This window comes from Tursiops truncatus, chromosome 8 (genome assembly GCF_011762595.2).
Source record: "Tursiops truncatus isolate mTurTru1 chromosome 8, mTurTru1.mat.Y, whole genome shotgun sequence".
NCBI classification, from domain to species: Eukaryota; Metazoa; Chordata; class Mammalia; order Artiodactyla; family Delphinidae; genus Tursiops; species Tursiops truncatus.
The window spans coordinates 38,742,923-38,810,124 of record NC_047041.1 but is presented as its reverse complement, the minus strand read 5'-3'; the positions used below and the strand labels follow the sequence as shown (position 1 = coordinate 38,810,124).

Sequence of the window (67,202 nt, the reverse complement as noted above, 5' to 3'; positions counted from 1 at the left end):
CACTCTGTATGACAGGCCCATCCATGTCTCTATGACCCAGTTTCATTCCCTTTTATGTCTGAGTAATATTCCATTGTATATATGTACCACCTCTTCCTTATCTATTCATCTGTCGATGGACATTTATGTTGCTTCCGTGTCCTGGCTATGTAAACAGTGCTACAATGAACATTGGGGGTGCACGTGTCTTTTTGAATTATGGTTTTCTCTGAGTATGTGCCCAGTAGTGGGATTGCTGGATCATATGGTAGTTCTACTTTTAGATTTTTAAGGAACCTCCATACTGTTCTCCATAGTGACTGTATCTATTTACATTCCCACCAACAGTGCAAGAGGGTTCCCTTTTCTCCACACCCTCTCCAGAATTTATTGTTTGTAGATATTTTGATGATGGCCATTCTGACCAGTGTGAGGTGATACCTCATTGTAGTTTTGATTTGCATTTCTCTAAGGATTAGTGATGTTGAGCATCCTTTCATGTATTTGTTGGCAATCTGTATATCTTCTTTGCAGAAATGTCTATTTAGGTCTTCTGCCCATTTTTGGATTGGGTTATTTGTTTTTTTGATATTGAGCTGCATGAGCTGTTTGTATATTTTGGAGATTAATCCCTTGTCAGTTGCTTCATTTGCAAATATTTTCTCTTCATTTGCAAGTATTTCTGGTGGCATCTTAGGATTCTCTATGTATAGTATCATGTCATCTGCAAACAATGAGAGTTTTCCTTCTTCTTTTCCAATTTGTATTCCTTTTATTTCTTTTTGTTCTCTGATTGCCGTGGCTAGGACTTCCAAAACTATGTTGACTAATAGTGGTGAGAGTGGGCATCCTTGTCTTATTTCTGATCTTAGAGGAAATGCTTTCAGTTTTTCATCACTGAGAATGATGTTTGCTGTGGGTTTGTCGTATATGGCCTTAATTATGTTGAGGTAGGTTCCCTCTATGCCCACTTTCTGGAGAGTTTTTTTTCATAAATGGGTGTTGAATTTTGTCAAAAGCTTTTTCTGAATCTATTGAGATGATTGTATGGTTTCTATTCTTTAATTTGTTAATATGGTGTATCACATTGATAGATTTGCATATATTGAAGAATTTTTGCATCTCTGGGATAAATCCCACTTGATCATGGTGTATGATCCTTTTAAAGTGCTGTTGGATTCTCTTTGCTAGTATTTTGTTGAGGATTTTTGCATCTATGTTCTTCAGTGATATTGGTCTGTAATTTTCTTTTTTGTGTGCTATCTTTGTCTGGTTTTGGTATCAGGGTGATGGTGGCCTAGTAGAATGAGCTTGGGAGTGTTCCTTCCTCTGCAATTTTTTGGAAGAGTTTGAGAAGGATAGGTGTTAGCTGTTCTCTAAATGTTTGACAGAATTCACCTGCAAAGCCATCTGGTCCTGGACTTTTGTTTGTTGGAAGATTTTTAATCACAGTTTCAATTCCATTACTTGTGATTGGTCTGTTTATATTTTCTATTTCTTCCTGGTTCAGTCTTGGAAGGTTGTACCTTTCTAAGAAGTTTTCCATATCTTCCAGGTTATCCACTTTATTGGCATATAATTGCTTGTAGTAGTCTCTTATGATCCTTTGTATTTCTGTGGTATACACTGTAATTTCTTTTTCATTTCTAATATTATTGATTTGAATCCTCTCCCTTTTTTTCTTGATGAGTCTGGCTAAAGGCTTATCAATTTTGTTTATCTTCTCAAAGAACCAGCTTTTAGTTTCATTGATTTTTGCTATTGTTTTCTTCATTTCTATTTCATTTATTTCTGCTCTGATTTTTATGATTTCTTTCCCTCTACTAACTTTGGGTTTTGTTTGTTCTTCTTTCTCTAGTTGCTTTAGGTGTAAGGTTTGGCTGTTTGAGATTTTTCTTATTTCTGGAGGTAGAATTGAACTGCTATAAACTTCCCTCTTAGGACTGCTTTTGCTGCATCCCATAGGTTTTCAGTTGTTGTGTTTTAATTGGCATTAGTTTCTATGTATTTTTTTATTTCTTCTTTGATTTCCTCAGTGATCTCTTGGTTATTTATTAGAATAGTATTTAGCCTCAATGTGTTTGTGTTTTTTACAGTTCTTTTCCTGTAATTTATTTCTAATCTTACAGTGTTGTGGTCAGAAAAGATGTTTGATATGATTTCAATTTTCTTAAATTTACCAAGGCTTGATTTGTGACCCAAGATGTGATCTATCCTGGAGAATGTTCTGTATGCACTTGAGAAGAAAGTGTATTCTGCTGCTTTTCGATGGACTGTCCTGTAAATATCAGTTAAGACTCTGTGGTCTATTGTGTCATTTCAGGCTTGTGTTTCCTTATTTATTCTCTGTCTGGATTATCTGTCCATTGGTATAAGTGGTGTGTTAAAGTCCCACACTATTATTGTGTTCCTGTCAATTTCCCCTTTTATGGCTGGTAGCATTTGCCTTATATATTGAGGTGCTCCTATGTTGGATACATAAATATTTATTATTGTTATGTCTTCTTCTTGTATCAATCCCTTGATCATTATGTAGTGTCCTTCCTTGTCTCTTATAACAGTTTTTTTTTTTTTTTTTTTTTTGCGGTACGCGGGTCTCTCACTGTTGTGGCCTCTCCCATTGCGGAGCACAGGATCCGGATGTGCAGGATCAGCGGCCATGGCTCAGGGGCCCAGCCACCCCGCGGCATGTGGGATCTTCCCGGACCAGGGCACGAACCCGTGTCCCCTGCATCGGCAGGTGGACTCCCAACCACTGCACCACCAGGGAAGCCCTATAACAGTCTTTATTTTAAAGTCTATTTTGTCTGATATGAGTATTGTTTCTCCAGCTTCCTTTTGATTTCCATTTTCATGGAATATCTTTTTCCATCCCCTCACTTTCAGTCTGTATGTGTCTCTAGGTCTGAAGTGGACAGCATATATATGGGTCTTGTTTTTGTATCCATTCAGCCAGTCTGTGTCTTTTGATTGGAGCATTTAATCCATTTACATTTAAGGTAATTATTGATATGTATGTTTCTATTACCATTTTCTTTATTATTTTGGGTTTGTTTTTGTAGGTCTTTTTCTTCTCTTGTGTTTCCCACCTAGAGAAGTTTCTTCAGCATTTGTGGTAAAGCTGGTTTGGTGGTGCTGAATTCTCTTAGCTTTTGCTTGTCTGTAAAGCTTTTGATTTCTCTGTCAAATGTGAAAGAGATCCCTTCTGGGTTGAGTAATCTTGATTGCAGGTATTTCCCTTTCATTACTTTAAATATATCCTGCCACTCCCTTGTGGCCTGCAGAGTTTCTGCTAAAAAATCAGCTGATAACCTTATAGGGATTCCCTTGTATGTTATTTTTTGCTTTTCCCTTGCTGCTTTTAATATTTTTTTCTTTGAGTTTAATTTTTGTTAGTTTGATTAGTATGTGTCTTGGCGTGTTTCTCCTTGGGCTTATCCTGTATCAGACTCTCTGTGCTTCCTGGACTTGGGTGACTATTTCCTTTCCCATGTTAGGGAAGTTTTCAACTATAATCTCTTCAAATATTTTCTCAGACTGTTCCTCTGTCTCTTCTTCTTCTGGGATCTCCATAATTTGAATGTCAGTGTATTTAATGTTGTCTTGGAGGTCTCTGAGACTGTCCTCACTTCTTTTCATTCTTTCTTCTTTATTCTGCTCCTCGGCAGTTATTTCCACCATTCTATCTTTCAGCTCATTTATTCGTTCTTCTGTCTCAGTTATTTGCTATTGATTCCTTCTATTGTATTTTTCATTGCAGTTATTGTGCTGTTCATCCCTGTTTCTTTAGTGCTTCTAGGTCCTTGTTAAACATTTCTTGTATTTTCTTAATCCGTGCCTCCATTCTGTTTCTGAAATTTTGGATCATCTTTTCTATCGTTACTCTGAATTCTTTGTCAGGTAGCTTGCCAATTTCCTCTTCATTTATTTGGTCTTGTAAGTTTTTACCTTGCTCCTTTGTTTGTAGCATAATTTTGGTCATCTCATTTTTTTTTTTTTTTGATGGGTCGGGCTGTGTTCCTGTCTTGCTGGTTGTTTGGCCTGAGGCGTCCAGCACTGGAGTTTGTAGGCAGTTCCGTGGAGCCGGGTCTTGGTGCTGAGATGAAGACCTCCAGGAGACCTCACCCAATTAATATTCCCTGGGACCTGAAGTTCTCTGTTAGTCCAGAGGTTTGGGACTTGCTGCGCCCACCACAGGTGCTCAATCTCGACCCCTGGCCTGGGAACCAAGACTCTGCAAAGCCATGCAGCATGGCAGAAAAAAACAAAAACAAAAAAAGCAACAGGGGCTTCCCTGGTGGTGCAGTGGTTAAGAATCCACCTGCTAATGCAGGGACACGGGTTCAAGCCCTGGTCCAGCAAGATCCCACATGCCACAGAGCAACTAAGTCCATGTGCCACAACTACTGAGTCTGTGCTCTAGAGCCCGTGAGCCACAACTACTGAAGCCTGCTCACCTAGAGCCCGTGCTCTGCACCAAGAAGCCACTGCAATGAGAAGCCCACGCACCGCAATGAAGAGTAGCCCCTGCTCGACGCAACTAAAGAAAGCCCATGGGCAGCAACGAAGACCCAATGCAGCCAAAAATAAATAAATAAATACATACATACATAGATAAAAAATTAGAAATAGTGCCATTAATTTAAAAAAAGCGATAAACAGAAAAGATCAGAACAATAATGAAGAATAAAAAGTAAAATAAAATTAGAAAAATAAATAATATATTAGAAAAAATAACAATAAAAACAAAACAGCGGGGTGGGATAGGGACGGAGACAAAGAGGGAAGAGATATGGGAACATATGTGTATATATATAACTGATTCATTTTGTTGTAAAGCAGAAACTAACACACCATTGTAAAGCAATTATACTCCAATAAAGATGTTAAAAAAAAATGAAACAGCAACAACAAAACAAAACCAAAAAATAAATAAGGAAAATAAAATAAAGAAAATTTTAAAATAAAAATAAATAAATAAAATTTAAAAATAAAAGAAAAAAATTTTTTTTATTAAAAAAATAAAAAATTCCCTGGTGCTCTTCTGTCTGTGTCCTTGACCCCATGGTGAGCTATAGCTTACCTCCGCCTCCCCAGTAGTCCTCCAAGACCTCTAGGTAGGTCTCTGGACCCGCTTGTCAGCCCCACCTCTGCCTGTGTTCCTCTTGACAGTGTCTGTCCCTTAAGCTGGCCCAGAGCACACATGTCTGAGTAGGCCAGCTGGGGTGCAGGCTTCCACAGGTGCACCCACAGGGGCCGGCACAGCCAGGGGAGGCCTTGGAGGGGGGTGGAACTCAGGCTTTGGCAGAGGTGGGTCTCAGGACTGGGACCACACAGCTGGAAGAGGCTTTGATGCGGGTGGGGGTGGGGCTCAGGCCCGGGACCTGCTTGGCTGGAAGAGGCTTTGTCGGGGTGGCACTCAGGCTGTTAGGAACCCTGCCACCCATGGAGGCCTTGTGAGGGGCGGTACTCAGTTCCACTGGGATCCATGTGGCTGGAAGAGACCCCGGCTGGGGCAGGGTTCAGGCCTGGGAGCCGTGTGGCTGGAGGGGGCCCTGGGGGTGGGGTTTCAGGCCCAAGACAGCAGCTGGCTTGCCAGGGCCAAAGCGGGTGGCTGAGATGCTGGCTGCATGTCCCTCAGATCCCCTGAAAGTCCCTCTCCGTCCCGGCTGATTCCCTCATGTGGGATTCCCTCCAAGCGTGGGAACCTCTGCCCTCCTCCAGCCTCCCTCAAGGGTGCTGGTCCCACCCTGCCTACACTTTTCTTCCTCCCCACGTACTATCTGGTCGTGTGGGGATCCCTCCTGTCCCCTTAGGTGTCCAAGGTCTCCCACCACTGCCTAGTAGGTGCCCTAGTTGCGAGGAGATGCAAACTCTGCGTCCTCCTACCCTGCCATCTTTCGGAAGATATTGTTATTCTTAACAAATGCACACTAAAATATTAGGGGGTCAAAGGGTATTATGTGTACAACTTTTTTGTAAATGGGTCATGTGTATATATGTGTGTGTGTGTGTGTGTGTGTACACAAAGAGAAAATAATAAAGCATATATGTCAGAATATTAACCTGTGAATCTTGGTGAAAGGTTCTTATGCGGGTCTTGCAAATTTCTGTAAATGTGATATATTTCAAAATAAAAAGTTAAAAAATGAGACTGTTCAAAATTAATCCAGTAAGTATTGCTGAAATAAGGTCCAAAGAAGACAACACACTGATGCACTAATTTCACAGGTTCAACCATCTACACCTGTGCCTGGGAAATTAGTTTTGTACTAGCAGGAGCCACAGAGAAACCACTGAACAAATAAATTAGCTGATCTGAACATGTCTGCACTTATAAGTTGTCATTATTTAGTGTTTTCCTAATAAAAATCATTAAAAAAAATTAAGGTACAACCACAGGACTGAATAACTGAAAAACTGATTTTACAGCTGACTTGGAGGATGAGTTTAGGTAAATATTTTAATTTATTTTTCATCATTGATAAAATTCAAATACCCATGCTTAGGTCCACAGTGGGCATGAAATATGTTTTAAGTGAGTGAATACTATATTCTCTTACTGAACTAGACTAGCCTAGCTTCCCTCCAAACAGAACCTGAGATGGGGGCTTGCATGCTGGTAGTTTATTTTGGGAAGTGATTGCAAGAAATAGTAGAGAGGGAGTGGGAAGAGTGAAAGAGAGAAGGATGATGTCAACTCAAGAATGCATTACCGGGGCTTCCCTGGTGGCGCAGTGGTTGAGAGTCCGCCTGCCGATGCAGGGGACACGGGTTCGTGCCCCGGTCCGGGAAGATACCATATGCCGCGCAGCGGCTGGGCCCGTGAGCCATGGCCGCTGAGCCTGCGCGTCCGGAGCCTGTGCTCCGCATCGGGAGAGGCCACAACAGTGAGAGGCCCGCGTACCACAAAAAAAAAAAAAAAGAAAGAATGCATTACCGAGGTGATCACCACTGTGACATCTGATACTTGATCCCACTCAGACCCTCTGTGAAGCCGTAGAATGCACCACAAAACAGTTTGCCCAGTGGATGGAGGAGGGTGTATTTATCCACCATCTTCCACGCCACATTGGCTAAGCATTGCCCCATGATATGTCAACCCCTTCGCACTTCTAGGTTTGCTCATGTGTCGGAATGGCTAAGTGGGTTCCTCTGGGCATGTATCCTGCAGCAGCAGAGATGCCTCAGGACAGAAGCGAGAGAGGTATGGTGCAGCTGAGGTTACGCTGTGTGCAGATGATCACCACAGAAACAGCTGGAGTTAAAAGGTGGGCAGAGGAGAATGTGAAGGATGGCACAAGACAAGAGTTGTCTGTGCCTAGAACATCATGGCCAGTATGTGTACGTGAAGGGATCTGACAGAAATACGAAACATGGCAAAAATTGTAGTAAGTGAATTTTTGTAAAATGTGTCCATCACACATTCTTATGATAAAAATGTCAAAGCAGGCAGTTAGCTAGATATGAGCAGAGAAAGGGGATATGGGCCAAATGGCAGGAACCCACACATCTTGTAAACAACGGGGGTCCTTGGGGAGGCAAAGAAGAGCAGGAATCTCCAGACTGACAGGGAACCACACATTTTGGGGTGATAAATGTCCGGGAGGCAGACAAAGGAAGGTGAGAAAAGGTGGGAAAATCTCTGGCTTCCAAATGTAATCTTTTGCTCATTATGCTCTCATTACAATGAAATCAGCCTTGCAGATAAGAAGTACCCATTGAGCACCTCCACCATGACGCTTCCGATCAAGACTAAATAAGGACAAAAATCGCTCCCCATCTCAGGAAGGTGGAGCTGAGATAAAAATCAGGGAATATGACTCCCAAAACCTTCCCTCCCTAATGAATATTTCACCTCTTCTTTTCTACACCCCACATAACCAGCTTGCCAAAGAAACTCAGGTCAGCTACTCCCCTGAGTTTGCCTGCTCTCCCCTTGAGAGCATACTATCACCTAAATAAATCCTCACTTTGCTTTCTTGACCTCCCTGTCTCATCTCTGAATTCTTTCTGCCATGAGACAAGAATGTACCCTCTGGTATTGATAATAACTAATTATCCAATTTTTATTACATGCCAAACACTACACTAAGTGTCATTATTATTATTTCATTTAACCCTTGAAACAAGCCTGAGAGGTAGCCATATCAAAGTGGTTCTTAATCTGGGGCAATTTGCCCTCCAGGAGACATTTGGCAGTATCTACAGACATTTTTGGTTCTCACAAGGAGAAGAGATACTGGTGTCTAGTGAGTAGAGGCCAAGATTACTGCTAAACATCCTATAATGTATAGGACAGACCCCCTCAAATAGCAAATTATCAGGCCCAAAATGTGAATAGTGCCAACGTTGAGAAATCCTGGCATAACTTTATCCCCATTTTACAGTTGAAGAAACTGAGGCTAAATGAAATTAAGTACATTTTCTTGAGTCAGAAAGCTAGTAGGTGATGGAGTTGGGATGTAAATTCTAGTCTGTCTGATCCTAAAGCCCATGTATGCTTGTAACCATGCCATACATTCCCTATTACAGTCAATACATAAGTGCCTTTAAAAATCATATGTGCAGGGCACAGTGTGAATGATTTTTATGTCACATATAGTAATTATAACAGGGAGTTGAAAATGCAGTTAACGATTGGAAATAACTGATATTTCTGATTTCATAATGAGTTAGTATTTGGAAAATTGAAAGGATTTGACTGTTTGAAGTTGCCTACATGTGTTCTCAGCATTTCTCATCACTCTTAGTGTTCTCACATCAGTACAAGTCAAATTTACCAGGAGGTGGTCAATTTGGAAAACATGAGGTAAAGATTATTTTTATATTCAGAAACAAAGCACAGATTTTCAAAAGTAGATTCCTTGTCCAGATTCTGTTTTCCACCTGCCCTACTTTTTAGCATGCAGTTTATGATCATTCAGAACTGTCAGACTCATTCGTTTTCAAAGAAATGTGTTATTCATTAGAGTGGCTTCACTGAGCCAAGTCCAAGACTGGCCATCTCTGTCCAAGGCCATCATACCTCTTGCACTTGACAGCCCTCAAGGATAATGATTTCCCAAGACAACTGAATAAAAGAGTATTCTGATGGGAAATGAATAGAAAGACAAGCATGGCATTTTACACAGGACTGGGGCTTTTTTCTATAGTACAGGCTGTATCTAAAGTCAGGCAGATCACTTTTTTGGAGGGAGATGAATAAGAGATGAGGGGATATGATGTGGGCTTTAAGGTAGATAGACCAGAGTTGGAATCCCAGCTCTGCCACACAAACTGTAGTACCTTGGGTGAGTCACTTAAGTGACTCAAGAATTTCAGCTATCACAGTCACTTTCAACATTGTACAGGAAAACTTGATCAACATGATAAGACAAGAAAAAGAAATAAGAATAAAAGGGATGAGATAAAATTACTATTATTTGTAGATGATATAATCATCTACATGCAAACTCAATGAAATCAAAGGACAAGCTATATGAACTAAGGAGTTCAGCAAATTTGATAAACAGTATCAACTTACAAAAATCAATATCATGTATCTATATTAATAATAAACAATTAGAAAATATAATGAAAACAAGATATACTTCAAAATACTAATAAAACCATAAATTTCTATCAATTAAACAATACACAAGACTTTTCTGAAAAAATTAAACTCTATTAAAGGACATAAAGAGAAACTTGAATAAATGAAGAACTATAACACTGTAAGAGGGGCAGTTCTTCCCAAACTAATTTATATATTCCATACAATGCCAATTAGAAATTAAGGAGTTTTAAAGAAACTTGACAAACTTATTTTAAAAATTTATATGGAAGAATACAGTTGGCAAAAAATAAATGAATTGAAAATATCAAAGAATAAAGACTTGCCCCACCAGATTTTAGGAGTAATATAAAGAAATAGCAATTACAAGTGGTAAAGTACTGGTGCAGAGCAGATATAGATAAGTAGAATAGAACTAGAAAGCACAAAATTAGATCTAGGTATATATGAGAATTTGTGATTTGCTGGTCGTGGCTGCACAAACCATTATATACATTTTAATAGATGACATTCGGGGAAAACGGCTCACTATAAGGAGATAAAGTTAGATCCCTACCTCACATTCTACATATCATATAAATATATATATATAAATATAAATAAACTCGAAGGATACAAGATAGCTAATGTGAATAGTAAACTTATAAAGTTAATAAAAGAAAATGTCATATAACATCCTTGTAAATTTAGGGCAGGGAAAATTTTCTTTCAAGAAAACCCCAAAAAGCACAAACCATAAAATTAAAAATTAGTAGATTTGACTCCATCAAAATTGACTTTTGATTAAAGAACTTCAAAGTTAAAATTAATAATTCATAAATAGGGAGTAGATATTTGCTATGTTAAGAAAAAAATTCTTCCAAATGACAAGAAAAACATGAGAAATCCAATTTAAAACAGCAACGGATATAAACAGACAATTCACAGAACAACAACAACAACAAAAACGCCACAGCTATCACATATATGTGATATGTGATTACCCTTTTGTGTTTTCTTTGGCATTCATGCACATTTTAAAATAAATGCTCCCCATCCCTCAGTAGGTGAGTCAGACATTTCCCAGAAACAACATTTACATGACATATTCAAAGACATCTAGAAGCCAGGAGTAGAAGTGAGCAGATAATACAGACAAAAGGTAACAGTGTGATGCAACCTTATATACACATAATGATGGGCAAAAACTAGAAAGCTGGATAATTCCAAATATGGCGGGGGCTGTGGATGAAAAGAGAAGTCTCGCCGCAGCCCTCACACCGCCTCCCGCCCACGTGCTCCCCCCGCCCCTACCACGGGACCTGGTGGGCTGTGCGCTTGGCTCCACCCACTCGTGCGCCTCGGCTGCCATTCCAGCCCAGGACCCAGAGAGCCACTGCTTCCACCGCTTCCGTCGCAGCCTTGTCATCTGGGTACCGGTGACAAAATACCCTTGTTGAGACTTGGCTGCCTTTGAAGTCACTCTGGGCGCATCTGGAACATGAGCGGCCGGGCCCGAGCGAGGGCGCGAGGCATGGCCCTCAGCCCCAGCGCGGCGGAGGTGGGGCGCATCCAGGCCTCGCCGTTGGTGGGTAGAAAGCTTAGCAGCTGGCATTGTCTCGCTCACTCCTACCTCTGTTTCCTTCGTGGACACCGCCTTCCTCGGCAGATACCTCTTCCTCTCTGCTACGAAGTAGTGGCTTATCTTCTCTTTCAACTTTGAGTCCTTCCAGGGTTTCTCACATTTTTTTTTTTTTCCCTGTTGGGGAGCTTATCTGAGTAAGATATTAATGTAGATATTTCGGTCAGTGAAAAGGGTTGAAAATGGGAGGCAAGTATATCATTAAGTTTTAATTCATTCGTTTGTAAGTGTCCCCGTGAAAATGGCTGTCCCTTCAAAGGTACCATTATGTGGTATATAATCTAATATGATCTGTCTCGCTAATGTATATATAAAAAGAAATAATCTCAGACACAAATGAAGTTTAGAATCAACCACTGTTTCTTGAGCAACCACTGCGCATAGGGCTCCTTATTAGACTTAGACAACTAGGTTGAATTGAGTGGCAAACCAGCAATTTTTGAGTGACGTTACATTTAGTATTTGGAGCAGTACTTAGCAAAAACTCAGTATTTGGAGCAATATCTTAGACCAGAAGTGTTCAAGTGAGTAGTCTATGCCTTTACGCTCATAGAGAGGTCTTCTCTTGGTATCATCCATTTTTTTTAGCAGGCTGATTTATACCTTCTTGAACAGAGAAGTAATTACCCTGAAGAGAAAATATTAATGGTTCCCTTCACCTGTTTTGTGAACTTTTGGAGCAGTTTATTCAGGAGGGTCATCATCTGAGCTGGTGGCCCAGATCCTCTGGGCTCAGTTTATTTTCTTGCTACAAATATGTTCACATCAGAGGCCCCATGTCTGAAGGCTACAGGAGCATGAGGTCTGCGATCACCTGTACCACCTTCCAGAGGAGCTCTGATGAGCTCCTCGGGTGCAAGGATCACACCTCTGCCTCTTTCCACCTCCAGGGGCTAAGGGCTGTATCTGGCTCACAGTTGGCACTGAAATCAAAGATTGATGAATGGGGAAGACCGTAGCTTGTCCTTATCTTTCTTCTGAAATGGGCAATCTTTTCTCCTCTCTCAAGCATCTTACCTGCCAACATTTTCTTTTCCTAGCTCACGGTAATCCAATGACATAGGACGTGATACCATTCTCATCTTGTGATAAAATTTTGGTTTATGACTTAACATCTTAAATCTGACTATTTTTTCCCTGTTTTAGCCTCTGTCTGTTGCGCTTAGTGACAGTGAAGCATCTTCTAGCAGTGACCACGTGGGAACCAGCAGGATTTCACAGAAATGTAAGTGCAGCTCTGTCTGTTCCATCCAGTTCCGTCCCATCTGAATGGAATAGGAGTGACTCTACTAAGCCTTTCAGCAGCAGACGCACTTCTTGAGCATCTTATCTTCCTTTTTTGAAGGATCCCCCAGTGTTTGTTGTGTTTCTTTGGGACTTCCAAACACAGAATCTGCCACTGAATTTCCTGATGGTGCTTAGCAGTTGGGAACCCCCAGATATTAGGAAACCAGTTTTTCTGATTCTGTCTGTTTACTGAATAATTTTGAAAACGTATTTTTAAATTCTTTGTGACACATAAATGCCAATACCATTGCCTTGCAGGGATGGTAGTAACCTCACATGCCTGTTGCCCCTTCTCTCTTCTTCCTTCCCCGCCCACGGTAGACCTCACCATTTGGTGGTGGCTCTCTTACCTGCAAATCCAGGTTTGGCCTCAAGATACTTGTCAACGTGCTAGTCCAAGTAGCCCCTACCACACAGTATAATTTGGCATGCCCGATGCACTAATTTGCTAGGGCTGCCATGACAAAGTACCACAGACTGGGTGGCTTAAACGGTAGAAATGTCCTATAATTCCAGCCCTACTGCCACCATTCAAGTGTTATTCCAACTTTTCTTTGGGAATTTCCTTCGCATCTGCTGTGCCTTCTTGTGACTAGCAAGTGATGGAAACTCTTTATCCTTTGAGGGTAGACTGATTTTTTTTTATTTTTAAAAATTGTGGTAAAATAGGTCTAATATAAAGTTGACCATTTTAACAGTGTTTAAGTGTACAGTCCAGTGGCATTGAGGACATTCACATTGCTGTGCAACCATCACCACCATCCGTCTCTAGAACAGTTTTTCATCTTACAAAATTGAAACTCTGTACCCATTAAACAAGAACTCCTCATGTGCCCCTCCCACCCCCAGATTCTGGGAACTACCGTTCTATGGTAGATTGAATTTTTAGAAACCATCAAACATCTTTTGAAACCAAGAGCAGTAAATGATATGGATAATCTAGTGAGAATAATCGAATTTTTAAAAAATTAAATAAATTTTGTGATTTTCCTGGGAGACTCCAACTCCACTGAGAAGGGTATGGACAGCAGTTTTGGGCAAGTGGGTAGCGCCATTTGGGGTAGTTGCGTACAGTGACTGTATCAAAGGACAGTGGTCAAGTCAGTGTCCTAGAGGTTTGTCATACTATTAGCCACATTACTTTGTAGTAATAATTCTGTAATATAAAATTTATATTTTCACATTTCAAAGTGCCAAAGTTGTATCCGAAAAATTAGCATCTTTTTGTACTCATTTAAAAAAGAAAATAGTCATCAGGAAACAGATTTTAATTTCCCATTTTCTAGAACCTAAGAGTAAGTGACACGTCCCAAGGTGACGTGCTGACTTTCATTCTCAGGGGAATGATCTAGCATAAACACTGACGGCAGTGTATGGGCATTTCTCTTCTTGTGATTGAGAAGGGGGAAAGGTTCAGCCCCAATCTGTACAGAAGTTGATGTGGCCAATCTTAGTCTGTAATTCTTTGGGTGTTACACAAGAGCTACAGGAGGGAGACCAGCCTTCCATAAATGGGTGTGGAGTGGGATATAGGGAGATAGAGCTTTCTCCTTAGCCAAGAGGAGAATCAGGTAAGCCCCAAATGTTATGAGGTAGGACTAACTCAGAGTCTGTTATTTCTAACAAAACACGCCATGCTTCCTTCACAGTTTTCAATTTTCAGGCTGCAGACTTCTGTATGGTCATGACTGTTTTCAGCAATGCGGGCCAGTTTTATTAAAGCTACGAAAATCTGAGCTTTGGTTCTAGATGCATCTTTTTTCCTGGCTGTGCCAAGGGGCATGCGGGATCTTAGTTCCCTGACCAGGCATTGAACCTGGTGCCCTTGACAGTGAGAGCTCGGAGTCCTAACCACTGGACTGCCAGGGAATTCCCTCTAGATGCTTTTTTTTTTTTTTTTGCGGTACGCGGGCCTCTCACTGTTGTGGCCTCTCCCGTTGCGGAGCACAGGCTCCGGATGCGCAGGCGCAGCGGCCACAGCTCACGGGCCCAGCCGCTCCGCGGCATGTGGGATCTTCCCGGACCGGGGCACGAACCCGTGTGCCCTGCATCGGCAGGCGGACTCTCAACCACTGCACCACCAGGGAAGCCCTAGATGCATTTTTGATATGATAGTTGTAAACGATATCACTAGCATGAAATGTTATTGATGTATATAATATTAATAATATATAACATTTTGGTGTTCCCTTCATATTTTAGGTGAAGGTGGTCTATCTTCTGGTGATGCTGGATGTACCTTCAAGGAAAGAGTTGGGAAAATCAGACGAGAGATGATGGATTTGAGTGTCTGTACCAGAGAGAAATTGGCCCATGTGAGAGACTGCAAAAGAGGTACCCAGTCTTCATGTTACTTATTTTTAAATTTTTATTTATTTATTTTTTTGGCCATGCCATGCTGCTTGTGGGATCTTAGTTCCCCGACCAGGGATTGAACCCAGACCCCCTGCAGTGGAAGCAGAGAGTCCTAACCACTGGACTGCCAGAGAATTTCTTACTTTTTTTTAATGTTACCAAATTTTGCTTAAGAAATTTTAATTTAAATTTAATAAAATAAACAAGTTCATATATTGACTTAAAAGATATGTATTGAACATCTGCTATATTCAAGCATTGTCTAGGCACTAGTTGTTTTAGCCTTAATTCTCTCTTTCATTAATAGGAAGAGTAACATTTTCTCCAGAACTACATTTCACTTGTTGAAAACCTTTTCTCCTTACACCTGAGGTAGGGGTCAGCAAAGATGCTTTGTCTCTTTCCCAACCTTTTTCCTATATGGGGAATAACCTTTCTGGACTTGAGGTCTAAAAAGAAAAATGTAGCCTCTTTGGGGAATTCTTTAGGCAGATTCGGGGCTCACCCCTGAAATTTAACCTAGGATTGCATGTGTATTTTCAGGAAAAGTAGGCATATTGTTTTCATAGGATTCTCAAAAGGCTTTGTAACTCCCTCTAAAAGTTAAGCCTCACTGATGCAGATCAGTCTTTTTCAAACTCTTTCAAACCATGCAGCAAAAATAAGTACATAAATTGTTCTCCAGCATACACACACTACACAAACGCAACTGAAACAAAGTTTCATGAAACAATGCTTGCCCTTCCTATGGGCAGCACACTCCGATCCATTCTATTGTATTCCAGTCTTTCTATGAAACATGACGGTTCACCTCATTTACTTTCATAACTGCAGCACTAATTAATGGGTCATGATTACAGTTGGAACACACTGTTGTAAGTGGTCTTGAAGGGTATTGCCAGCTCTGATATTCTAGATGACTTCTCTTTGTCCATTAATATGAGCATGTCCTCTGGGAGAACAACAAAAAAAAACCCTTTTCTTTAATTAAAATAGCACAAAGATTCCTTGTTCCTACTGGATATTTGCACGTCAATGAAAAAAATATTGCCTACCTTATCAGTACACAAAAGATGTTGCAGCCATGAAGCCGCTGCAGCCGCTCCCACGGTGAGCCCTGAGGGAACTCAGGATGGAGACAAACGGGGCGCCGGCTGCCAAGTCTTCAGTCACTGCAGCCAGCCTCCAATGACGCCCCCTAAGGAGACTCAGGGTGGGAAAGAACAGGATACTGGCCCCAGATAGCTGAGGTGCAGATCAAAGGAATGATTTCAGTGAGCCCTGACTTTTGCATCTTCCCAAACATAGAAAAGCGCTAAATTCATTAACTCGAGACATATGGTTTTCCTTAATTAAAAGTAATCTTATGATGTTCCGGTCTTTGTTGCGAAAGCTCCTATATATCCTGGCTCTTCCCTTACTTCTTGGGAGCAGTCCCTCAGAACTGAGCTGCTGTGTCCTGGGCTTAAGCCCTCAGTTTTGTCCGCTGAATAAAACGTAACTCTTACCTTTTAGGTTGTGCATTATTTCTCAGTAGATACACAGGTCAAAACTGAGGGAATACTACGTAAGGTATACATGATACTTTTTCTTCCTCACCACCTCAGGGCTCATGTTTCCACCTCCTCCACCAGAAAGGCAAATAGTGACTATTTGATAATTCTTTCCTATAAGACGAACACTGGATGATTCCCTCCAAGGAGAGGTGAGAAGTACTTCCTTTATGCCCTCCTAGAGTCTGTCCTGGATGGAGTTTATGCCATCCTGGGCACTGACCAGCGACATCGTGGCCATCTCTGAATTTGTCCTGTAGATTTTGAAGAGGTGAATAAAAATTCTGTAGGGGATGGAATTCCTGGAAGCCCACATGGCCTCCCTGTGCTTGCAAAAAAACAGAAGCCCAGAGCCCTGTCTGTTCTCACACAGGGAAGATGTAAAATTTCTTCTTCCATCCCCAGTCGCCCCCTTATCTCTGGGGGGCCTTCGCTGGGACCTACAGAGCCATCTAATCACTGAATGAAGTGATTTCAGAATTTTCCGAAGTATGGTGAACTTTTGATTATCTGGATTTCCAAGCGGATGGGGGTTGTATTCATGATAAAAACTGGAGAGTTTCTTTATAATCTGAGAGCACCATAATTCCAGAGCAGCATCTGAAACTGTTACTGAACTAAACTTGGGTCCCTTCCCCCATGCTCAGTAAAGCCAATCTACTGACATTGGGCTGTGGTGAAGGGAAGTGCAGCGTTTATTGTGAGGCGCTGTACGAGGAGTCTAGGACGGCTAGTGCTCAAAAAGCCCAAACTTCCCGAAGGGTTTCAGCAAAGCATGTTTAAAGGCAAAGTGAAAGAGGGGCGCCCCAGGGTCTGTGATCAGCTCCTGCACAATTCTCTGGTTGGTTGATGGTGAGGTAACGGGTTAATATTATCAATCCTTTGCTGCCAGTAGGTCTGGAGGGAGCTAATGGTCATCAAGTAGTTAATTTCTTCCATTTGGTAGGGGTTTTAGCATCTGTAAAACAATTCAGGAAATGTACACTAGATACTATTACCTACATACTTCAGCAAGGAGCTAAAGCAGAGGATATGGGGGAGGCCCCATGGGGTCCTGCTTGGTTACAAAATGCTTACTTGATGGATTTGAGAATCAGCTGGAAGGCAAGCTTTGGAAGGAGTCCTAGGGTAGTTGAATTCAGATGTTTCTTTTCTCCCCAAAACAAGAATGTCAGTGTCTGCTCTCAGGTTCTTATGAGGGCTGCCTTACACAGGATCCTTTTGCTTGCAGGGCTCCAAAGGTTATCAGGCAGCTGGTTACTAGAGCTTACCTTGTGTCACTGAACAAGAATCCTTGCTTTCTAGCAACGATTATGCATATGCAAATAAATGTTTTGAATGCTGTGATTAATATGAACACGATGGGTTTTTTTTTGTTTTTTGTTTTTTTGGTTAAAACATGTTTTTTCTTTGTTTTCTTGAGGTTCCAGTGGAATACCTGTGAAACTGGTCACAAATCTTTTTAATTTAGACCTGCCCCAGGACTGGCAGCTCTACCAGTATCATGTGACATACAGTCCAGATATAGAATCTAGAAGGCTGAGAATTGCTCTGCTTTATAGTCACACGGAACTTTCCAACAAAGCAAAAGCATTTGATGGTGTCATCCTTTTTCTCTCCCAAAAGCTAGAGGAAAAGGTATGGTATTTTTAATTTTTCAATACACACATGTGTGCATATATTTATACTCCTTCATGTAGATTTTAGAGGTTAGCTGATTTTCATGACGGTTGGAATGAGTATGTCACTCACTCCTTTTCTCTTTCCTATTCCCATGCCTGAGAGCGAAAGACTTCTTAATTAAGACCTCATCAGGATTGATTTCTTAATTAAGAAGCTGATGGTCTGGCATTTAAAAAAGAAGAGCTGTAATACAAACACTGCTTTTTCAACTACTTTTTTAAAGGCAAAGTGTCCTTGAAATAGGAATCCTTTTCAACTTTTCCCAAATAGGCAAGAGTTTAAGTAAGACTCCGAGCCCCCAACGCAGGGGGCATGGGTTTGATCCCTGGTTGGAGAATCCCACATGCTGCAGGGTGTGGCCAAAAAAAAAAAGTTTAAAAAACACCATTTAGCCTATGGCCTAAGAGCTTTAAATTTACTCTACATTTTTTTGCTCCTGCACATTGTGTCCACGTGTCCAAAGAACTTTACATCAATCCTGATTCTAAAAGTGTCATTTCTTTCATGACTTGTTCCATCATATGAAATAGGAGTTATTTATGTCAATCTTAAGGATATTTTTAATGGTTATGACCATTGGATATGGCAATTGCAAGATTCATAGCCCTTTATTTTATTTTTTTACGCCTTCCACATTTTTAGCCCTAAAATCAAGGTATTGTTATTGAGGTTTTTATCATATGCTTTGTTCTAAAGCAGTATGAAAATTATGAGAAAGAACTGGTTTCTGTATGAAAAATTAAAACAGAGTATTGGATTAAAACTTGACGCTTCTATCCCTTGGAAAGCTTAATTTTTTAAAATTTTTTTTGAGTTCAGCATTTTGAACACCAAGAGCATAAATGTAAATTTCTAGATTCCATGTGTATCTTTGTTAATTTCCTCAAGAAGTATGTTTCTGAGCACTCTTGGAACCTTTTTCCTTTTATGAGACTGTGAGATTTATAGGAGCTGCTTGAGTGTTTATTTCATCTGAATATGGAGTTTAAAAATTCTACCATATGATTAAATTTAAGGACTTGGAAAATCTGGATCTGTAAATTTAGAAACATTTTTATTCATCATGAGTCCTTAGTGATCCCTCAGTATTTTGTCCTATGACTAGATGTTGATAGCATGCTAATATGGCCTCTCATACCTAAATGATATATTTCAAGGGCATTACTATCATTAAAGATCTTGTTCTTCTAAACACATTTGCAGTAACAGTTTGGAAATTTGGATATATTAAAATCACATAGCCCCCTTGAATGGTCCAGCTTTCTTCAATTTTACGTAAGGAAAATGGAGGAATTTTACTCTACAGATGCTAGGAATAAGTTAATATTACTCATTTCTTATTCAAAGTGAGCATGTAGTATACGCCACACATCTTCTTATTGTTGGGCATGGAGTCTAATGAGGATGCAGGGAGTAAATAGATGGTGAAAACGTGGTGTGACAGATCAGACCTGTTGCTTCTGTCTTCCAGACACAGGGGATACTAGATTTAGACAGAAGAGTGTTGTCTTAATTTCTATCAACATATGACCTGCCACCTAATGACAGTAAAAATGAGATAGTAAAAAGAAACTGTCCTAACAAAGGTTGCTAGTCTCATCTTTTTCTTCTGGTCTTAACACTGACTCAGGCTTAATCCTGTGCTCCCATCCATCCCCTACACACTTTATAGGATGCTTATTTTCATGGAAAGAGCCCCTCCACTGATTCACTCATTGCACCCCCAAATGGTGCAGTTCTAGAAGTCCTGTTCTGCTGCCTCCTGGCCTTCCACTGTCTTTCAGACCCCATCTGTGCATCTGTGGCCACGACCCAGGTTGCTGTCTCCTGTCACATCTATTTGCCACTCTCATGCATTCCTTCTGCACTTATAAAGAGCCTACTGTGTAGCAGGCAGGGTGCTGGCACCTTGGAGGAAACCAGGATAAATAGAACAAGGTTCTTGTTGTCAGAAACATTTCAATTTAGTACTGAAGTTATTTACAAATAAATTCAGTGTAAGATAGAATGACATAAGCGGCATAATAATAATTAGTGGTTTTGTTATGCTAGCATTTATCGAGCATTTACAAGGTGTTAGGTGCTCTGCTTGGTTGTTCTCTGGATTAGCCCCAGCACAGCTCTCTTGAGATGAGCAGATCTGTGTTTTATGTCCCACCTACCACTGGATTACATTTGATGAGCACTTACTCTGCCAGGCTGCTGTATGCATGAACTCATTTAATCCTCTCATCACCCCTGGAGCCTTAGAGAGGTTAAGTGTCTTACCCAAGGTCTTCAGAAAGAGGTGATGAAAGGAAAGGTTATTCCCAGCAGGACACTTCAGTGGGAATGGTCATTAATTTATCTCCTGGGCAGGATTTGAATTAATGAAGGGGGAGATGGGGAGGACCGGAGGAGCAGAGGCACAAAGATGGGAAGTGAAGGGCATAGTTTAGAAACTTCTGGTTGTTCAGGCTTAGCTGGGAAGGCTTGCAAGTTGTGGCTCCAAAGGTAGGGAGAACGTTGAATGTCCTGCTGAGGAACAAGAACTGTCCTCCGTGGACCCCTGAAGCCTTTGAGAGAGAGTTTCCATAGAGCTGTGTTACATTTCAGTGACTCTGATCACATCCTATTGAATGGCTGACAGAACAAAGTGGGACGATTAATAAAGTGCAGCTGGAATAATCTGGGCAGGCTGTCGAAAGGACTCGAACAAGGTACAAAGCACTGCTACGGATAGGGATAAGATCCATGAATTATCCCATTTAATCTTCGTTTTTCTGGTCTCACTCCCACGTTAGAGATGGGAAAAGGTCTTAAAGAGTTGCAGTAACTTGCTCTGCATCATACAGGCTGCAAGAGGTAGAGAACCAGGGTCTGTGCAACTCCACGTCACGTGCTCTTGGGCTCGGTGGTAAATATTGGTATTGGAACAGCTGAAATGGAGTAGAGAAACTGGTGTAGAAGGGGGAAGACTTGCCAACCCGTTAGATAAGTGGATGGAGAGGAGGAAGTGAAAGCGCACTCTGGGAGTGAGGGTGTGGGATGCAGAACAGGCGGGAAGCGAGGAGGAGTGGTGTTTGGTGGGGGAAGTGCAGGGGGTGCTGCCGATTTTGCTCTTTGCTGGCTGTTAGGAATGGGGTTCCTGAATAACGCTCTGAGTGGGGACCGTCTGCTGCCAGCCACTCATCCCTGCATACTTTGTTGGCTTACGCCTTTGTTCTGAGATCCTGGCAGCAGTCTGAGGGCCGCTCCCCCATCTCCTGCGCCTTAGACTTCTGGACGTTGATAAGCTCTTCCTGCAACTCGCCACCTCTGACTTCTCTACAGTTTTATCTGAAGCAAGAAACGCCTCAGTGAAATATTTCATCCCCTGTGAAAGGACACATTTCTCTTTGTTTCCCTGAAGTGAACTATCCCTGCCCTACATTCTTGGTTCAACCTAAAAGCCATTAAAACGACACTTTCACCATGGAAAGTAGGGGTAAAATAACATAAATGCCTGCTAATAAACTGACCTCTTGTAATTCCTTACCCTTCTGAAAAACCCTTGATCATAGATTTTTACTGACTGATTTGTCGTTTTTTATTCCAGAAATCTATCCTGAGCCCTCCCTGATCTGAAGAGCTTTAAATTTAGTTAGGCATCTGGTATAAAGACCTATTCATGCGTTCATTCTAATTGTTAGAACGTTGTTCCAGATTATAAGAACCCTAGGGGTTTCTCTAGACCTCACAAAAGTTAATAAAATCAGATTTCATGTCTGTTTAAACTTTCACCATTTTCTCCTCTCTCTTTCCACATTTATGTTTCCCTCTCGTCTGTTCCCTATCCTTTGCTTTCTTCTTCTCTGTTCCTCTGTTTTTTTGAAGGAACTTTTGAGAGGCTTCCCTCTGAAATCCATGAACCCAGGATGGGCAGGAAAGTTCATTAGTAGGCTTCTGGGCATCCGTGAACATCTGAAAATGGGTACATTGTATACATTGCTTCTGTATGTACGTATGTGACATTTTCTTTGGAGAATGTCTGTAACTTTGATCAGACTCTCAAAGTAGGTTGTGACCTGTCTTCCCACCCCCACTTCCCAAAAAGGTCAAGAACCGCTGCTCTGGATTCTCTTTGGATTGAATGTTTGAACCCCGAGGCCGGTTTTGATTCTCTATTAAGAAGTTCGAGAGGAAAGAGATGTGTCGCTTTTCTGGTATTAGCAAAATACAGCGAAAAAAACCTTCCACACGTAACGTAATCATTAGATTATTACATTACTGACACCTGCAGTTTTGTTTTTGTTAATGCCTATTAAGTTGGGACGGCTTTAGCATATCCACATTCTGTGCCCTTGAGGATAATCCGTAGAGTGCATTTTAAGTACTTCTTTTTTCAGGTCACGGAATTGTCAAGTGAAACTCGAAGAGGCGAGACTGTAAAGATGACTATCACTCTGACGAGGGAGCTGCCGGCAAGTTCTCCCGTGTGCATGCAGGTCTTCAGTATCATCTTCAAGAAGTAAAGTGCCTTAAATGTGAATCTAATTTAGGCTCATGATGCCTGTCGTGGTAGAGCCTGGGTATTAAAAGTATTAACCATTTTGTAGGCAGTGTGCCAGCAGCAGTGTCATCTTTAGGGAAATCTTCCATATCCTTTCATGTACTTGTGCAATAATACACACCACAGTCCATCACGGCCTCAGACTGGCACCTCTGTTACTATCCAGTATCATCTGTGTGGAGACAAAGGACTCGAGGGTTGTGATGTCTCAGTGGCTGCAGGGCAGGTGCCTCTTCCCTTTTCTTCTTTTTCTGTGCCCGCTCCCAGCCTCCACCGCCAGACTTAAAAGATGCGTGTGTCTGGGTTAGTAAACGGAAGGATTGGTTTTTCTCCTGGCTGATGGATTTTAGGTGTGAAAGGCCATCAGCATCTGCTTTCTGCTGTCACTTGCCTCTCAGCCCCCTTTCCTTCCCCATGTGTCCCTGGGGGCAGAAGGGAGGTTGTCACCAAGCTTCTCAGTGTTCTTCAAACTGACCTGAGGATCACTTGCTTCCATGTCATCTTGGATGTTGGGTGGGACTCGACAAAATGCAGATTCCCTAGCGCCTCACTGGACCTAGTGAATAGAATTTCATGAGTGGGGCCTGAAAACCCACATTTTTAGCAAGCTTCCCGGATGACACGTGGGAGCACGAAAGCTTGAGAACCACCGTTTTCCCCGCTACGGGTGTGGATCACTAGCAGGATGTGTTAAGAACCTAAGATTTGAGCCCTTCACTCAACAGTGGCCTCTGGACAGGATGAGGACGGGGCGTTTGGGGGTTTGCTGAGTAGGGCACGTAAAGGAACTTTCATCACACAGATAACGTTGCTTTCTAATTCTAGTCAGACATCTTGCTGAGCATCTTTAGATCATATCTGGGCCTCAGCTCAGCACTGTAAAATGCCCTTCAGCAGCCAGTCTTGCATGTGCCCCCCTGAGAGGGGACTATTTTAAGTCAGCTGACGTTTGCAAGGTGCTTTGCAGTGACAAAGCTCTTTGTGTGGTGTTAGAGCTTCCTTGATCCTTACTCGAGAGCCCTGAGGCAGGTGTGATTAAAATCCCCGTTTTAGGACTTCCCTGGTGGCACAGTGGTTGAGAGTCCACCTGCCGATGCAGGGGACGCGGGTTCGTGCCCCGGTCGGGGAAGATCCTACATGCCGCGGAGCGGCTGGGCCGGTGAGCCATGGCCGCTGAGCCTGCGCGTCCGGAGCCTGTGCTCCGCAACGGGAGAGGCCACAACAGTGAGAGGCCCGCGTACCGCCAAAAAAAAAAAAAAAAAAATCCCCGTTTTACAGATGAGGGGACTGAGGCTCAGATGACATTGGACAGCCAAAAATCATGCAGTTGGAACCCCTGTTTTCGGACGTGAAACTCTCCTGTTTCCCCCATGCATGGGGCAGCCTCAGATCAGTGATGTGTCACGTTACAAAGGTGACCAGGATTAGTTGCTGAAGAGGCAACCTTGTCATTTGGTAGCGCTGGGAAGCCTGAGTAGCCTCATTAGCAACAGCCTCCTTGGGAATGTAAATTGGTGCAGCCGCTATGGAGAACAGTATGGAGGTTCCTTAAAACACTAAAAATAGAATTACCATGTGACCCAGCAGTTCTACTCCTGATATGTGGAGAAAACTCTAATTCGAAAAGAGACATGCACCCCAATGTTCATAGAAGCACTATTTATAATAGCCAAGACACGGAAGCAACCTAAATGTCCATCGAGAGATGAATGGATAAAGATGTGGTACATATATAAAATGGAGTACTACTCAGCCATAAAAAAGAATGAAATAATGCCATCTGCAGCAATATGGATGGACCTAGAGACGATCATACTCAGTGAAGTAAGCCAGGCAGAGAGAGACAAATATCATACGATGTTGCTTATATGTGGAATCTAAAAAAATGATACAAGTGAACTTATTTACAAGACAGAAATAGACCCACAGACATAGGAAACAAATTTATGGTTACCAAAGGGGATGCGGGGGGGAGAGATAAATGAGGAGTTTGGGATTAACATATACACACTACGATATGTAAAATAAACAACAAGGACCTACTGTATGGCACAGGGAACTATATTCAATATCTTGTAATAACCTACAATAGAAAAGAATCTGAAAAAGAATATATATAACTGAATCACTTTGTTGTACACCTGAAACTAACGCAACATTGTAAATTAACTATACAAAAAATAAGAAAGAAAAAGAAGGGAAACAGCCTCCTCATCTCAAAATAAGAAAGAGGCCAGAAGAGCCTGTGGACATGGCTTTTCTCACCTCATCCACACCAACCAGAATGTTACAGTCACAGTCATAACTGGAAAGTGACCACCTCCTTATTGCAGTTAAACCCAGAGAGATAGAACTAATTTCAATTGTGTCATTCCCAAACATGAAGTGATAGTTCTTGTATATACACTCATGTGTACATTTAGCAGCTAAACCTTCCAGTGTTATAACAATAAGAGTTCTGGACTTCTCTACTATTTTTCTTTCAGCATGCATACAAACTTGGAAGTATACTGTTATCAACGGTTGTTTAACAGATTTTAAAAATATATACTTGCAGGATCTTAAAAAAGTTGTCCATGTACCAGATTGGACGGAACTTCTATAAGCCTTCGGAGCCAGTGGAAATTCCCCAGCACAAGTAGGTTTATTTATGTGTTCTGTTACTCTGAAATTGTTATAATGTGAACAGCATAATTTATGATGCAATATTATACCATTATGCCTCCTATGAGAGATTCTGTGGTATGAAAAATAATGGATTTTTAAAATTTTCAAGTTCTTTATAGAATGGTGAATGTCAAAAGCTAGCAGCCTGTTTTCTTATATTAGTGTGCTAGGTCGTTATCATAAATCCTAGAAGGAATTCAGAAACTGAGTTTTCTGTGTATGACAAGTCGTAATGAGAGCAGAATAAGCTCTATTATGTTATACCACATAGCTGGGGCTCTGTTTTCTTGCTGATAGAAGGTTAACACAGCCAGGGTGGTTGATTGGAAATTATTGGGTAAGCAGATGTCAGACACACAAGCCGGCTAAGCTGCCCTAGTGAACTGTTAGGAACACTCGCAGAGTTTTTACCCTAAACTGGGAGGTAGATGCTGCAGGGAATGTGATCGGCTGTGTCTTGAACTGGTTGTTACTCAGCTCTCCAAAATAAGTAGCTGTGCCAAAGACAGAGGCAGCCAGTAACCCAAAGACAGACACGAAACAAATGGAGAAGTTCGGACGGTCCCTGCCTTACAATATTTCGATTTACGATATTTCGACTTTATGATGATGTGCGAGCCATGCACATTCAGTAGAAACCATACCTCAAATTGTGAACTTTGACCTTTCCCCGGGCTAGTGGATGTGGAGATGATACTCGCTGATGAGGTTGGGCGGCGGCAGCCACGGCTCCCAGGCAGCCACCCGATCACGAGGGTAAACGACCGACACACTTACAACCATGATGGACCCGCACAGTCATTCTCTTTTTCACGTTCAGTACAGTACCCAATAAATGACATGAGATATTCAACACTTTCTTATAAAATAGGCTTTGTGTTTGATAATTTTGCCCAACTGTCAGCTAATGTAAGTGTTCTGAGCACGTTTAAGTTGGCTAGGCTATGATGTTTGGTAGGTTAGGTGTATTAAATGCATTTTCTACTGAGGATATTTTCAGCTTATGGTGGGTTTATCAAGATGAAAACCCATCATAAGTTGAGGGAGATCTGTACAGAAAAGATAGAAAGTGGAGGCAGGGAGTTTGGCTTCTGCCAGGTAGAGGAAAAGGGCGGGGTTTCTGTATGTTAATTCAGTGTGTCAGAGTGGTCTGTCTAAAGCATCCTATTCATTCACCCCCGTCACTTATCTCTCCACCTGGATTAGAAATCCTCGTGGGCCCAGTGTTGTGCTGAGCTAGAGCTGGTCCTAGTGCATATGCTTGTCCTGAAAACTGGCATGAGTATCACAGCAAATGAAGTCCACAAAACATAAACTGACATGATTTTTTAAAAATATTTGTCTATTCTTTCATGCCATTTCCATAACATTTTCTTACTTAAGACTTCAGACTATGATATTCATAAATGTGGAAAGGGGATGTAGCCACTGCTCCAGTTTTCCTTGTATGTCTGTACGTGATATCACTTAGATTATTTCTTAATCTCATTATTAAGTGTAGTCATTGTCTTCACCATTGAGCCAGTGTGCTTTTCTGAACCTAGATGTTTTCATACTGGGATGGATCCCCCCATAAACATTTTAATCCTACAGGTGTACTCTCAACCAGAGGCGATTTTGCTCCCCAGGGGGACATTTGGCAATGTCTGGAGATATTTTTGGTGGTCACAGTTTGGGGGCTGATACTGGCATCTAGTGGGTGGAGGCCAGGGGTATTGCTAAACATCCTGCAATACACACGAGAGCCCCTGACAAAGAATTTTCCAGTCCAAATGTCAGTAGTATCAAGGTCAAAACAATGCAGCTCTACAGGAATGTATTTTATCCTAAATATATGTTTAAAGACACTCCAGCTGGAAATAACTGAAGTGTTAAGTCAGCCACTGAAAGAAATCAGATTAAAGAAAAATTGTTTCATGAAATCTAGAGAATTGGAATGTAAAGTCGCCATTTTAAAATGTTTATTGTTTTCCTGATATAACATTTAAAACATTTAAAAAAATTTTATTAATTACAATTTATTTATTTATTTTGAAGATTGTCCCTTTGGCCTGGGTTTGCCGTTTCTGTGTCACATTTCGAAAGCAGGCTCCTGTTTTGTGCTGACGTGAGTTATAAGATACTCAGGAATGAGACTGTTCTAGAATTCATGACGGATCTCTGCCACAAAACTGGCATGTCCTGCTTTACCCAGACGTGTGAGAAACAGCTGATTGGGCTCATTGTCATTACAAGGTAAAAGCCTGCGTTTAAATAGACTCTTCTCTAGAGAATGCATTATGTATCCCGTGTGGGAACAGGGCACTGGCCTGAGCCCAGACCTGATCAGTCTACTCACCTGTTACAGACCTGACCGTTCTCAGTTGTCTAGAGTGCAGGCTTCCTCGAGGGGCATGCTTGGTGGTCCACAGTCTGACCTGGTCCTTCCTTACCTCCTGCTGTAGCCTCTCCCTTAATCGCCAGTGGTCTGCATTTTGCTGCTCCAGCCCCTCTGCCTGGTTCCCCCACCCCCATTTCTGCCTTTTAGATTTCTGCTCCCACAAAGTCCAGCTCAAACGTTACTGCTTTTCTGAAGCTTCCACCTGTCCATTCAGTTGGAATTATTCAGTTCCTGCCCCTGTGCTGCTCCCCAAACCCAGTGCTCTTTTTTCTTTCTTTCTTTCTTTTTTTTTTTGGCCACACCATGCGACTTGTAGGATCTTGGTTCCCTGACAGGGGATTTGAACCCGCGCCCTCGGCAGTGGAGGCTCGGAGTCCTAACCACTGGACCGCCAGGCAATTCCCAAAGTCCAGTGTTTGTAAGCCACCTCTTTAGAGCCATTTTATTTCATTTTATTACATCACAGTGTAAACAAGCAGGACCCTATGGGGCCTTCCCAGGCAGACTTCTGCCCCATATCCTCTTTCTTAGCTCCTCTCTGAAGTACCCAAAGAACAGTATCTGATGCACATTTCCTTCACCACAACCCAGTGTGTCAGCAGACTGGCTTTACTGTGCGTGGGTGAGCAGACCCAAGTCTGATTCAGTAACAACAGGACAGAACATCAGGTCCGTGTCTCATCTCTGCTGTAAGATTATGAGGCCGTCAAGGCTGAGACCTTTCAAGTCTCTAGGTTTGTCTGTGTATACATCTGTCATCAATGCACATTTCAACTGAATGGGACACGGGCAGTTAGGTGACTTCGTGAGGACCAAAAAGCCCCGCCTATGCAGCTGCTGGTCCAGGGACGCACTAGTCTTCTCCTAGTCTGGCTTGGAATTTCCACTTGAAGTTGTCTTTCTGGGTTACAGAGTAGAGAGGTGGTGCGGATTGAATTCCACGCTGCCCCCTTATTCTCCTGTCATGATCTTCATGGATTAAGTTATCACACTATTTCAGAGTCACCCTGCAAGGTACCCAGAGCCCAGAAGAAACCTGACAAGGAGGTTTCTGTCCCAAGGCTGTGGTGGCATGAGAGAATGTTCCAGGCCACACGGTACCTGATGAAGGGGAGAAAGAGCTTAGAAAGATCTCAGCCGACCTGCTTTGCAGTTTTGCCCAGGCCAGCCCTAGATGGGAGAGGAAGCAGGCTTCCAGAATTGGGTGGTCCATCAGCCTGCTTGGGGTGCTTTTTATCAGAAGCGCTAGTTGGGAGTTCAGAAAATCTTAGTGGCACCAGAAGCTGATGGGAAAGTTTTGAGCCATGCTTCAGCCTTTGAACATTTAAGAATGATTTACCTAAAGTGGCAGTGTATCTCAGTGAGAAAAGCACCTGGTGGTCTAATGACTCTCCCACTGGTAGAGGTCCTCCTGTGAACGAAGAGTTAATTAATGCTCTTCTCAGATAAGAGCTGATCCTTTTTTTTTTTTTAAAGTGGCTATTCTTGAGTTATTATCTTTCATAATTTCTGAAATTCTGGAGAATAATACTTTGAATTAAAAGTATAGTGAAGGGCTTCCCTGGTGGCGCAGTGGTTGAGAGTCCGCCAGCCGATGCAGGGGACATGGGTTTGTGTCCCGGTCCAGGAAGATCCCACATGCCGCGGAGTGGCTGGGCCCGTGAGCCATGGCCGCTGGGCCTGCGTGTCCGGAGCCTGTGCTCCACAACGGGAGAGGCCCGCGTACCGCAAAAAAAAAAAAAAAAAAAAAAAAGTATAGTGAAAGAGCCACTTACCTTGTAGGATTTGGGAAAAGAACTTAAAGATTTCTTGCCTTTACCAGATACAATAACAAAACCTATCGCATCGATGACATTGACTGGTCAGTGAAGCCCACACACACCTTCCAGAAGCGGGATGGCACCGAGATCACCTATGTGGATTACTACAAGCAGGTGGGACTTGTCTTCCTTCATCCTCATCTCCCTTCTGCTTAGCTCAGAAGAGGGTCCCTGTTCCTTTCCAATCCAACAAGTCCCCCAGTCTGTCGGGCTGAGTCTGCCTCTGACATAATTTTCTGACCTGTCCCTTCCCCTCCATCTCCACCGTTCCTGTATTGGCTCAGACCCTCATCCTGTCTCCTGTGGTCCTTCCTGTAGTCTGAGTTACCTCCTTTAAAACATATCTGATAACGTCACTTCCCCGCTTAAAATATTCCCATGGCTCTCTGTTGCTTTAGAAGTCAGATCTAAGCTCCTGGGCAGAATTCCCCAGGTCCTTTATGATCTGGCCCCTCCCTGTCTCTTGAGTCTCATCACTTACCATCCCCTGTTTCCTCTTGGGTTCTGCTGTGCCCACCATTCGTGGTTCCTCGAGTCAGTTACCCCCCTATGCATTTTCACACATGTTGCTTCCTCTTCCTTGATGCCCCCTCATAGCCAGCCGGTCACTGAACACCCTTCAGTACTCAGCTCAGCAGTCAGCTCTTAAGGGAGCCCTAGGATGCTCTCCCCCGGGTCCCCTCCCTGCACTTAGCTGCAGACGACTATCACAGAAAGGACACGAGTGGTCTGACTCCCCTCCTCAGCGCTGAGCTCTTGATTTCTGGATGCCCAGGGTGGCATGTAGTAGGTACTCAAACATTTACTGATGGAATCTCCTGCTGACTCTGGGAGCTTGATTCACAGTGATGACAATTTCCTCATCCCCACCATCCAACTTCAGTTCCTTTCAGAGGTGCCTTCTCTTTAATGTGCAGTCGTATTTCAGTCTCCAAAATCTCACTGTTTTAAAAACAAAACCAGAAAGCAAAAACCCTGCCTTGACCTTTCTATACCTTCAGGAAAAACGATCTCTTTTTCCTCCTTAGCTCATTTCTTTAGAAGGTTGTCTAAACTAGCTCCAAACACCTCTTCAGTTCTTCCTTCCTGAAGCCTCAGTAGTCTGGTACCCGGTTCTGCTGCTATGGAAATAGCCCTCCAAGGTCAAATTCAGCTACTGTTCTTCTTCGGAGGGGCTTTCGGTGGCTTTGGACACTAGTAACCACTCCCACTGAGCTGAACTCTTCTTCCGTGGCCCCTCCGCACATCCCTGGTGGTTCTCTGCTAGGTTTCAGGTGGTTCTTTCTCAGCCTCTTTTGACATCTTCCTTCTTCATTTCCTCCAGACATTAAATGCTATTATTCACTGTGGTCCCCTTGCAGAGGATCTTTGCTTCATATTTTGAGATTGTTCAAATATGGTATTTTTGCCTTGCCCTTATTCCTAAATTATATCCTCATCTCCGTTTCAGACTGTATTTGCATGAATATCCTGCAGGCATCTCACACTAACATAATTCAAACTGAATTCATTGTCTTTCCCACTTCCCTCTCTCCTTGGGAATTCTGCCTCTCAGGAAGACATTTTGGTACTTCCTCATCTTTACCGTCACCTCCTCGTTCAGTTGTGTAAGCGCTGAATCGTCCACGCAGAGCTTTTAGTCCAGTTCCTGCAGGTGATGAGCACTTCCTTTCTTCAACTGTAGCATCACACAGTTTGACCTCATCTCTCACGGCACTCCCACCACGCACCCCATGCTGCCATCACCCCAGTCTACTTGCTGTCACTCAGCCTTCGCTCATGTTCAAGAGACATTGGCATAAAGCCTCACTGTACCTTTCCTCTTCAAGGTCAAATGTCATCTCGTTAGTGAAGTCCTCTCTGACTTTGCTCCCTCTCACACTCACAGAAGAGCTAGCTGTTCTCTTCCCTGAGCACTTGTAGAACATTCCACACTGCTTCCAGAACACGTCTTCCTTACAGAACACAGATGGCATTTGACATTTGGCAAAGCGTCTTGTGCAGAAAATGTGCTCCATAAGTGTTCGTTTATCAGACACAAAGTTTGTTAAACATTTTTTTTTCTGCACAGTTAAATTCATTTTTCTTTGATGTATTTTAGGACCCGTGACATTTTGAAAAGGGAATCATGATAAAATCCCACTCACTTTCCTGTGTAATGAGTTGTGGTTCACTGCATATATATTAGGGAGAAAAAGAAAATGGTGCCAATTTCTAGAATGTCGTCCTCTCTGTCCTAGGAAAGGAATGCTAATTATTATGCAGTCAACTTTCAAAGTGGAAGACATCTTGATATTGACCTTTATATTTCTCTATTTTATCTTATCATGAAAAATATTTTCAAACGCTAAGAAAATTGGGGCACGGGAGAGAGTAAAGTTCAGCTGATGACACAGCTTAGTGGGTAGAATTCCTGGCCATGTTCCAGGTAAATGGAATATCCTCTTCCTGGAACATGTCCCACTTTTGCTTGAGCTGTTCCTGGAACTTGTAATACTCCCACGTTTTCTTCAAGGCTCTCTCTTGGATTCTACTTCCTTCACGAAGCCTTCCCTGATTTACCAGCCAGAAATTGTTTTCACTACCACCCTGTTCCCTACTCCTTGCGAGGGACCCAGTCCTGAGTGGTGTAATAAGCAGAGGTTCCCAGGTCTTAAGGGATGAATCCTGGCTGTGCTAATTTACAGTTATGGGACCTTGGGAAAGTTACTTAATTTCTGATGCTGTTTCCTCATCAGTGAAGGGGATGATGATAGTATTTGACTCATCGTGGTTAAGATTAAAGGAGGAAATGAATTAATTTACCAAACAGAAATAGACTCACAAACATAGAAAACAAACTTACAGTCACCAAAGGGGAAAGGGTGGGGGATAAATGAGGAGTTTGGGATTAACAGATACACACTACTATATATAAAATAGATAAACAACAAGGACCTATTGTATAGCACAGGGAACTATACTCAATATCTTGTAGCAACCTATAATGGAAAAGAATCTGAAAGAGAATACGTACGTGTGTGTGTGTGTGTGTTTGTATAACTATCACTTTGCTGTACACCAGAAACTAACACAACGTTGTAAATCAACTACACTTCAGTTAAAAAAAAAACATAGTACACATCCATTAAAAAAAGACTAAATGAGGGAAAATATAAGTGCTTAGCATATATTATTTGTGCTACTGGTCTACTTTGCTTTGTAGATAATGTAGTTATGTGTAAACGTAGGAACTGTGCCTCTTTTATCTTTGTATCCCCCGCTGTTCCTGGAATATAGCAAGCACGAGATGTGAATTAATGAAGTCACATATAAAAACTCTCTGTGAAACCTTCTCCAGGCTTTTCAGCCATAGCATTGTTGCAGTGATCACATTTCCTGAATTGTTTTTAATGACTTAAAGTCCTAATTGAATAGAGAAGCACTCACTGCTAGCTTCCTTAATTATAATTATTGATGTCAGTGTCATATAGTCGCCAGGCAGTTGGTAAATTATAATTCCAGTTGTTCTGTCATCAGTATTGAGTAAATTATACTGGGAATGAGTGTTCATTGGAAACTTTGCCGTTGGAAGGTAAATGAACTCGTGGCAAGGTGAGAATGTTGAAATTCAAGTTTACAAAGGGAAAGGGGGTGGGGTAGGAACTAATGATTGCTGAGGACTCATTATAAACCAGACACCACGCTAGTGGTTTACATGGGACACCTCTGAGCTACCGTTCTCCTCATGTCATAGATGAGGAAAGGTAAGTAACTTCCCCAGTGTCACAGTCCACGTACGTACTGACAGAAGAGCTGGGGATCAGATTTACATTTGTTGGAGTTCAAAGCTGTTTCCCTATAACGTCATACTATCCTAGGAATGAAGGACAGTCGTGCCCTTTTGGGAAATCTGAGATTGACTCAATATAACCCTTGCCTCCAACTTGTGTATAGGTATTTTCAAAATGAGCACAGGCGCTTAGAACCAGTTAGTTATACATGGGGCAGTCTGCCTCAGTCTCCAACGGTGGAAATGCTGCAGTGGGGTCATGGCATTATGGATGGAGCTAGCTGAAGGCTATTCTGTCTCTGGATGAAACTCAGAAGAGAGCAAGGAAATGAATGAAAAAAAACCCAACAGTATTGCATTATAAAAGATAATAAAATCATGAAACTGACCCTGAGATATAAGAGATAGGTCCTAGGAAGGAAGTAGAAATGAGTACGTAACCATACGGATTAGTAGGAACTTTTTTTCCTCTATTGAATGGATTTGCTTATCTATTCATTTGGGGATTACCTTGCTGCTCATAAGCAAGGATGCTCGTTTTACAGTGTTTCCATATTAACTTTTCCCTCATTAATCTTGCATCCTACAGCAATATGATATTACCTTATCTGACCTAAACCAGCCAGTGCTCGTTAGTCTGTTGAAAAGCAAGAGAAATGATGACGCTGAGGTTCGGATGGCCCACCTGATCCCCGAGCTCTGCTTTCTAACAGGTGATGTTTACGTTTTATATGCTGTCAGGCTCTCAGTCACAGATTCCTGATACTTTGCGGTGGGTAGAGCCTCCTTAAGTTAGCTGAGTGCTGGAGCACTAATTTAACCCATGGAGGATGAACCTTAAGTTATTTGTTTCATCACAGAGGAAGTGGAAGGGTAGAGTGCTCTTTGGAAATTGCTCAGCACGGTGAAAGCTATCTATTTCCTTTATCTCGTGTATTCTGTTTGTTAATTTGATGTTAAAATGGTCCCCAGATGTTTTCCTAAAACCAAGCTGTTCTTCCGCATTTTTTGAACTTCACTAGGCTAAGAAGCCACGTGATTTAATTTTCTTCAGGTATATTCTTTGAGTGGTGCCAAAATGCTCCTTATTTTCTTTTTGCATAAGCTTCAAGGTAATCTTCGCTCCCTAGTAGAAGCTGAGTAACTGTCTCAGGTGCTTTTAATCATGCTCGTCTGATTACCAGGGTGAGACTAAGGGTGGACTTTCTACTTTTTACGCTTTGTATTGCTCGGATCAGTTATCATGTGTATGTATTTCTTTCGTGATTAGAAAAGTTAACAAGGACATCATCCCTGCAGGGAGGGATGCCCATTCTTAGTGGTACTAGGACATCCCAGGTCTGCACAGTCCCCACGGTGGCCTCTAGCCACACGTGGTCACTGAGCACTTGACACATGACTAGTGCGACTGAGGGACTGGCTGGGGAAGTGCTGTAAGTGTCAAATACAGACTGGATGCCTAAGACGTAGTATGAAAAGAAAAGGGAAACTACCTCATTGACAAATTTTTCATATTGGCTGCATGTTGAAATGATAATATTTTGGATATATTGAGTTAAGTAATATATACTATTTGAATAATTGCATCTGTTTCTTTTTGGCTTTTTTTTAATGTGGCTACTACAGAAAATTTTAAATGACACGTGGCTTGCACTGCTGTCAGATGGTGCTATCCAGACGGTGAATCTGATTCAGTTTAAGTGAAAACTTTTATTACCCTGTGCCTGAGACGGGCTGGGGTTACATCAAGGACTGTCCATTTTTCACTTTGTTTTCATTCACGTTGAATAGGGCTGCCGGGCGAGGCAACGTCTGATTTCCGGCTGATGAAGGCTGTGGCTGAAGAAACGCGCCTCAGTCCTTTGGGAAGGCAGCAGCGCCTGGCCAGGCTCGCAGATGATATCCAGAGGTACAGGGACATCTCCACATCCAGACGCTTCACAGTATCTCTTTAGTGATAAGTTTGTCATCAGCAATGATATCTCACCTTTATTGAGCACTTAACATGTACCAGGCAGTGTGGTAGCACTGTCCATGTATTGTCATGTTTAATTTTTACATCAGCCCTGTGAAGTAGTCAGTTAGTCCTACCTTTTGCCAATAAGGAAACCACAGCTTTAAAAGATTTCAGAGTTTGCTCAAGGTCACACGTTATTAAATGTCAGCACTCGGAGTTGAAGTCTGGTCTGTCTGGCTCAAAGTCCCATTTTGCTAACCAGTGAGCCACACTGGGAGCCTTTCCATCCCTGCGTGTCCCCCATGGGTGCAGTCTTCCTATAATTCTCTTGAGCAGCGAAAACAATGGTGAGTAGAAATAGAAGTCAGGAGCCCTAAAAAAATCAGTCCGAATAATTAAGTTGTAATTTTATCTCTAATGATTAAAATTCTTTAGAAAGTAAGCCCTTTAATGATTTAAAACTCAACTCTATCAACAGAAACAAGGATGCTCGTTTTGAGCTGGAGACCTGGGGTCTGCATTTTGGATGCCAGATGTCTCTGACTGGCCGGGTTGTGCCTTCAGAAAATATAATAATACAAGACCACACAGTAAGTGCAGTGATTTTATTTTCATTTAAAAGTATTTTCTTGAATGTGTGTCAGTTTGATCATATGCCAGAATGACTAGTGGGCTTAGAATATTCATTTGGTTTTTCCATGGCCATGTCCCTGTCTTTCCTTTGTTCTAAACCTCCAGGTCCCTCTGTTTTGCTTTTTAATCCGAGTGTACTTTTGAAAGGCTTCGCGGCACCCAGCGGACATAATTTAGGTCAGTCACTGTGATGTGGTGTCACATTTAAAGATGAGTTAGAAAATGGTATTTCAAGCCATTGCAATCAAAACATTCCAACCTATTATTGCGTGTTGTAGTACTCTTACATCACTTAAAAAAAAATCTATGGTACCTGAGAAAATTCTTTTAACTGCTGAAGATTAATTCCAATAGACCATATTTCCTGATACCTCAGGGTTTTTTTTCCCCCAGAGTAAAATGCTGCTCAGTTGGCATAAACGTGAAGAAGTTTGCACAGAGCCCATCCCAGCCACGGCATTTGGGCGGAGAGGCACTCTGAAACCTGGAGAGACAAATCATTGCTTCTTTGGGGCTTCCATTTAAAGATGAACCTATTTTATGCAAAAATTGCACATTCTCTTTCTACTTTTCCCCTCTGTTTTGCCCATTTTTAAAGCCAATTACATTTCATTTTTAAAGGCACTCTTCTTGCCTTTATTTGATACAATAAGTAAGCCAACATATCAAGACTAACGACTGAGCAAGCGAATGGTTTTTTGTTGGCAGAATGGAGATTTTTCTCATCATTTCTTTTTGATAATCTATCCAAGCAACCGAAACCCTTATTGGAGAAGCTGAAGAAAAACTACTTTAAAAGCAGAACAAAACAAAACTTTGTCAAGTCCTAAAATGTAGACCCCCATTAAGATCTTGTTCAGGAGTCAGTAAAGAGAAGCTCAGTTTCGGTTCCACACGTGAAGTGAGATGGGAAATATTTAAAATGGTCTGTCTCATCATCTCTAGGTCGAGTCATACTTGTCAGAGATTTGTTTGCATTTTTCGGCCTGGAAACAGGTCTCCATAGGAGAAGGGGCACTAAGGTGGAGAACCCGCCCCCTAGAGGCGATGGTGGGTGGGCTAGAGGTGGCTGTGTCCTCGACTTCTCAGCTGATCCTGCTTTCTGGAAATTGGGTTTGAGGAACTGAGTACACTAAAGGTTCACAGGCTTCAGAGTGGCCCGTGGCCATTTGTCCTGGGCCCCCTGCCGGCCCATAACGGGTAGGAGTGTAGGTGAGAGAGCTGTGGCTCTCTTCACACTGGTTGTAAAGGGAAGGAACGAATCCTAGCTCCAGACAGAAGCCTTTATGGAGGCCTAGCCCTTCCCCTTCATTCTCAGGCTAAGGTTGCTTCCTGAAGTTGAGTCCCTGCCTGGCCACCGTGAGATTGGCTGGGGCCTGGAAGTCAGAGTGCTTGCTGGAAAGGGCCCTGGTTGCAAAGACAAAAGCAGTATTCTAAACCTTCAGTGCCACCAACTGGCTCCATCACCCTTTTCAGCCATGTCTTTGGAACCTGTAAAACAAGGGAATTGGAATGCTTCTTAAACGGTAATGTGCAGATGAATCACTGGGGAACTTGTTAACATGCAGATTCTGATTCAGTGGGTCTGGGATTGGGCCCAGGACTCTGCATTTCTAACGAGCTCTCGGGAGATAACCATGCTGCTACAAGGCAACACTTTCAGTAGCAAGAGATTAGATTGCAGTGTTTTTTTAAATTCTAACAGTGACTCTTCCTGGTTTACCACACCAAGAACATTTCCATTTGATTCCAGTCCATGGATATAAACAGAAGGCTAGGGACCAGTCTGAAGTCTCCCCTCTTCAAGGCAGGGAGCTTGTTTTTCCTGGTCATCTGGGGAACCTTCCAAAGAATGAGAAAGGAGCTTGTGTCCTGGCCTCAACTTTGCTCCTAGACGTATCTACTCTTGGCATAATGTATAGTCTTTAATTGTAGGGTTTGTTAGTTTCAGTATGATGACCTGCATTGTGTCAGTCATCAGCATTTTCTATTTGAGATATCTAGGTACCTAAAGCAAAGAGACCAAACTGGACAGCCAGTAGCCTGGCTTTTACATTCATAGTAAAGGTCGTAGACTTTTAGAGCTGGAAGGGAACCTAGAGATTTGAACCAGGCGCCTTTCCTTGCCCACAGCAGAGCCCCGTGAAGTAAAGGGACTTGCCAAGGATCTGCAGGCAAGGAACGGCTAACCTGGGATGATGCCGAGCTACGTCCACTCCCAGGAAGCACATGTGTTGTGTTCAGATGTGCAGTGCTTGTATCTGTGTTTTAAGTCTGAGAATAGCAGACTGTACTAAATAGTTCTGTTATGACAAATATGAACTATTTCCACACTGTCTTTTTTATTTAATTGTTCTCTGAGTAAATTTGTTCAACCCTTTCACAATCATTATTTTTCTCAGTGTCAACCTGTGTCTGCGGCTGACTGGTCCAAGGATATGCGAACTTGCAAGATTTTAAGTGCGCAGTCTTTGAATAAATGGTTGGTTATGTGTAGCAACAGAGCTGAACGTGTGACGGAGAGCTTTTTGAACTGCTTGAGAAGAGTTGGAAGGCCCATAGGATTTAATGTGAACCACCCCAAAATGTGAGAAGATGCAGAAAATCATCCCAACTTTTTTCACATATTAATTTGGTTTGGTTAAAAGATCGGAGATGACGGCTGATATATTTACAAAAGTGTTTTTTTTTTTTTAATGTCAGTAAAGTTTCCTAACGTAGAATGCCAAGCAGTTATAAGTAGATAGATTTGGCAATGATTAAATTTTTATCCAGTTGAAATGTATTTTATGTTGGTCTTTATAAAACTTTATTTTCATAGTTCTTCCTAGGCAGTACTCTCATTATCTCAGCGTCTTTCCAGTACTAGTTGGGGTATAAATCCTTAATAAATCCATATAGTGCCTCCTCAGTTTCTTTTCTTAATTCTTCCATATCACTTACTTATAAAACTGAACAGCAAACAGGATATTAACAAATAAATGCTGCATTTCCTGACTTATTTGATAGATTTTATGTTTTAAAATTTAATGTAAGAATAGATCTGAAATAAGCTTTTCTTATTCTGTTCCTGTAGCATAAGATTAGTCATCTAGATAGTTTCTGATAGAACCAGGTCATTCATTTAACCTTTGAACATTTATTGAGTATCTGCTACTACATACTAAATACTATGCTATTTGCATGGGATGAGATGAATATGATGCTTTCAATTTAATAAGGGATCCATTCATATACAGCCACGCTCAAAGTCGAATATTGTTTTGCTTTAGAAAAGCCGTAAAATTGGTCATACCTTACTTCATTGAGCTCGCTATGCATAAAAAAGAGCAACAGATACTTCTTTTTCTTTGTTGTAGTGGAGGTGCAAATGTCCTAAACTGGCAGGGTGGGAAGTTATTCTTTAAACACATGGTTACTAATTAATTACATCAGCAGCATAAGCATTGTTGAAAACCATAGCTGTTCCCAAAGTCTCATTTTACACTGTAGTATAGGATTCTTCTCTTACCAAATCTGTTAACAAATCGCCTGGTTTGAGTTTCACCTGCTCTAATTTCTCTTAACCCGTGAGGTAATAAGGCAGGAAAAGATTCATGAAAGAAGCCACGGTCCCGGAACCTGGGCTGGCATCATAGGCTCTTTCTCACCCAAATTCCAACAAGCCCATGCCCGTGTTCGGTCCTTGGCCTGTTTTATTTGAAAGCTCATATTTTAGTCCATCCTTTTTTTTCCCTATGAAGTATCCATTTACTTACTAGATTTATATGTGTAGTTTTCTTCCATCTGAAACAACGTTGCTGGCCACTCCTGTTGGAACCCGCAAGCGGCAGACAGTGGTCCTGCCACCTGCTGGTCAACTTTCAAAAGGCCACTGGGTATTGGGAAAGTCCCATTATATTTACATATGAGAGGCTGAACCTATGTCAAGAAAACAGATCTAAAAATTCTTCTCCGTGGCAATTTTTTTCTGTAGCATCTGGCCCCTAATATAATGGAACCACAGAACTGATAATTGATAAGTATTGATACTTGTCCACTGATTGATTGATTATGGCTAAATATTCCAGGCTCCACACAGTGTGCCATTAAGGAAAAAAGGAAGGTTTTAGTATAAATCATACAGATTAACTGAACATCTTGATCTCATCAACCTAATGATTTTTATTTTAAAGTTCCCAGGGAGATTCAGAATTAGAGAATTGTTAATCCCAGTTTAACTTGAACTCTGTTTCAGTCATTTGATATTGAGACTTGTGTTTCAGAAGTTCACTTTCAACTCCATTTTGAACAACAGAATTGTTCAAATAGCATCTGTAGGGACTCTATACAATGGAGAAAATTTCATTTTTCACCAAACTATTTTTTTAAGTTAATAAAAATGGTAATGAAATGTTGCTGGTGTATCACGTGTGGGAGAAGCAAGTTTAGACTCAAAAGCTTTCACTTTAATGATTTTTTCCTCAAATTATAGTCTGTTATAAAAATCAACTAATATTATTTTTAGTTCTATATGATTATGTGCTACTAAGAAGGGAACTATGCATTTTCAAAATTAATTTTTTTTCTGTAGCATAAAAGTACAAGAAAATCCAGCTGCATTTCTTCACGCTATACAGAAATATGTTGATCCTGAGGTTCAGTTGGTAAGTATAGGATAATTCTTGAGGTATAATTTTAATTTTTTCTTCATATCTAATAGCCTTGAAAGAAGGAATTTGAACATGTTCTCCCATGATATGTTTGCAAATTGCTGTGCATTTCCCCAAGCACCCAAGAAAGTATTTATCTTGATATTTTAATCAATATTTTGTTTTCCTTTCATGTTTCTAATATTAATTTTTAAATACTTTTTGTTACTGCTGTATCAGCCTCTTGGATGTCTACATATTTTCCAACTTACTGGGAGGATCATCTTTTACTCAAGATTTAAGATAAATTGACTCCCATCTTATCCCATAAGTGTTGGGGCACCCTGTGTTCTCCCCATTGTTTCAGGAGATTCTTGGAAGGTTTAAGTGTCTCCATGTCACCTATGGCCCCATGTCCCTGCCTCCTCTGAATTCTTGCCCGCTTTCATGGGTACCTTTTCCTCCTGCATTGCATCACCCTGAGGGACACCCACAATTGCTTCATTTCCCAAAGTATTGTGTGTGTGTGTGCGTGTGGTATGTGTGTGTGTGTTGGTGTATGTGTGTGTCCTGTGTGTGTCCTGTGTGTGTGTGATGTATCTGACTTTGCTGAGGGTTTGGGGCCAAGGCATGGTTATATCACATGTCAACATTCCAGACAAGTTAAAATTGACATCCCTTTCTTAAAAAATCTCTCAATCATTCCTATTTCTTGGAAATGTTCTCTCAGTCTCCCACAGTACTGCAGTGCTTTTCTGTCCCATCTCCTGTCTGACCCCCCTAGCTCATTCATCCCAACTCCCAACTTTCCTATTCATAGTGCATGCAAAGCAGCTTAGCTATCTCTTTGTTTCCACAAAAAATGGCCCGTAAGGATGTTACAATACAGGAAGTTATCATCCTAAGAGCATTTATTTTTCACTTTAAAAAGTAAAATCAAACTAACAGAAAAGTTGCAGGAATAGTACAAAGAACTGTAATATATCATTCACCCACATTCCCCAATTTTTGACATTTTATTTATGATTTTCTATCATTTTCCACCTCCCTCCCTTCCTATCTATCCTATTTTTTTCCTGAACCATTTGAGTGTAAGTTACAGGAGTGATGCCCATTACCTTTTAAAAAATACATTTGCACCCATTTCGTACAAACAAGGCCACTCTCCTATGGAACCATAGAACAACCATCAAAATCAGGGAGCAGTACAACTAGCTAATCCACAGACTCCACTCATATTTCTCCATTTGTCCCCCAAATGTCTTCCGTTAAAAGGATCTAATATGTTGCCCTTAGTTTCCCTGTCGCTTTCATCTCTCCTTCAGTCTGTAACAGTTCCCTAGTTTTCCCTTGACTTTGATGACCTTCCAGTTTTGAAGAGCATAAACCAGTTATTTTATATAATGTCCCTCAATTTGGGTTTGTCTAATGTTTCCTTATGATTAAATTCAGGTTATGCGCTTTTGGCAGGAGTATCACAGCAATGATTCTGTGTTCTTACTGCATCTTCCCAGGGGGGACTCCATTGATTGAGATGGTTTCTGTCAATTTTCTCCATTGTAAAGTTACACTTTTTCTCTTTGTAATTAATCAGGTTTTTTTCTTTATTTTTTTGGTAGGGAGATACTTTGAGACTATGAAAATATCCTGTTCTTCATCAGATTTTTCCTACTAGTTTTAGAATCCATTGATAATTCTTGTCTGAATCCATTACTACTCTGATGGTGGCCAAATGGTGGCTTTCTAATTTTGTACTTCCTTCTATAATTATTAGTTGGCATTATAAGGAAGAGCTTTCTCTTCTTCCCATTTGTTTGTTCACTTATTTACATCAGTATGGATTCATGGATTCCTATTTTATTTACCAGCTTATAGTCTATCACTACTGTTATTTATTTCGATATCCAAATTGTCCTTGGTTTTGCCAGTGGGAGCCCCATTCAAGCTGACTTGTGTGTCTTTTTGACACCTTCCCAGCTTTCTTGGAACAATTCCTTACTGTCTGGCACAATAAGACATTCCAGGTTAATCTAAGTTTTGCTGTCTAACTCTAGAATCATATGTTTTCCCAATGAGCCCTGATTCCTTTTGGTAGAGAACAGTATTTAGAAACCAAGATCTGGGCGCTGGGTGTGTTTATTTGCTACTGGGGTGTCACTGGCCCTAGGCTTTCCCAATGGGCAAAGCTAAGAAATATGTATATGTATGTGTGTGCATATATATACATACACACTTGCATCCATTTTATTACTGTATGTTGTTATGTATATGTTAAAATATTTTATTAAAATTTTAAAGATTAAAAACGTGTTCACGCCTCCAGTTGCAACCCAGTGCCACAGGAAAGTGTTCCCCCTTTCCATATTTGTACCTCATCTCTCTAATAGTGAGAAACATGGCCCTTATTATTCTCCACATACTTGCTTCTTTATCCGTGGTGTGTAACCAGTCTCACTTGACTCCCACCTTCTTTTGGTCCTGGTCCCCATTGGGCTATTCCTTGTTCTTCCACCTACCTTGCTTAGCCCCAGACTCATGGGATGGAAGGCAGGAAACCCCCCTAAGAGAATTTTGCTGATAATTTAAAAATATTTTTCCCAACTTTATATAATTAAGTGTAAATAATTTTAGCCCTTGACATTATGATAATGAACAGTCCTATAGGTGAAAAAAATCACGTTGTTTTCTGTTAATTATGACAGTGCCTATCTTTTCTGTAATTTGGGTGTTTTGAAAGTAGAGAATAAAACATAGGAAGGAGATGGAGTTAGGCCAGGAGAGGTCCTTCTGTGAGGGAAGTACTTGATGGGAAGTAGAGGCAGTGAGAGAGAAGGGTGGAATTTAAAAATACCAGAGCACCTGAACCTTCTTTTTCCTTATTTTCCCTCCCCTCATACCTTACACTCAAGTCCAGGTTAACAAAAAATGTGTTGTTGCTTCTTCCTTTTATTTTGCCTGTCCAGCGCCTAATGGGAAAAAGACCACAATTTAAGCTAATTCTCCACTTTGCTTATCTGTGGATGAAGTTGGGGAGGAGGCAGTGGGGATGATAGCTGGAGAGCTACAGGGAAGGATCACTGCAGTAAGGGAGGCAGCTGGAGGAAGAGCTAGGTTGGAAGGGAATTTGAGGAGACTGGCAGAATCAGATTGGCAGAGAAGCAAAGAGGAAGGAAGAGCCAAGGGAAGTGGTAGGGTTGGAGGGAGGCTTTGCAGAGTGGATGGCTGATGAGAAGGCATTTCAAATCGCTTAGATTCATTGCTCTTTAAAGGCCATTTAAGAGAAGAACTGTAGGGGCAATTCCCTGGTGGTCCAGTGGTTAAGACTTGGTGCTTTCACTGCCGTGGCCCATGCTCAATCCCTGGTCAGGGAACTAAGATACTGCAAGCTGTGTGGTGTGGCCAAATAAAAAAAATAATAAAAAAGAGAAGAACTGTGGGTATGTTAATATTTGCTTCTTGGGAACTTAAGGGCAAAAGATGTTTGCATCCATATGTTCGTGTTTTTTTAAAGCTTCCTCTGAACATAAGTAAATGAACTTTCTTTTCTTCTGTTTTTTTTTTTTTTGACTTTCAGGTAATGTGTATTCTGCCTTCTAATCAGAATAGCTATTATGATTCCATTAAAAAATATTTGAGCTCCGACTGCCCCATCCCCAGCCAGTGTGTGCTTGCTCAGACGTTGAATAAACAGGGAATGTTGATGAGCATCGCCACCAAGATTGCCTTGCAGATGACCTGTAAACTCGGAGGCGAGCTGTGGGCTGTGGAGATCCCTGTGAGGAACCGTCACTCTTTTTCTTTTAGTCATCAATCTATCTATTAATGAATTTTAAAAATTAAATCAAAGTAGGAGGAGATCTTTTCACGTGATCCTAGAAATATTTGCTTTGTTTGGTGGGTTGGTGGGTTGTATGTTTGTCTGCTCTGGGCTCCGTTACACCAGCCACTGGGAGGGTATCCAGAAGGTGAGGCGTGGCCCCTGTTCTCATGGAGCTTCGGTTAAGCTAATAACAGAATCTTTCGTGAAAGAGAATCTAGTTTGGCATCGACTTGGAGGCACTTGATTTGGAGCCTCCCAGCCGTGGTTTAAAATCTGTGCTCCATGGCCTCTGCCTTTACCTGCTTTCAGCAGGGTGATACTTTGCAGAGTAGCCTTGAACCCTGGATGGGACGCCCCCACTAGAGCTTGGGGAACCGGCAGAGCCTGTGATACAAACCTCCAAGTCGTGTTGGGAACTGAGAAAATCTTCTCCTCTTTCCTGAGCTATGGCCACCATGGGAGGAAGTGAGGAGGGTGAGGAATGAGGGAATGTTGCCTATTCCCTTAACCAGGATGTACAAGGTTACCCCCAGCTGCCCCTCCTGGAGGACATAGACAAGTGAGGATTCCTTAGAGAGCTGAAGAATGGGGAATGGAATTTCCCTTCAGATTCCTTCAGCCTCGAGACAGGGGAGAAATGGACGGGCCACTTTACCAGGATCTCTTGAGCCACTGATGGCCCTTGCCCACCCCCATAAAGGATGGTGGCCATTTTCTATTACAATGAGTCTCTTAAGCAAAGTATGTACTATATTGTTCCCTCCATCTTTTTGCTTTTTGTTTTTCTTTGAAGCAGGTTCTTATTATTCCCTTCATCTTTAAGTTTCTCTGGTTTCTGGTTTAATAATCTGCCTCATCTCGACCTTGATCTCCCTGGCACATAGCTTAACTTCAATAATTCAATAACTAGGGACAGTCTTTTAAAAACTTCATAATACATCATTGCTTGGGAAAACACCTCATTCCATTAAATCATGAAAAATTTTAATTTTACAGTTAAAGTCCCTGATGGTGGTTGGTATTGATGTCTGTAAAGATGCATTCAACCAGGGAATGGTGGTGGTTGGATTTGTGGCCAGTATTAACCCCAAAATCACCAGGTACTTTTAAAATTACCCTAACATACTCTTCAGTTATTTAGACTATTACTTGTGGTTTAACTAAAGACTTTACAGAAAGGAATAGTTTGTATTCTTCACTCATTTTTAAAATATGGACACTTATGGTCATAAATTATACTTACATCTATAAATGTGATGGATAATATTGGGGTAAAGTGTAGTTCATTAAAAAACTATTTTTATACATACATTAGGACAAGCTATTGCTCGTATGCAAATCATATTCCCCAAATGATGGCCGTGTAGAAATTCTTGTGCATTTGTTTTCTGAACACCTGCACTGTGTTGGGCTCCATACTAGGAAGTTTACATACACGATGTCAAGCAGTTGAGAATCAGATTGCCTGGATTTATATCCTGATCTGTCACTTACCTATTATGGTAAATGCTCAAGACATGCTTGCTGTTATTGTTGTTTTTAATGCTCGCAGAAACTTGATGTGGTGGTTGTTTACACAGCTATTAAAAACATAGGCAAGGGGCTTCCCTGGTGGCGCAGTGGTTGAGAGTCCGCCTGCCGATGCAGGGGACACGGGTTCGTGCCCCGGTCCGCGAAGATCCCACATGCCGCGGAGTGGCTGGGCCCGTGAGCCATGGCCGCTGAGCCTGCGCGTCTGGAGCCTGTGCTCTGCAACGGGAGAGGCCATAGCAGTGAGAGGCCCGCGTACCGCAAAAAAAAACCAACAAAAAAAACATAGGCAAGGATGAGGGATAACACATTAAGCATTGACTCATAGTACATGTTAAATTGTAGTTCTTTGAAGTGTTTCAATATTCGTAACTAAACAATGTGTTTTGAGGCTGTTTTGAACCATGTTTTCTTCCTAGAATTAAGCTATGTGATTTACTCCTCTAAATTGTGATCAGGTATATATTGGGGATTGTGGGAGACAGGAAAAGCAGCAATGTAACTGCGTGCCCCTGACTTCAGCCCAGGTTGTATGAGATCCCTGTTCTGTATGTCACTTCCTTAATCAAGCACATAAGGGACTTCCGGCTTGTTAGCAGCATTTCTAATTGCATCATTATTATTGCACAGATTTAGAGAACTGGAATAATGTGGACACATATATACCACTAAGTCATGATCTTCATTTTCCAAGTGCTTTTAATGAATAATTTGAGCAAGAGAACTTGCTTCTGAAATCTAAATAAGTTAATCATGTTAAGATTTCAATTCCCAAAAGCTTACCTATAGAAATGAAGTTTATGCTTGAGAAATCTTTGAATATTTTTAAAGTAGATCTGCTAAACTAATAAATTCCCTTATAATAATAATGTAGTGGTCTCTATTTATCAATGCTTATTATGTACCAAGTGCTGTGCTAAGTACATATGTTATCTAGTTTAATTTTTACAACAACCCTATGAGGTACTAACTACCTTACTATCTTATAAATTTCCTTGGCACAAATGAGAAAACTGAGGCTTAGGTTCACATAAAAAAGTCACATAGCTGGTGAGTATACCAGCCAGGATTTGAACCCAGAGACGTCTGATGCTAGCACTGTGCTTTAGTTTCTCGTATCAATAAATTTTATTGAGGGGGGGGGGCAGTGAGGGAGAGCATTTTAATATAATTGTAATCATACAGTGTATATAAAATTATGAACATTAATTTACTTATGTCTATTTCTTAATACTAATGCATGCTTAGAATAGAAATTTTGAAACTGAACTTTACTTTTGTTCTTTGCTTACTTTAGATGGTTCTCCCGCTGTATGCTTCAGAGAACAACGGCTGATGTTGAAGATTGCTTAAAAGTTTTCATGACTGGTACTAAAAGTGTAACAATGGGGGTGGGCTCCAAGCACTGTTCTTTCAGACCCCAAATTCATAAGCCTCTAGCAGACCAGACAGGTGGAAACAGACTTCTCAAGCCTGCCTGAGTTGACTGCCACCCAGTAGGAGACCCTGAAGTTGTGGCCTGACTCAAGCTAACAGACAGGCTCTGTTACTCTGTTATTTACATTTGTGTCTGTGTGTGATAAACTAAAAGCCAGGAGGAAAAAAAGTCTGTAGCTGCTGGTGGCTCTTGCAAGCAGTTTGAAGGTCAGAATAAACCTACCCTGGAGGAGCAAGGATTATGACAGACCAGCATTAGGTCTAGAAGTAGGAGAGAAGCTTTTGGGACTGGGATGGGGATGCTGACACATCAAGTGTGGCGTGGCAGGAGAAGACGGGAAAGGCAGCAGATGGGGAGGGTGCCCTCCTTACAATGGGATGCAGTAGAAAGAGGGGGTCTGGGGTTCCCATGCCCTTTCCAACCCTGGTCTGAATCTGGCTTGGTCATTCCCTAGCATTGTGACCTGTGCAAATCACTCCCTGATTTGCATCGTCCCAGCTATCAACTTTGGGGGGTCATAAATATTTGTTTCCAAAAAAGGTGAATTTGGTGACATATTTTGGTAGTGGGCTTACATATACGGTCATCTTCTATCAAACAAATGAATTTCCTGGGCAATAAACTCTCCTAAAACAATGGTGCCGTATATGCATGAAAAGAAATATTTTATCATATTACTTTCCCCTCACTTCAAAACCTTAGTAGCAGTTATGAAAAGCCTCTGTTGGGCAGGAGTCACTGTCTGGCCTCTGCTCTTCAGGCAATTTCTTAGAGCGAGTGGAAAATTTTCAGAGTTCATATTGTCAGCGAGAGTGATGGGTGAATCCACGTGAAGAGATGCTTTTAGAGGAACAGCCAAGTCGTTTCCTTATGTTTTCATATTTATGCTCATTAGAGAAGAAATTTACATAAAATTATCCAGTCTGTCCTTATTGAGAGGATTTATAGATTTAAAGAAACTAAATTAGTATTAATATGGGTTTGGGAAATTTGTATGTCTATTGCATGAATTAAATTTTAATTTATTGCTTAAATATTAAAATTTTACTAAAGAGAGATGCTAAGTTTGAGAATACATTATGCCATAGAAACCATAATGATTCCTTAAATAGCAGAGTTGCAGGAATGTTCTGGAAAGGTATCCATTTTTATATTATTGCAAATACAACCCAAATTAGGTATTACCCTGTCTTATCATGGTCTGAACTAGCAAGCTATTTAAATGTTAAAATATATGGGAATGTTATTCTTTGTTGGCATCAAGCAAGTCATTCTTTTCTTACTAACACCAAATCCTGCAGGGGCACTGAACAGATGGTACAAGCATAACCAGGGTTTGCCAGGACGGATAATTGTGTACCGTGACGGTGTAGGGGATGGTCAGCTAAGAACACTCATTGAATATGAAGTTCCACAGCTACTGAGCAGTGTGACAGAAGCAAGTTCAAATACCAGGTATCAAATTAGTATCCTTCCCCCACTTCCAGTTCTAGCATATTCATCGCAACTATTCAAATTACTATATGCCAGCATCTCTTTTTTTTTTCCATGCAGTTAAGTTTCACTACATTTCTGCATTATGCAAGTACAACCAACCCTAGATTGGAGGGTAGTTGGGATGGTATTACGTAAATAGTCTGGGTGGTATGAGCTTTTGGGGGCCCTGGGTCGGGGCACCAGAAGAAGGCAGGAATCCTCCAGGGTGCCTGACACTGAGATTCAGCAGGAAGCCTGCAGGGCTGCTGGCAGGTGAAGATGCTTCACACCTATTAACATGCTAGGGGAAAAAACAAGCTGTGGTTTCAACTTTGAGGCCTAAATCAAGACACAGGGCAAAAGCCTCTGACCTGCAGGCACTGATGTGCAGCTCAGGTCTGCAGAAGGTGCTGAGAGTGGTGTGTGTGCTGTGAAAGCTGGGCTACATATGAAAATCAGACCATGCTGAACACCAAGTACCTTGCTCTGCTGTCACACTTCTAGATTCAGTGTCTTGGTATATTTTCCTCCATGACTGTGTCAAGTGTTAAGTGCAAGAAAAATGTTAGAACTAGAAAATGGAGGAGGATGACGATCTTAAATTGGCTTCTTAAAATCCTCAGAAAGCGTCTTATTCTGTTGTGCATAGAGCTTGGTCTGTAGGGTTACACCGTCGTCACCACCGTCAACCAAAGTGTCGCAGCCACGAGCCCCAAAGGAGCTGAGGCTTGACCTCATTAGTAACCATCAGAAAGGAGGGAGAGAATCATAGTTTGGAGGCAGAACCACCTTTAGCTGTATCCGAAATATCAAAGCCAAAATTTCTCATTCCCCGCTGACCTTGGGTTAGTTAGATTTTATTAAGAATCACCTCCATGCAATTTGGGGATCACAGGAGTAAATTTAGCAGCTGACGGTGCTAAGGAGTTAGTTCTCCTGCACTATAACATCAACTTTTAAAAAGTTTCAAGATTGAAAACATTAATAATATATTTTTAAAATAATTAAAACACTTAGGGCTTCCTTGGTGGCGCAGTGGTTGAGGGTCCGCCTGCCGACGCAGGGGACACGTGTTCGTGCCCCGGTCCGGGAAGATCCCACATGCCGCAGAGCGGCTGGGCCCCTGAGCCATGGCCGCTGAGCCTGTGCGTCCAGAGCCTGTGCTCCGCAACGGGAGAGGCCACAACAGTGAGAGGCCCGCGTACCGCAAAAAAAAAATTAAAACACTTAAAGTGAAATTTCAGTGACCCTTGCATCCTAGAGGTTTCTTCCATGATGGGAATATTTGGATTTGGATTTGGATTTTACCAAATACTGACTTAACACTTGGTCATTTAGCATTTGGCCCATATGTGTATGTGGACCGTCCATCGATCCTCCCAGGTGCGAGTTTTGCAGGATTCAGAAGCGTTGATTTGAAGAATAAGAGGAACTTCTGGTTCTTCCTTTGCTATTCAGAAATTGAGAAGACTGAAGGTGAAAATAGAGATGATTGCTAATGGGAAGAAAATCTTGTCTCCACGGATAATTCTGAAAAATCTTTCTTTAGAAGTGCTGATCGTAGTTCATTGTCCTGTGAACCATTCTCCCGTCCCGCTTCAGTGATATAAATTGGTCAAATGACTGAGCATACCACGCTTTTGCAACAAATGAAGACAATCCTTGATTTAAAAAATTGTTTGTGTCTCTGGGGGAGGGGAGATTGGGGGTAATTTTTCTTTGTTTTGCAATGTTTCGCTGATCAATTTATTTCATTTTAAGATTACCAAAAAATATATATAAATAAATAGAAAGTTGCATGGCTTGGTTTAGTTCTCTCCATATTTATTTATTTATTTATTTATTATTTTGCCTCTCTTGTTCCAAGCCCCAAACTGTCAGTGATCGTGGTCAGGAAGAAGTGCATGCCACGATTCTTGATGGAAACAGGCCGAACTCTGCAGAACCCACCTCTTGGCACCATCGTGGATTCAGGAGCAACGCGGCCTGAATGGCAAGTCTGTTAGAAAATCCGTTTTTAACAAAGCTTGACTGTGTGTGGTCAGGTTCAGTCCTGTTCTGCGAGCTTTCTTTCTCACAGTCCTTCTTTTCCCCTCAGGTATGACTTTTACTTGATCAGCCGGGTTGCCTGTCGGGGAACCCTTAATCCCACCTACTATAATGTCATTTATGATGACAACGGCCTGAAGCCTGACCACATGCAGAGACTCACATTCAAACTGTGCCACCTCTACTACAACTGGCCAGTAAGTGACAGCTGTTTATTTAGGTACAGAGTGGTACTCAAGGTGCCTACCAGGGAATTGTCACCCAATTCACCTTGGTGTCCCAACCCCTGGCACAATGCCTGATTTTCCACAAAGGAAGGATGAATGAATGAATGAATGACTTCTTAAGTCCACAGTGGATGAAACCCAGTCTATCATAGGCATAAAATAGCAGTAACTCTATAATGCATTAGCGTTGATAATTTTTCTAGAAGACTTTATTATATACATTTTCTTATGCCAGCCTGGGAGGAAATCAGGGTATTGTTATTTCCAAGTTACAGATGAGGCAATTGAAGACAACTCAGATGTTGTGTCTGGTGGGAAAGTAACAGACTTGGCTCTGTTCTGTATTCCTATACATTAGGCCCAGAGCTGCTCACCAAGTCCAAAGTCAAGATTTGCTCTGAGCCCCTTGGAACATCAAGTTGTAGGAAACTTAGATCAGCCCTAAGCATGTGGCTCGCAGGTCCCAGCACCGGGAAGCCAGACTGGCCCTCTCTGCTCTCCCATCTTGCTAAGTGAATTTAAGTTCCCAGGAGAAAGGGTGCCCTTTGTTGATTGAGTTTGGTTCCAATTGACTTACATTCTATCGTGTATAAAACTAGTGGATGAAAAAACTCAGGAAAAAAATATCACTTTGAAGAGGAAGTTATCCTCTTAATCATTACCAATACTTTTTCCTCCTTAGGGCCTAATCAGTGTTCCAGCCCCGTGTCAGTATGCACACAAGCTGACCTTTCTGGTGGCACAAAGCACTCATAAAGAACCAAGTTTGGAATTAGCCAATTCTCTCTTCTACCTGTGATGACACGAACCACGGGCATCCCTAGCGGAGGTTTCTGAGGAGTCGTTGGTGTACTTCGTACAAATCTGCCGTGAGCTCGAGGCTGTGACTGGGGGAAGGAGATTCAGTTTAGTTTTAACTTACGGAAAAGAAAAAAACCCCAAATAACTGAATCTGAAATGGTTCAAAAGAAATGTATGTTGTTTTATTTTAAAGGTTACTTGCTTGAAGTGAATGCTTATTGTGGTGTACGGAATTAAAATGTACTATCATCTGAAAGTAATACTACAAAGCTAAATAGCTTCTAAGAAAATAAATGTTTGCATGATGTTTTGATGGTAGGCAAACGGGGTCTACTTTCTACACTAAAATTTGCAGAAGTTTTCTTAAATTATGTTACAGAGCGTTTTGTTGAGTGGTTTAAATAGTTGTTAGAAAATAAAGAACATTCAGAGCATCACATGTGTGTTTACTATTATTCAGATTTCAGTTGGCATTTCATGTGAATTTCATTATTTAAGGGTTTTCAGCAAAGACTCTTACCCAGTAGACCACTTCACCATCACTCTTTGAGTTATATTTCTAAAAATGAATATTTCACTTATTCTCTCTTTTTGAAAATTGAAGTGTAGTTAATTTACAATGTTGTGTTTCAAGTGTACAGCAAAATGATTCAGTGATATATATATATATGTGTGTGTGTGTGTGTGTATATATATATATATTCTTTTTCAGATTTCACTTGTTCTCTTAGGGAATTTTATTTCTCTTAGGGAATTTTATTTCACTTAGTAGCAACTGCTCTCATTGATGACCTTGCTTCCTACTGCACAGAAAAGACAGACGCCATGAGGAGAGAACTTGCACAGACTACCATCCCATCTACCCACCTAAGGGCATCTCTGTGCATAGACCCTGCCCCTCGCCTCATTATCATAAATAAACTGTGTCTGCGCTCCTGTGGAAGGCCCTCCACTGGTGTACTAAATCCCGTTCCCTCTGCTCTATCGAGAACACTGCTTTAGCAATCCTTCCCTCTCCCTTCTGCATCATCAATTTCCCTCTCGCACTGGATTATTCCCATCAGCATTGTAAATCTACTCTTATTTCTTCCATATTAAAACAGAAACATTTGCCCTCCAGCTCCCACCCCATTTCTTTGCTCCTCTTTACAGAAAAATGAACCCAGTTCCATACTCCACTCAGAATTTCACCACAACCACGAGAGCAAAATTGCTTTTGTCAAGGTGGCCAGTGACCTCCGTTTTATTAAATCCGATGGTCAATTCTCAGTCCTCACCTTCCCTGACCTGTCACAGCATTTGACCCAGTTGGTCATTTCCTCCATCTTGAGACACTCCACGTGGCCTCTAGGATAACACTCTCCTGGTTTCTCTCCTGTTGCATCCATCACTCATTCTCAGTTTCCGTTGCTGGTTTCTCCTCATCTTCTCTCCCTTTCACAAGACTGCCCCAGGGATGAGAATATTTCGATGCAGGAAAGTTCGGAGTTCCAGATTCTTCTCCCAGGGGAGAGAGTGTGTGAAAGGCTGCGGTGAAGTGGGAAGCAGAGAGCAGAAGGTTCTCTCTGAGGGATGAGGGGAAGCAGACACCAATGCAGAGATCGTTTAAGAGAGCACAGTCTTCTCCTGTTTGAGAGTTTTGTCCGGGCCGGGCAAAAATGCACCCACCATGGGTCCACTCCAGTAATAGTAACAATAACCTTTTGTGGGGTATAAGGGTGGAGGGGGGGTTAATACATTGCAGGCACAGTGCTAAGCACTTTACATACACATTAACTCTTCACAACAACTATATGAATTAGGCATTATAATGACCATTTTACAGGTGGTGAAACTGAGCCGTGTGGCTAACCAAAGTTTATAAAATTAATAATTGTGGAGCTAGAACTTGTCCTCAGGTGTGTTTGACTCCAAAGCCTCAGAGGTGAACCACAAGACTCTACTGCCTTAATAAAAGATTAAAAAAAAACTTCTCCCAGAGTTCTTAGATGAGGGAGTGCCTTATATGCCTTAAAATTGGCCTTGAATAGCAAGTCTTAGAGGCAAGGCACTGTATAAATCCAGAGTGGTTGTGTTTTTGTGTTGACGATGTGGTTTTCTTCCTTCCAAGTACAAGGATGATGTAAAGCGCCACCAGCTAACAGCCGGCTTGTATAAACCTACATGCAGCACGTTGATGAGACAAGCCACAGGCCTGTAGAGTTCTTCATCCTTTTACCTATTAAGCACTGTCCAAGGTAGCGGCTCTTTACCATTTTAACCCACCAGGGGGCACACAAGGACTGTCGTATAGGCCGAGCCCCCGGCCTTTGCCTGGTCCATGCGGTACAACAGATTGTGGAAGAATAGCCAACCCCAAGTGAGCTGCCAGAGGGCAGCATAGATTAGGAAACTCTTCATTTGAGCTCTGGTTCCAACTCTTTTAGCTTTGGGATGTGATTGGGATGTGATAACTTCTCCTCTATGAGACTGTTACCCAATTTGCAATGTGAGAAGGGGTTGGAGTAGACCAGTAGCGCTCAACCATGGAAACATTAGAACTTCCTATATTTAAAAGCTTTGTAAAAAAACATTGGCACCTGGGCCCACTTCCAGAAATAATGATTTTATTGGTCTGAGGTGAAGTCTGATCATCAGGTGATGCTGACGGTTAGCCAGGGTTGAGGACTACTGGTCTAGGGCAGTAGTCCTGGGTTTGAATCCCAGAACCACCACTTACCAGCTGTATGACCTTGGGCAAGTGTCTTAACGTCTCTGAGCCTCAATGTATCTACCTGTAAAGACACCTAACAATGTTCACATTGTACAAATGTGTAGAAATGTCCAGTCTAGGGTATCTGGGTTTAAACAAGAGCGCCATGTTATTATACTTCATGAGACATGAAGTGACATAATTTATTAGTCAGCAAATACAGGTCCATGTAATGTGCCAGGTGCTATGCTAGGTTCTGAATTCTACAATCTTGCTTAAAGGAAAGCTTAATGTTTTCTCTAGATATAAGCAGTCTACCAGTTGCTGTTTTAGGGAGTGAGTTTTTTGGTTTTGCTTTTATTTGGGGGTTGGAAAGCAGGCTCTGGAAGAGATCATACTTTGAATACATTTCCATGGCAGCCATGAAGGGCACTAATCACACCTCCTGCAACTGGCTGACAGCCTCCAGATGCTACGCTCAGGGTCCACTGCAGTGGTGATGTTGAGAGCAGGCTCACCCCAGGCTGCTCCTTGCCACTGACTGGGCCCAGCAGAGGTGCTAGATTTGGGCCATTTCTGCCCAACATGGGACTCCACTATTGGGCAGTCCTCTTTGACTTGACCAAGGCTTTCTTAGAACTGCCCTGTAGTCTGGGGCTCTTCCTACCAACCCACTTCCCTTCCCCCTCTCCTTTCATGGATGTCAGACTGGCATCTTGGTCTGTATGCTCTCCCTGCTTAACTACCCCCTCTCACTTTCATCCTTCACAGGCTTTTCTCTCAATAAATCTCTGAAAAGTCTAATTCTGCCTTGGTGTCTGTTTCTTGAGGGACTCAAACTGACACAACTTCCTTAACCACTAAGTCATTTTTAAGTTTTTAATAAAAATGAGCTGATTCGTAGTCTTAGGAATCCCCATTGACCACAACCTGAAATTTAAAAGAAAACTATTTATCTTGAGATATCATATGTTTAAAATATTGGATTTCAAGTTAGCCACTTCCCATAGGACAGTTTACTCTTAACTCTTCCTAACACACTTCAACATCTCAGACATGAAATGCCTGCTTCTGAGAAGTGCTGTCAAATGCCTGAGTTTTGTTGCTCAGGTAAATTTGTACTTTTCACTTTCAACTTGACCCATTACCCCCTGGCCAAGATAATCCAACAGTCCTGATGGGAAAGATGAGCAAAGGATTTGTTTTGAAGGGGGAGAGAGTGAGGATGACTGAAGAATTTAAGACGGAATCCAGTTCCTTCCAATTTACTGAGAAAGTTTTAAAAAATCCTCAATTAATTTTAAATTTATAAAAATAATAGACTTTTGGGCTTCCCTGGTGGCGCAGTGGTTGAGAGTCCGCCTGCCGATGCAGGGGACATGGGTTCGTGCCCCGGTCTGGGAAGATCCCACATGCCGCGGAGTGGCTGGGCCCGTGAGCCATGGCCGCTGAGCCTGCGCGTCCGGAGCCTGTGCTCTGCAACGGGAGAGGCCACAACAGTGAGAGGCCCGCATACCACAAAAAAAAAAAAAAAAGACTTTCATTATGGAATATTTGGAATGTACAAAAACATATAATGAGGTGGAAAAAGAGTCACCAATACACCTACTACCCAGAAGTACATACTGTCAACATTCTGATATATACTTTTCATCTAGTCCTTTAGCTATACCCTACATATAGTTTTATATACTTTATTTTTCACATATGATTATAACATGTTTTTTGTATTTTGTTAAAAATTTGGTAAGCGTAAATTTTAATGATTGAATAATATTTTATTGTACAGATGTAACAATTTCCCCTCTCTTTTTAAAAATTTATTTTCTTGAAATATAGCTGAGTTACAATGTTGTGTTAATTTCTGCTGTACAGCAAAGTGATATATATATATATATACATATTCTTTTTCAGGATATTGAATATAGTTCCCTGTGCTGTACACTAAGACCTTGTCGTTTATCCATTCTACACATAATAGTTTGCATCTGCTAACCCCAAACTCCCAGCCCATCCTTCCTCCATTCCACTGCATATTTCGCTCTCTATTGTAGCTCTAGGTTGTTTCGAATTTTCCCTTACTATAAAAAGATGGCATAATTTTTCTTCACAGTATTTTGGGTTTGTTCCTTGGGTTAGATTCTTAAAAGTGAAATTAATAAATCAAAAAGAATACTTTTTAGGTGCTTGGTATATATTGCAAATTTTTTCCTCAAAATGTCATATCTTAGGCTCTCACAGCTAACAAGTTTTGTATATTCTCATTAGAAGCAAAATATGTTGTTAATATGGTAGATGTCAGATAGTTTGTTTTTATTTATATATATTTGATTACTGGCAAAGGAAAACAATTTGAAAATGTGTATTAGCCATTTATATATATATATATATATATTTTGAATTTTATTTTTTTATAGAGCAGGTTCTTATTAGTCATCCATTTTATGCACATCAGTGTATACATGTCAATCCCAATCTCCCAATTCATCACATCACCCCCACCCCCACCCCCACGGCTTTTGCCCCTTTGTGTCCATACATTTGTTCTCCACATCAGTGTCTCAATTTCTGTCCTGCAAACCGATTCATTTGTACCATTTTTCTAGGTTCTACATATATGCGTTAATATATGATATTTGTTTTTCTCTTTCTGACTTACTTCACTCTGTATGAGTGTCTCTAGATCCATCCACGTCTCTACAAATGACCCAATTTCGTTTCTTTTTATGACTGAGTAATATTCCATTGTATATATATACCACATCTTCTTTATCCATTCATCTGTCGAAGGGCATTTAGGTTGTTTCCATGACCTGACTATTGTAAATGGTGCTGTAGTGAACATTGGGGTCATGTGTCTTTTTGAACTATGGTTTTCTCTAGGTATATGCCCAGTAGTGGGATTGTGGGTCATATGGTAATTCTATTTTTTAGTTTTTTAAGGAACCTCCATATTGTTCTCCATAGTGGCTGTATCAATTTACACTCCCACCAACAGTGCCCTAGGGTTCCCTTTTCTCCACACCCTCTCCAGCATTTGTTGTTTGTAGAGTTTCTGATGATGCCCATTCTAAATGGTGTGAGGTGATACCTTCTTGTAGTTTTGATTTGCATTTCTCTAACCATTGGTAATGTTGAGCAGCTTTTCATGTGCTTCTTGGCCATCTGTATGTCTTCTTGGGAGAAATGTCTATTTAGGTCTTCTGCCATTTTTGGATTGGGTTGTTTGTTTTTTTAATATTGATCTGCATGAACTGTTTATATATTTTGGAGATTAATCCTTTGTTGATTCATTTGCAAATATTTTCTCCCATTCTGAGGATTGTCTTTTTGTCTTGTTTATGGTTTCCTTTGCTGTGCAAAAGGTTTGAAGTTTCATTAGGTCCCATTTGTTTATTTTTGTTTTTATTTCCATTACTCTAGGAGGTGGATCAAAAAAGATCTTGCTGTGATTTATGTCAAAGAGTGTTCTTCCAATGTTTTCCTCTAAGAGTTTTATAGTGTCCTGTCTTACATTTAGGTCTCTAATCCATTTTGAGTTTATTTTTGTGTATGGTGTTAGGGAGTGTTCTAATTTCATTCTTTTACATGTAGCTGTCCAGTTTTCCCAGCACCACTTATTGAAGACACTGTCTTCTCTCCATTGTATATCCTTGCCTCCTTTGTCATAGATTAGTTGACCATAGGTGTGTGGGTTTATCTCTGGGCTTTCTATCTTCTTCCATTCATCTGTGTTTCTGTTTTTGTGCCAGTACCATATTGTCTTGATTACTGTAGCTTTGTACTATAGTCTGAAGTCAGGGAGTCTGATTCCTCCAGCTCTGTTTTTTTTCCCACAAGACTGCTTTGACGATTCAGGGTCTTTTGTGTCTCCATAAAAATTTTCAGATTATTTTGTTCTAGTTCTGTAAAAAACACCATTGGTAATTTGATAGGGATTGCATTCAATCTGTAGATTGCTTTGGGTAGTATAGTCATTTTCACAATATTGATTCCTCCAATCCAAGAACATGGTATATCTCTCAATCTGTTGGTATCATCTTTAATTTCTTTCATCAGTGTCTTACAGTTTTCTGCATATGGATCTTTTGTCTCCCTAGGTAGGTTTATTCCTGGTTATTTTATTCTTTTTGTTGCAATGGTAAATTGGAGTGTTTCGTTAATTTCTCTTTCAGATTTTTCATCATTAGTATATAGGAATGCAAGAGATTTCTGTGCATTAATTTTGTATCCTGCAACTTTACCAAATTCATTGATAGCTCTAGTACTTTTCTGGTGGCATCTTTAGGATTCTTTATGTATTGTATCATGTCATCTGCAAACAGTGACAGTTTTACTTCTTTTCCAATTTGTATTCCTTTTATTTCTTTTTCTTCTCTGATTGCCATGGCTAGGACTTCCAAAACTATCTTGAATAATAGTGGTGAGAGTGGACATCCTTGTCTTGTTCCTGATCTTTGAGGAAATGCTTTCAGTTTTTCACCATTGTGAATGATGTTTGCTGTGGGTTTGTTGTATATGGCCTTTATTATGTTGAGGTAGGTTCCCTGTATGCCCACTTTCTGGAGAGTTTCTATCATAAATGGGTGTTGAATTTTGTCAAAAGCTTTTTCTGCATCTATTCAGATGATCATATGGTGTTTCTTCTTTAATTTGTTAATATGGTGTATCACATTGATTGATTTGCGTATACTGAAGAATCCTTGCATTCCTGGGATAAATCCCACTTGATCATGGTGTATGAACCTTTTAATGTGTTGTTGGATTCTGTTTGCTAGTATTTTGTTGAGGATTTTTGCATCTATATTTATCAGTGATATTGGTCTGTAACTTTCTTTTTTTGTAGTATATTTGTCTTTTTTTGGTATCAGGGTGATGGTGGCCTCATAGAATGAGTTTGGGAGTGTTCCTTCCTCCTTAAATTTTTGGAAGAGTTTGAGAAGGGTAGGTGTTAGTGCTTCTCTAAATGTTCAATAGAATTCACCTTTGAAGCCATCTGGTCCTGGACTTTTGTTTGTTGGAAGATTTTTAATCACAGTTTCAATTTCATTACTTGTGATTGGTCTGTTCATATTATCTATTTCTTCCTGGTTCAGTCTTGGAAGGTTATACCTTTCTAAGAATTTGTCCATTTCTTCCAAGTTTTCCATTTTATTGGCATAGAATTGCTTGTAGTAGTCTCTTTGGATGTTTTGTATTTCTGTGGTGTCTGTTGTAACTTCTCCTTTTCCACTTCTAATTTTATTGATTTGAGTCCTCGCCCTCTTTTTCTTGATGAGTCTAGCTAATGGTTTATCAGTTTTGTTTATCTTCTCAAAGAACAAGCTTTCAGTTTTATTGATCTTTGCTATTGTTTTCTTTCTTTCTATTTTATTTATGTCTGCTCTGATCTTTATGATTTCTTTCCTTCTGCTAAATTTGGGTTTTGTTTGTTCTTCTTTCTCTAGTTCCTTTAGATTTAAGGTTATATTGTTTATTTGAGATTTTTCTTGTTTCTTGAGGTAGGCTTGTATAGCTATAAACTTCCCTCTTAGAACTGCTTTTGCTGCATCCCATAGGTTTTGGATTGTCGTTTTTTCATTGTCATTTGTCTCTAGGTATTTTTTGATTTCTTCAGTGATCTATTGGTTATTTAGTAACGTATTGTTTAGCCTCCGTGTGTTTGTGATTTTTACGTTTTGTTCCCTGTAATTGATTTCTAATCTCCTAGCATTGTGGTCAGAAAAGATGCTTGATATGATTTCAGTTTTCTTAAATTTACTGAGGCTTGATTTGTGACCCAAGATGTGATCTATCCTGGAGGATGTTCTGTGCACACTTGAGAAGAAAGTGTAGTCTGCTGTTTTTGGATGGAATGTCCTATAAATATCGATTAAATCTATCTGGTCTATTGTGTCATTTTAAGCTTGAGTTTCCTTATAAATTTTCAGTTTGGTAGATCTGTCCATTGGTGTAAGTGAGGTGTTAAAGTCCTGTACTATTATTGTGTTACTGTCGATTTCCTCTTTTATAACTGTTGGCAGTTGCCTTATATATTGAGGTGCTCCTATGTTGGGTGCATATATATTTATAATTGTTATATCTTCTTCTTGGACTTATCCCTTGATCATTATGTAGTGTCCTTCCTTGTCTCTTGTAACATTCTTTATTTTAAAATCTATATTATCTGATATGAGTATTGCTACTTCAGCTTTCTTTTGATTTCCATTTGCATGGAATATCTTTTTCCATCCCCTCACTTTCAGTCTGTATGTGTCCCTAGGTCTGAAGTGGGTCTTTTGTAGATAGCATATATATTGGTCTTATTTTTGTATCCATTCAGCAAGCCTGTGTCTTTTGGTTGGAGCATTCAATCCATTCACATTTAAGGTAATTATTGATATGTATGTTCCTATGACCATTTTCTTAATTGTTTTGGGTTTGTGTTTGTAGGTCCTTTTCTTCTCTTGTGTTTCCTACTTAGAGAAGTTCCTTTAGCATTTGTTTTAGAGCTGGTTTGGTGGTGCTGAATTCCCTAGCTTTTGCTTGTCTGTAAAGCTTTTGATTTCTCCATCGAATCTGAATGAGATCCTTGCTGGGTAGAGTAATCTTGGTTGTAGTTCTTCCCTTTCATCACTTTAAGTATATCATGCCACTCCCTTCTGGCTTGTAGAGTTTCTGCTGAGAAATCAGCTGTTAACCTTACGGGTGTTCCTTTATATATTATTTGTCATTTTTTCCTTGCTGCTTTCAATAATTTTTCTTTGTCTTTTATTTTTTCCAATTTGATCACTATGTGTCTCAGCATGTTTCTCCTTGGGTTTATCCTATATGTGACTCTGCACTTCCTGGACTTGGGTGGCTATTTCCTTTCCCATGTTAGGGACATTTTTGACTATAATCTCTTCAGATATTTTCTTGGGTCTTTCTCTCTCTCATCTCCTTCTGGGACCCCTACAATGTGAATGTTGTGGCCTTTCATGTTGTCCCAGAGGTCTCTTAGGCTGTCTTCATTTCTTTTCATTCTTTTTTCTTTATTCTGTTCCATGGCAGTGAATTCCAGCATTCTGTCTTCCAGGTCACTTATCCATTCTTCTGCACAGTTATTCTGCTATTGATTCCTTCTAGTGTAGTTTTCATTTCAGTTATTGTATTGTTCATCTCTGTTTGTTTGTTTTTTAATTCTTCTAGGTTTTTGTTAAACATTTCTTGCATCTTCTCGATCTTTGCCTCCATTCTTTTTCCGAGGTCCTGGATCATCTTCACTATCATTATTCTGAATTCTTTTTCTGGAAAGTTGCCTATCTCCACTTCATTTAGCTGTTTTTCTGGGGTTTTATCTTGTTCCTTCATCTGGTACATAGCCCTCTGCCTTTTCATCTTGTCTATCTTTCTGTAAATGTGGTTTTTGTTCCACAGGGTTGGAAACTTCAGGATTGTAGTTCTTCTTGCTTCTTCTGTCTGCCCTCTGGTGGATGAGGCTGTCTAAGAGGCTTCTGCAAATTTTCTGATGGAAGGGACTGGTGGTGGGTGGAGCTGGCTGTTTCTCTGGTGGACAGAGGGCAGTAAAACTTTAATCCACTTGACTGCTGATGAATGGGGCTTGTACCCTCCCAGTTGGTTGTTTGGCCTGAGGTGACCCAACACTGGAGCCTTTCTGAGCTCCTTGGTAAGGCTAATGGTGGACTCTGGGAGTGCTGAGACAAAGGAGTACTTCCCAGAACTTCCACCGCCAGTGTCCCTGTCCTCATGATGAGACAGAGCCATCCCCCGCCTCTGCAGGAGACCCTCCAACACCAGCAGGTAGGTCTGGTTCAATCTCCTTTGGGGTCACTGCTCCTTCCCCTGTGTCCCAATGCGCACCCTACTTTGTGTGTGCCCTCCAAGAGTGGAGTCTGTTTCCCCTAGTCCTGTCGAAGTCTTGCAGTCAAATCCCACTAGATTTCAAAGTCTGATTCTCTAGGAATTCCTCCTCCCACTGCTGGACCCCCAGGTTGGGAAGCCGGACATGGGGCTCAGAATCTTCACTGCAGTGGGTGGAATTCTGTTGTATAAGTGTTTTCTGTTTGTGGGTCACCCACCCCGCAGTTATGGGATTTGATTTTATTGGGATTGTGCCCCTCCTACCATCACATTGTGGCTTCTCCTTTGTCTTTGGATGTGGGGTATCTTTTTTGGTAAGTTCCAGTGTCTTCCTGTCGATGACTGTTCAGCAGTTAGTTGTGATTCTGGTGTTCTCACAAGAGAGAGTGAGAGCATGTCCTTCTTGCCATTTGTATTTTTTGTTTGTGTTTTTCTTGACTTCTGTAAGGCTTTTTTCTTTTTTTTTTTGTGGTACGCGGGCCTCTCGCTGTCGTGGCCTCTCCCGTTGCGGAGCACAGCCTCCGGACGCGCAGGCTCAGCGGCCATGGCTCAGGGGCCCAGCCACTCCGCGGCATGTGGGATCCTCCCGGACCGAGGCATGAACCCGTGTCCCCTGCATCAGCAGGCGGACTCTCAACCACTGCGCCACCAGGGAAGCCCAAAGGCTTTTGTATTTTAAAGATATTAATAATTTGTCATACTTTGGTACCTATGTCTCTAATTTACCATGTGCTTTTAAATTTTGTTTATGTTGTCTTTTCAGCTTCAGAAATTTTAAGTTTATATATTCAAATTATCACTGTTTTCTTTTAATGTTACTAAAGCAGAGTGTGATTTGAAACCTAGAAAATCTATCCCTGTCTAGATATTTGACAAATATGACCTTTTCTTGGTTTTTATTTCCTTTCCTATAGTCCTGTGAATCCATCTATATTATATTTTAGTGTAACGTGAGTACTGTATCTAAGCTATTTTCCCCAAATCTGGAAGAGAATTGATGAGTTAAAAGAGAACCAAATATAAATCCTGAAAATTAAAAATAGAATCATTGAAATAAATACCTCAATCGATTTGTTAACCAGACAAAGAGAGGATTAATAAATCAGAAAGCAGACTTTAGGAAATCAGTAGATTTAGAATGCAGTACAAAGAGCTACACGTGGAGTGTAAAATGAGACACCTCACCACACATTTGGTAGAAGTTCCAGAAATAGGAAATACAACGAACAGGTAGAAGATGGAGGCAATTTTCAAGAGATAATGCCTTCAAATGTTCCAAAATTGGAACATACATTCTTAGAGTGAAAAAAAAATCACAAGGAGAATAAATAAGAAAGTTTCATACTTAATACAGTTTGATGAAATTATAGAACATCAAGTATAAGGGAAAATCTTAAAAGATTTCCAGAAAGAAGTGTAGACTTGCAGACCACCTGCAAAGAAGCAATAACACTGCCTGTAGAATAAGTGAGAAAAAAATTGAATAATATCTTTAAAGTCTTGAGAGAAAAGAATAATGAAGAATAATCTATGTGCAGCTAAATGAACTTTGAAGAATGAGTGATACATTTAAAAATTCAAATATAATGAGGGTTTACTGCCCACAGACCCTTGCTGAAAGAGCTACTAAAGAATGTACTTCAGTATAACAGAAAACAAACCCACTGAACAAAGCAAAGATGAGTAAAGAAATTAGTAAAATATGTTGTAAATCTAAACTAATATTGGTTGTTTAAGCTCATACAACTTAATAACAACAACAACAAACAAAATTGAAAAATGGGTGAAGACCTAAATAGACACTTCTCCAAAGAAGACATATAGATGGCCAATAGACACATGAAAAGATGTTTATCATCGTTAATTATTAGAGAAATGCAAATCAAAACTGCAATGAGGTACCACCTCACACGGGTCAGAATGACCATGGTTAAAAAGTCTACAAATAGCAAATGCTGGAAAAAAAAGGTGTGGAAAAAAAAAGGAACCCTCCTATAATGTTGATGGGAATGTAAGTTGGGGCAGCCACTATGGAAAACAGTATGGAGTTCCTTAAAAAACTAAAAACAGAGTTGTCATGTGATTCAGCAATCTCACTTCTACACACACATCCAGACAAAACTATAAATCAAAAAAGATAAAGGCACCCCTATGTTCAGAGCAGCACTATTCACAATAGCCAAGACATAGAAACAACCTAAGTGTCTATCAACCGATGAATGGATAAAGAAGATGTGGTATATATACACAATGCAATATTATTCAGCCATAAAAAAGAATGAAATAATGCCATTTGCAGCAACATGGTTGGGCCTAGAGATTATCATACTAAGCGAAGTAAATCAGACAGAGAAAGACAAATATCATGATATCCCTTATATGTGGACACTAAAGGAATGATACAAAAAAATTTTATTTACAAAACAGAAACAGACTCACAGACATAGAAAACAACTTACAGTTACCAAAGGGAAAAGGTTGGAGGGGAGGGGTAAATTAGGAATTTGGGAGTAACATATACACAGTACTATATATTAAATAGATAAACAACAAGGACCTAGTGTATAGCAGAGGGAACTATACTCAATAACCTATATGGGAAAAGAATATATACATTCTTTTTCAGATTATATATATATATATATATATATTCTTTTTCAGATTATATATATATATATATATATATATATATATATATATATTCCTTGCTGTATTATTTTTAAAGCAAATCTATACATCCTACAATTAAAATCTGGCTCTTTGTGGGGAGAGACCGGTAGAAAATAGTTTTAGCAAGACTCATGAAGAAAAAGAGAAGGCAGAAATAAAACAATGTTAGGGGTAAAAAATGCACAGTAGAGATCTTAAAATATCATGTTAATAACACCATTATGCCAATAATTTTGAACATTTGAAAGAAAGGTATAATTTTCTAGAACTATGTAAATTAAGACCATTTATCCCAAAATGAATAGAAAAATTTACTATATTATAGTGGTTAAGAGCATAGCTCCTACAGCCAGACTGCCTGTGTTTGATTTTGGCTCTGCTGTTAACTGTGTGAACTTCAGCAAGCTACCTAACTTTTCTTTGCCTGAGTTTCCTCATATGTAAAATGGGAATAATAACTACACCTAGATCATAAGACTGTTGTGTTGATTAAATAAATATTTGTTGTTGAAATGCTTAGATTAGAACAAGGGCCTCGTACTGTGTAAGTGTTACCTACTGCTAATATGGTAGTGACAAAATAACAAGAGATTGCATCGGTAGTCAAAAATGTCCTCCCTAAAAAGGAAACAGAGCCAGAAAGATTTACAGCTGAGTTTTACTATAGTCAAGGAACAGATAATTCCTATCTTATACAAACTGTTCCAGAGAGTAGACAAGTAGACAAAGCCATTCTGTTTATTTTATGAGACAATATAATTTGCTTCCCAAACCAAAGACACTATAAAAAAGAAAACCACATGCCAAACTCACTTATAAACATAGATGTAAAAAATCCAAGTAAAATGTTAACAGATCCAGTTTAGCTGAATAGAAGAATACATTTAAAAAATATAACCTAGCATGATTTATCCCAGAGATGTACAGAAGTTTTAACTTAAGAAAATCTGTCAGTGTAATTCACCATGTTAGCAGGGTAAAAGAGACAAAAAAAAAAAAAAAAATCCACATGATCACTGAAAAGGTGCAGACTAAGCTTTCAAGAAAATTTAGAACTAATTTGTGACTTAAAAAGACAATTCTTAACAAAGTGTAGATAGAAGAAAACTTGAACATCCTTGAGTTGAAAAAAAGGCATCTGACAAAAACGTACATCATATCATAATCAATTTTATCATATTACATAAAACAAGTGCTTAGAAGCTTTCCATTAAAGTCAAAAACAAGACAAAGATATCCACTACCACATCATCAATACTGTGTTATAATTACATCTAATATAAATTATCATTATTCATTCATGGTGTGATTGTCTATTTAGAAAACCTAAGAAATTCTTCAGAACTAATAAAATCACTCAACAGGATAGATCATATAAAACTACCTTCAAAAACAAATAGCAGGGCTCCCCTGGTGGCGCAGTGGTTGAGAGTCCACCTGTCGATGCAGGGGATGCAGGTTCATGCCCCGGTCCGGGAGGATCCCACGTGCTGCGGAGCGGCTCGGCCCGTGAGCCATGGCTGCTGGGCCTGAGCGTCTGGAGCCTGTGCTCAGCGACGGGAGAGGCCACAACAGTGAGAGGCCCCGTACCACAAAAAAACAAAAACAAAAACATAGCATTTCCACAGGCTAGCATTATACAAAGAAATTGAAAAAAATCTAATTTAGCAATAAAAGTAATTTGATGCCTAAGAGTAAATAAAACAAAAACTTTGTAAAATTTTTTGCTGAGAAAATTTCAAAAATGGTATTGAAAAACATATAAAAACCTTTAAAAAAGTAAACAGATATGCAGTACTCATGAATAGGAAGATTCAATATGGTAAGGATGGTAACGCGCCTTCAAATAAATCTAAATTTTTAATGCAATTCCAATAAAAATCCTAACATGGTTTTTCATAAAACTTGTAAAGTTATCTCAAAATTAATGTGATAGAATAAAAGCCCCAAAATATCCAATGTAATTCTGAAAAAGAATAACAAGAAAGGAATGCTTATTCCACCCATTATCAGAATTTATTTTAAAGCTAAATAAGTAAAACAGTGTGGCTTTGGTTGAGTCATAGATAAAAGATCAGTTGTGCAGATTAGAAATTCCAAAGCAAGTACATGTATGGAAACTTATTTAATGGAGCTGGCATTACAGATCTGAAAGGAAAGGATGAATGACTTAATCAAAGGGACCAGGTAGCTGTGCTTCCTACACAAAGAAAGTTAGATTTTCATCTTACA

At 40.7% G+C, this 67,202-nt stretch overlaps 1 protein-coding gene across 1 annotated transcript; it reads left to right on the top strand.

The window, feature by feature from the left end:
• The first annotated feature begins 11,015 nt into the window (after nucleotides 1-11,015).
• Nucleotides 11,016-52,200, top strand: PIWIL4 (piwi like RNA-mediated gene silencing 4). The gene is made up of 20 exons (XM_019923819.3): nucleotides 11,016-11,102; nucleotides 12,303-12,381; nucleotides 14,646-14,777; nucleotides 17,775-17,989; nucleotides 22,402-22,523; nucleotides 25,123-25,203; nucleotides 27,270-27,467; nucleotides 29,435-29,546; nucleotides 33,794-33,917; nucleotides 34,996-35,113; nucleotides 35,640-35,751; nucleotides 38,197-38,381; nucleotides 40,368-40,440; nucleotides 44,000-44,200; nucleotides 45,242-45,345; nucleotides 47,073-47,143; nucleotides 48,515-48,668; nucleotides 50,557-50,682; nucleotides 50,788-50,935; nucleotides 51,648-52,200. The coding sequence occupies exons 1-20, from the start codon at nucleotides 11,016-11,018 to the stop codon at nucleotides 51,762-51,764; spliced, it is 2,559 nt and encodes an 852-aa protein (XP_019779378.3). The 3' UTR covers nucleotides 51,765-52,200.
• The last annotated feature ends 15,002 nt before the right edge of the window (nucleotides 52,201-67,202 follow it).

Bases quoted from the DNA above. Each gene is read 5' to 3' on its own strand.
- PIWIL4 (XM_019923819.3), top strand. From the start codon at position 11,016: ATGAGCGGCCGGGCCCGAGCGAGGGCGCGAGGCATGGCCCTCAGCCCC. The intron at 14,778-17,774 runs GTACCCAGTCTT...TGTTTTCTTGAG, and splicing joins TGTGAGAGACTGCAAAAGAG to GTTCCAGTGGAATACCTGTG. The intron at 29,547-33,793 runs GTGGGACTTGTC...TGCATCCTACAG, and splicing joins ATGTGGATTACTACAAGCAG to CAATATGATATTACCTTATC.